Source organism: Thermobia domestica, chromosome 3 (assembly GCF_964235325.1).
Source record: "Thermobia domestica chromosome 3, izTheDome1.hap1.1, whole genome shotgun sequence".
NCBI classification, from domain to species: Eukaryota; Metazoa; Arthropoda; class Insecta; order Zygentoma; family Lepismatidae; genus Thermobia; species Thermobia domestica.
This window is the reverse complement of record NC_137456.1, coordinates 65,786,148-65,858,236: the sequence shown is the minus strand read 5'-3', so window position 1 is coordinate 65,858,236 and position 72,089 is coordinate 65,786,148. Positions and strand designations below refer to the sequence as shown.

Genomic DNA, 72,089 nt, shown 5'->3' with positions numbered 1-72,089 from the left:
GTCGTCACGACGATTTCTTCCATGTAGAATGCTCTATATATTGCAATATGTATATATATTGTAATAACACATAATTGCATTAAAATAATGAGAAGAAAAATTCTAACGCGTGCTTTGAAAATCTATCCTATATAAAAATAAAAATGACTATGTTTGTGACATCATACCTCTTGTGCCACCCGACTCATCTCGATGAAATGTTCAACATAGATGAGGTTCGGGCCTGGAATGTATTTTATAATTTCATTTTGACGTCACAACGAAGTGGAGGGAAGATATTTAAAATTAAATAAAAGTTAATAACTCTTGAACCACGAGACCAATCTCGATCTAATTCGCCACGCAGATCAGGTTAGAGCTTGGGATGTTTTTTTTTTATCATTTCACTTTGACGGGAATGGGGAGGAGAAGGGGGAGACATATAGAAATACATAAAAATAAAAGTGGCTGCGTTTGTGACTTAATAACTCTTGAACCACTCGACTGGTCTCGATCAAATTTTCAACATAGATGGGATTTGCGCCTGGGGTGCTTTTTATTTCACTTTGACGGTGACCTTAGGAAATTCTAACAAAATCGAATAATATTTATGAAGGTATGAAATAATATCTGAGTTTTTACGTCCCTCGATTATTTCTTGTAGGTTAAAGGAGACGTAGATGATCAGGATGAAGGAAATAATGGAATGAAGAAAGTGGGAGGAAACGGGAATATTTCGAGAAAGCCCATGCTCATGATATTTTGTATCTTTATTATTATTATTATTATTATTATTATTATTATTATTATTATTATTATTATTATTATTATTATTATTATTATTATTATTATTATTATTATTATTTGTAATATGTAATATGGAATTGCATATTAAGAAACTCATTGGGTAAATTTTAAGGAAAGGTTTCATTTGACAAGGATTTTGCCAAGCGAGACTTTGGTCCGCGAGATTTTTGGACACTGAGGTTTCGGCAGCGAAATTTTGTCCATATCCCTCGGCGGTTACATTGTCCGGGGAATTGCGGAGGAAGAAAGGAATGAGGATGGAAGCCAGGAAACGGGCTCAAACCATTATCTTATGTACTATTCCGAGATTCGCTTAGTGTGACTGAGGAACACTCATCTAAGGATGGTTGGCCTTAAAAATCGGTTACACTTTTATTTTTGTTACATTTTAATTATGTGTGTCTGCCATGGTAAAGTTATTCATCTTTGAGTGTTGACCCTTAAGTAATCGAACGTTTGTAACACAGTAAATAAATGGAGACACACTTACTTCTCTGTAACAAAATAAATATAGTAAATATCGTCATTCATCACTTAATGAGCATGTGGTTAGCCATTTTGTAGAAATATAATAAGTACTTTGAAAATGTCCAGTAGAATTATAATAAGTACTTTGAAAATGTTCAGTAGAAATATAATAAGTACTTTGAAAATGTCCAGTAGAAATATAATAAGTACTTTGAAAATGTCCTTTAGAAATATAATAAGTACTTTGAAAACGTCCAGTAGAAATATAATAAGTACTTTGAAAATGTCCAGTAGAAATATAATAGGTACTTTGAAAATGTCCAGTAGAAATATAATAAGTACTTTAAAAATGTCCAGTAGAAGTATAATAAGTACTTTGAAAATGTCCAGTAGAAATATAATAAGTATTTTGAAAATATCCAGTAGAAATATAATAAGTGCTTTGAAAATGTCCAGTAGAAATATAATAGGTACTTTGAAAATGTCCTGTAGAAATATAATAAGTACTTTGAAAATGTCCAGTAGAAGTATAATAAGTACTTTGAAAATGTCCAGTAGAAATATAATAAGTACTTTGAAAATGTCCAATAGAAATATAATAAGTACTTTGAAAATGTCCAGTAGAAATATAATAAGTACTTTGAAAATGTCCAGTAGAAATATAATAAGTACTTTGAAAATGTCCAGTAGAAATATAATAAGTATTTTGAAAATGTCCAGTAGAAATATAATAAGTATTTTGAAAATGTCCAGGAAGTGCTTGAGCGCCGGAGCACCCACATAGTCTGTGCCTATGACTCTGGTGAGAAAATATATATTTATGCTTAGGTATAACTAAACTTTTTGACTGGAGTTAGGATCCCATTCCAGCATCTAGAGACGTAGAACCACAGTTTGAGATGGAACGTGAACCACAGTAATGTGTTGAAATTTCAAGGGATTCCTACAGCAAATCGAACCTGAGACCTCGTGCACGCGCTGACAGCTAAATGTTTTCATTTCTTTGGAAACTAAATATTGTAGGAAAATGTATTGCAAATCTTGAAGTTAAAGCGATTATTTGTACCCCCTCCCCCAAAAAAGAGGATATTTCCTCATTTTCCTCAAAAACCCTCCCGTACCATTTTTAGGAAAAAGAAAAAAGAATATGTCTGGGAGAAAGAAGACGTCTGATAATCCGAAAAGTACGCTATATAAGTAACACCTTCATTTCGGTTTAACTGAATTTTAGTTTAATCCAAGACTATCGTTCCCATCAAATTCGGTTAAATTGGACTGTAGTATATGTGTCGCTGAATGAAGAGCTCTATAATAATAATAATAATAATAATAATAATAATAATAATAATAATAATAATAATAATAATAATAATAATAATAATAATAATAATAATAATAATAATAAAGCTTATATACGGGGCAGAAATGTAGACAATACAAAAAAAAAATACGACGAAACACACTATTATCGAAAATGAGCATGTTGAGAAGAATGAATAAAATTTAGTTTTGTAAGTATGGGAAATAAGGAGGAGGAATAGTACAATTGACGACGATTAAAAAGACTTCAGGAGATTGTTGATGAATAGATTGTATTCAGAATGATGAATTAGATAAGTAACTCTCATGCGATAACGAAGAGATAAGATGAGAACCATAATGAGAACTTGTAAATTTATATAAAGTGACTTATCAGTAATGCAACAAATTTTGCTGATGAGTTGTATGAAGAAGAATAGAAACTAGGGATGGCCACTTTTTTCGAAAAATACTTTTTCGAAAAATGGCTTTTTCGAAAACGAAAAGCGAAAATTTTTTCGAAAAGGCGAAAAACGAAAAAACGAAAAATGAAATTTCCGAAAATCGAAAAACAGATTTTTCGAAAAAGGCTATCCCTAATAGAAACTGGAGCTATCAGTCTTTCAATTAAAGTACCATACTTCAAGTTAATTAATTACTTATAGTTTTGACGTAATTACTTGATTTAGGCATTCACAAATTCTATTTTCTTCTCATCACTTTCAATTTTAACACGCCCCCGTGAAATTAAGTTCTAAGCCACTATCGCATTTAGATTTAATATTGGTATTCTGAAGATTAACTTTATTTTCTAAAGGGGTTCACAGAAACTTGAATCTATTATTATTATTATTATTATTATTATTATTATTATTATTATTATTATTATTATTATTATTATTATTATTATTATTATTATTATTATTATTATTATTAATGCACTCCTACGCCGACTTTTCCTATCTCAATTTGCATCAATGAGTTCCGTCACCACCTACTTTGGATTATTATTATTCAGCAGTTGCATTTAACTGCCATCTTTTATCCAGTATGCTAAACTAATTATTCCAACCAGGAAGCTAGTGTCATCTAGCGTCAAAATTTAAAGGTGAACAAAATTAACAGAACCAAGCGTAGGCGATTTGTCATACATAGTCAAATCCGACCTAAACGAAGAATATTTTTTTTAAAGTCTAACGTTCCACAATTATGCTCCGAGGCTAAGGGAAACAGTGGTAATGAGAGGGATGATGATAAGGGTATAATGAAGAAAGTGGGAGGAAAGGGAATAGGCCAAGGATTCCAAGAAAACGTGCGCCCGCCGTGTTTGTCCACCACATAGCCCATTTCGCGGAAGCTGGGATCAAGCCAGGATCCCCATTCACCAGAGGTAAGCGTTCTACCACGAAGTCACTGTTACTCCCATATGCAATTAGTGTATTAGTATTACATTTTAACTTTAAAACATATGAAACTATAAAGCAAATGAACATACAGATGGTGATCAGGAAAATGGAAACACCTGTAGTTGACAACATGTCAGATGTATGGGTTGGCAGTGGTGTCGTGGCGCCCGCAGCGCCGGACCGCTGGTGGTGGTGTGTTAGGTCGGTCTCCATACTACGTCAGGCGCAGTGGAACAGCAGTGTCCAGTGGCTGCAGCAGACGGAGGTAGTGTAAAATGGGAGACCACCCAGATTTTCAAAGAGGGCAAATTGTTGGTGCGCGGTTATGTGGAGTGAGTGTGACGGCAGTGGCTACTGTGTTAGGTGTGTCGCGTGGGATAGTGTCGAAGGTGATGACGGCCTACACAACACACGGGAAAACCACATCGGGGAAGCGGAACAGTGGGCGGAAGAAAATCATGAGTGACAGGTCACGCCGGGTATTAAAGCGCATTGTCACGCAGAACCGTCGTGCCACTGCGGAGCAAGTGACGGAGGAACTCAATCAGCACCTCCCCCACCCTGTTGCGACATTCACAGTCCGCCGCGAATTACATGACATGAACTTACGGGGTCGTGTTGCACAGGCCAAACCGCTCATCAGGGACCATAACGCTTTCGCACGCCGCAAATGGTGCCGCGACCATGCAACTTGGACCGTTGAGGACTGGAAACGTGTGATATGGTCGGATGAGTCATCCTTCATCCTATTCCCAACCACGGGCCGTGTTTATGTGTGGAGAACGCCCAAAGACGCTTATGATCTGCAGAGTCTCCGCCCAACTGTGAAACATGGCGGCGGCTCGGTGATGCTGTGGGCCACCATATCATGGTTTTCATTAGGTCCTGTGGTCACACTTAGCTGACGTATCACTGCCAACGATTATGTCGCAATTTTAGGAGACCACTTGCATCCTATGGTCCGGATGTTGTTCCCGGACAATGACGCCATCTTCCAGGATGATAATGCACCCATTTACACAGCTGGCGTTGTTGCAGCGTGGTTTGAGGAACATCGGGATGAAGTTAACACCTCCCCTGGCCCGCTCAATCCCCAGATCTCAACATAATTGAACATCTGTTGTCCGTCTTGGAAACACGACTCCGGCGACGATTTCCACCTTCATCCTCTCTCACAGAACTGGCCGATGCCCTGCACGAGGAATGGTGTAAAATTCCACTTGCTACCATTCACGACCTCTATGCCTCGATCCCACGTCGCAACAAGGCTGTTCTGAAGGCGAAAGGTGGCCCGACACCATATTAATCTGGTAAGTTGCAATTTCGTTCAGGTGTTTCCATTTTTCTGATCACCATCTGTATAATTCGCGTCAGCGAAACTAGCAAATTGCATCAACCAATGAGCTTGCACGGTACTGTTGTCAAACCTCCGGCGAGAAAGTTAGCTTTCAGCGGGCGAATGTTATCTGTAGCAAAGGGACAGGATGTACTTCTTTCACAACATCCAGTATATTATGATAATACAAAAATATGACCCTAACAACATTGTCTTAGTATGTATGTTATTATAGACTTCGGATCGATATGCACTAAAAAACGGCAAAATATGCATGCAAATGTGCGCTAAAAATCACGAAAATATGCACTGCAAATATGCAAATATGCACTAAAAATTGTAAATATGCAGCAATCAAAAGCTAAAGTTAAATGAGGAATTTTATCCTTAGAGAAAAAAGTTGTATTATTTGAATTACATATATTTGTTTATAACTATGATGCATTCATGCTACAATACACAACTATGTAGTTTTCGGTGTTTTCTGGTGAAAGCTTGCATTTATCAGTTAAAACATTACTGTACATCAAAAATGTTCCTTCCGTGTCACAGGTCGTTAAGGGACAGTATTTCAAAGAAGCAATGTTACTTGCTGTTAAATCTGAAGTTCGTGCGTCGTTGTTCCCAGGAACACTTTATTCACATTAGACAAGAATTTTATGCCAGAATTTTTCGCGTCTATTGAATGTGCCTTTCGAAGAAATGCTTGTCCGATTGGTCTTGGGAGCATCTGCTTCGTTAATGAATCAAACAGCTCAAATGTACTGCAAAGTCCTAATCATCGCTCTTCTAATCTCGTTATGAACTGAAATGAATATTGATAAACGCAAGGTCGCTTTTAATGTTTTCAGCTCCGCAAGCGTCCAAGGCTTCTTAAATAAATTTGGTTTCTTCGGGTTCAAACAGCTCACAGTCGGTATGTGAAATTAAAATACATCTACTTATATACACAGGCGGGCCCCCCTTGACGCTCACGTATAAACTGGATAAAATGTATTTCAATCCTGCTTTACACTGGATAAAGGTGCAAACTATGGTTTCGCCCCTCCCTTGATCATATCCTGGACCCGCCATTGTTTTACAAATAATGCGCCAAGTATCTGTGAATAAAGAATAAATATACTCAGAGAAGTAAATAAACATTTCTGGCATAAGCACATAATAAAACCTGCCTAGCGAAATTGAACAGGATTCGCAAATATTTCCGTTAAAGATTTCAAAGTTAACCAAGATAGCTCTTTGCTTAGCAAAATAAATAAGGTACATACATATAGGCTAATAGACATAGTGAGATAAAATGAAATGTTGTATATAGGCCTAACGTATTCAGTTATATTATTTATTTATGCTACGAATTAATACACATTAAACAAACAAACAAAAAAAAACCTACATACGATTTCAAAGGCCAAGACAAAAAGTAGATGCTATGCACTTTTCAGTGCTCCTCCCTCTACTTTTGGCTCCATTTTGATCTATTTTGTATATTATGCTCCTTGTTCCTGTCTCTAGAGCAGCTAGAGAATGCATTATTGGTATTTGGAGATAATTATGTAAATCGCAGTTCGTTCAAAAACTCGCACAGTATCTAGGACCTTACATGGTGCTGGACTAAAGAGTAAACGTGTAGGGTAACAAGAAAACGAAGACCTTCATATATCTAACCTCTCAAGAATGTCTAAAACAGTTTTAAACACTGCATTACGGAACTTGAAAATTTCCGTTAAAAAGTGTATTTTAACATCCTTTGTTCGCAACACAAGTTCCGCCTAGAATTTAACACATTTTATTTTACCTTTAAATTCATTGGATCGTGAAATATTTTCCTTTAAAATAAATTTCCGTTTAATAAGGGGCCTGTTGAAGGCAATTTTTATTGTATTAAACCTATATTAAAAACCCTTATGTTCTTTTTTAAAAGAAAATAAATCCAGTTGAAATTACTTTTTGTATCCAATTTTCTTCTACCGTAACATTGTCCGTCTCAAAGAGCAATAATTTACAATGTATAATATTGATACTTTAATAAAGTGATTTGAGCAAGGAATAAATGGGAAGGTAAAGTTATCGAAAACGTAACTGAAGACTTAGTAGGGAATTTACGTTTCGAGAGACAGAGGTGTGTATGAAAGCAACACAAGTTTATATTTAAATACTCTCATATTTAGAACTCAAAAGATTGTTCATATTTTTAAAAAGGTTGTTCATTTCTTCCCGAAATATATTTTTCAACGGTTTCTTTGGGATGAGCTCTTTCAAGACGACCCGCTCGGAAGAGTAATGCTCCCGGAAATACGTTTCTTTTTCGCGCGCTACTCTAGCCAGCTATTTGCGCGCTATTCTAGCCAGCTGTTTTAAGTTGTCACAAAATGTATATAATAGGGATCAAGGTGGAACAAAACGAGCCCTGTGGGGCTTCTAATCTGTTCCTACTACTACTACTACTACTACTACTACTTATCTGCACAAATGTAAGTAAATCACTATTTTGAGTATTATTTTCATCTTATTTTAATAAAAAAAGTGTTATGAAAATTTTAAAAAATAAAAAAAAAAAACTTTACTTGGGCCGGGTTTAAACCCACGCGAAAAGCGATATTCGTTACTAGCACGTTTGGCCACGACAGCAGCAAGCGTTTGATTTCTGCTATTTGAATGCTACATGGCAAGAAATGGATAACGCCAACTAATCAGAACTGCGTATTTCTTTCGTACTTCCGGGAGCATTACTCTCCCGAGCTAGTCCTCTGTCAAGTATGCAAAAAGAAAGCTACATGTAGGCTGTTTCATAGTTGCATAAAGTTCTTATCAGACTTGAAACTGTTATGAAAATATACGAAGGCAAAAAAAAAAAAAAAAAAAAAAAAAAAGTTGCTGAAGTTTGAGCTTTTGCTGTCGAACAAAATAGAAATGTCCTTTTCTGAACTTGTTTAGCATACACTTTGCAAAATATATTTTCATCTTGAATTGTTAACGTCTCTCAACTTCAATCCATTGCTTCAGAAGATTTTTCGGGCCCATTTATCTGTAGTGCGACACCTTTATCCAATTTTTGTCAATTTTTGTCCATCCAAGAAAAAAATATACCATTCAAATTATTAAAGGAGGGCCATTTACAAATTTCGACCACTTCGATCACGTGTACTGCAATATCATCAAATTTGAATTTTAACTAGCTCAGAAATTTTGTCTACCCAAGAAAACAATTGTACCATTTAAATTAACAAAGGAAGGCAATTTAAAAGTTTCGACCACTTCGGTCACCTGTAGTGAGATATGTTCAAAATTGAATTTTAACTAGCTAACAACGAACAGACATGAACGTGCCATCCGGACATCCGAATCAAACCTAGTCTATTCGATAAACATAAAGATATGTTCATGCACAAAAAATTACGTGCCACGGATAACGGAGTAAGTTCCTGTGGCCCATTAACCCTGTTGGTATAAAGAAAATCGCAGTGAAACAGCTATTGCATCAAAACTGTTCATTAGAAAACCATGGCTTATATAGTTCATTCTCTTCAGCATGAAACAAGCTTTCCAGAGGTGTTGGGTATTGGGGCCCATAATGCATTTGAACAGGTGAAAGAATGTTAGAAAAATTCCCTCCAGAAATCACTCCCATCAACTTTGGACCCCTCTGGAGTGGCCCCGGGTAAAAGTAGACAATCTAAATGTATCTTGAAAAATAGTATAGGGGATAAGAAATGTGTGTACCAAGTTTTGTACTGATAGACAGAGGGAGAAGTGTATATTGTTATACCTGTATACTTCGATCACATCTAGTGCGACATTTTCAAATTTGAATTTTAACTAGCTCAGAATTTTTTTCCATTTTTGTCTACCCAAGAAAAACATTGTACCATTCAAATAAACGAGGGAGGTCCATTTAAATTTTCGGCCACTTCGATCACCTGTAGTGCGACATTTTCAAATTTGAATTTTAATAAGCTCAGAATTTTGCCCAGTTTCCTTACATTTTCGTACCATTCAAATTAACAAAAGAGGGCCACTTCAAAACTTTGGAAACTTCTATCACCAATAGTGTGACATCTTTAAATTCGAATTCTACCTAGTTTAGAACTTTCCCTTTTTTGTAGATTTTTGTACCATCAAGATAGCTGAAATTCGAATTTGAAAATGTCTCACTACAGGTAATTTCAGTGGCCAAATTTTAAATGACCGGCCCTGGTTTATTTCAATGGTACAGAATTTATTCTTGGTGGTACAAAAATGTTTTAAAATTTGACTCAATTCTGAGCTAATTAAAATTCGAATTTTAAGATGTCGCACTCCAGGTGATTGAACTGGCTGAAATTTTGAAATGGTCCTTCCTCGTTTATTTGAATGGTACAATTTTTTTCTTGGGTGGACAAAAAAATTCGACAAAATTCTGAGGTAGTTAAAATTGGAATTTGAAGATGTCACACTACAACTAAATGGACCCAGATTTTTCTTTTGGCATTCTTATACTGCCACAAGACCACACAATTTCAAATCCACACACAACAGTAGCAACTTTAACTTCTGAGATGGATAACGTGGAAATTTTGTTGTAGGTGATTTGACACAGTTATTAATATCTTCTTCCAAAAAGGTGACAGTCACGCATCATTGCCGGGAGGATGAATCACTCAAACTTTTGTTATTCTCCTTTCACAAGACCTTGGAAGATATTCTAAACCGACAACAATCAACCATTTTTAAGATCTTGAGTCTAATTTATATTAGAAACTTGAAATTCCATTTATAAGGAAAGTTGTTGGACGTTAAAAATTATCAATTTAATCGTTCCTTTAGATATGCATTTATATGCAGTAACGACATAAACATGCACTAACCTCCGAAATATGCAAATATATGCACTATAAAACTCTGCTATTTTACCCCCAAAACACCTGAAACGGATTTCTGTTTAAAGAGCATATCAATATCACATCAGGAAAAAAACATGCAAATATGCAACAATCCGAAGTCTAGTTATTAATAATACAATTTTCTGTAACAAATATCATACGAATAATGTATTTCGTTTGGTTTGGAAGTTTGCGAGATAAGCAAAATGAATGTAAATATGCTTTAGATTAGTTGGCGTAGGTACGTCCCTTGTAACCACAAAATCCATCTGAGGATCAAACTTAGGATCTCTCAAACCGAAGATCAAGGTCCTACGATTTTATTCCATTTTTATCCCGACTAAGAAACTCTCGCAAAAAAAAAAAAAAAAAAAAAGCACCAATTTATGAAATAAACATACGGAGTACAGAGTGACTTAGTGAGAGCACTTACCTCTGATGCTAAATGTCGATTCAATCCGTCCTAAGCTTGCGGTGGAAACATGTTTGCGGGTTTCCATTATCTTAATAACACTAATTCTTCCATTATCATCATTTGTGTTTATGATCTATCTGCTTTAGCCCACAGGCCATAAAAGCGGGAATTTATTATCTTGTTTATTCATAAAGGTTAAGGGAGACGATGATGTGTGTGTGTGTGTGTGTGTATGTGTATTACTGTATTTTAACATGTTAATTAGTAATAAGTACCTTAAATTCAGAACTTTCATTCATAAGAAATTAAGTAATTACTATAATTTCAAACATATGCAGTAGCCAAGCTATATTTTAGATTTTAAATACACCCACTAAACATTCTTCACCTCCATTGATCAACATAGAGAAACTCGCAAAGAAGGCTCCTTCTGAATTTCTGTTACATTTCACAAAATATTTTTTACCGTAAAAACATCGAAATTAAAAAGCTATTTGTGAGACAACATACAGAACAAAATTATTACAAAAGTTTTTACAATTATTATTAGAAATAAATGCTGTCCAGTGGCGTATTTACGATTTTGTTTCGGGAGGGGCTTTGCTAACTTTCGGGGGGGGGGGCTTTGCCTGGAAATGTGAAAATTCTGCAAGATATTTCATTTACTTTACTATACTAAGTAAGATTTCGGGGGGGTTTAAGCCCGGAAGCCACCCCCTAAATACGCCACTGGCTGTCACCTATTTCGAACATTAAAAAAAGATTTTCATTTATATTCAATAGTGTCTAAAGAAGGTTATGTTAGATATCCGAAACCGTTACATATTATAATTTAAAATACAGTGGGTTTTAAGCTTTGGTCAGTGCTTTTTATTAAAATAATAAATCCAAAGCCATAAATAGTCTTGCTATTTAAAAAAAAAAAAAGAAAAGAAAGAAGTTTCTAACGTATTGAAATTTCATTTCTTATCGATAGTTGTAGGCCCTAAATAATTGTACGCTTCCATAACTGTTCTCCGAGTGGACCTGTATATAACCAAAGGTAGTATAAACTTGACCTTGTCAACTTTAAAAGAAAGTCCAAAATATGTCTCTTGAAAACAGCTTTTATTTGTAAAAGAATACATAAGGATCGCTTTTGGCTGATACAATGGTCTGTCCAAGAAGCTTCATAAAACTTTAGTGTAGCATAACAACAAAAGCTGCTGCTCTTGTGTGTTAAAAGAAAAAAGTCTTGGTAAAGTGAATGTAGGAGGAGCCAAATTCTATTTCGCCCCGGGCGCTGTAATCTCTACCTATGGCTCTGCCAGGGATTTGCAGTGCAAAATTTAGGAACCTCTATTATCTTATAACCTATACTTATAAGATTTTTTTTTTTTTTAAGAGACTGTTTGAGGTTAGGGTACAGATTTAATATACAGATCCATACATAAATTAATTACATATCTACTTCTTTTCCTCATAAGCATGTCTTTTCATGCAGAGCGTTCGAATTTTAAAAAATGTATTATGCTTAAATTTACTATACCGTAACGATTATCTCAAAGGAAAACGGAACTTGTATGTTGCGTTGACGCTAACCGCTACGGAAAGAGGTGCTAGGTATTTGGAAATTCCCTCTCGCGAAATATTAAAGTTTGTAAACAACATGGATATAATGATAAATGCGAGTTACTTAGCTTGCAACTCTGATTGGCATGTTTTTGTTTAATGTTTATGTTTCAAGGATAAATATTTGGAAATTTTGTGGTAAATATCGGATTTTGTTAATTACTTGACATATATGCTATCAAAGATCATAAAAATAAGGAAGAAAACGTTATGTTAAAGTTAATAATATTGTTTGGTGAATGTGTAGTTTTTAACGTTTTTGTATTTACTAAGAATTCTTAAACTTTGCATATTTTATGCTAATCGTAGATTTATAATACATTAATATACTGTAGACGTGTAGAGGATAAACAGATTTGTGGAATCTTTCCTCGTGTAGTTCTGCGAGTTGTGCACTTTATAAAGTTGCGACTTCCTTCAAATATCCTAATCTATTTATTGATAGTTAAATTAATATACCTTACTCACAATTAGTCTTGTTTCATTTCCTTAACTTTAGTTGCAATTCTAATTCACAAATATTTGTAAATAACCTGCCTTGCTTATTCTTCACCAAGTATGGGTCCATATTGTATTTCTGCACAAACGTAGCACTTTTCAAATGTTCGGTATTGCGAACTGAGTGATTCAAAAATAACGAAAACAGTGACAATATGGCAGAAAAACTACAGTGCTAGAACACGAACAAACCTATAAACACTAAGCAACTAGTACTAGGTGACCAATGTAAAGCACAAATGCTATATAACTGACTCAGGGCAGAAAGCAACGGGGGAACGCGAGAGGGAACAGGCGCATGGCTGATTATAGCATAAACGAGGATAGTAAAAAAAAAAAAAATCATAGCATAAAGACACTATTAGGTTGCGTGTGGCACATCATTGCGGTATTTCTACGATCACACTATCTTCGTTAGTTACTAAGTTGGGTTAACTGCTGGGCTTGTGTATAGCCCGCTCCCCCCAGTTCTTTGTCACCGGAACTGAAAGAGTCACTACTACTACTACTACTTATATCGAGAACAGAACCCAACCAACCCCTGCGGGGCTTCTAACCCGTTACTACTACTACGACTACCACTTATGGGTGATTCCACGAAAAAGGGAAATTTTCTGTCACGGGCATTTCTTCAAACTACTACTAGAAAGAATCACCTCATTTTTATTTTGTTTGGTAGTAACCGTCACAAAGTAGATATGCCATGTATAACAGTTCTCAAATATAACACGAAACATACGTAAAAAATTAATTATTACCCAATTTCTCAACACCGTGGGCTGTCACAGACTACAGTTGACTGATTTTAATCAATAAATTACAACTGAAGTCGCAAATCAAACATCATTTAATGGTAATTAAATGGAAGAGAACACTTCAATCTTTCGGTTTTGTGGAAAGTAAACCTTTATAACGATTATTTTCGAAAGCTTGACTACGCTTCGTTTCTGTCACCTCTATTTCGTCTCAACTCCATGGCAATAGAAAAAAATATCATTGCTCTCAACAGATAGCATAGACGTCCACATTGGCAACACCCACAAGAAGACAAGGCAGGCATGTTCGACTGAAGAACAGAAAAAGTTGTGTGCATGTGTTAAAAGCTATAGGAAAAATATTTTTGTGTGTGGAAAGCAGGTGCGTATATTAATTGATACTCAACACCATGGTATTTATTACTGAATGTATTTGTATGGTATATATCTTCTTTCCCTTGAGGAACTTACGCCTTAACGTAGAAAATTCGTACACAATTACTCACATGTACTGGTTAAAAAGTGGGCCGGTAAAGATAAATTATATTCGATTTTCTCAACTCCATGGTTCTCAACTCCATGTCCATCTGAAAACTAAGGAATCCACGGTGTTGAGACAAGTTCACGGAGTTGATAATCCTATAGTGTTTGTTATGCCCATGCTCTTCCAAATATTTGTTCTTTAAATATATTGGTAGAAATAAAGCTCGTTTATGGTCTAGTGACTAGTATGCTCGCCTTTCGTGCGTGGTTCTGGGTTTGTTTCCCGGTGGAAGCTCAAATATTAATGGTGTTTACTTCGCACAGTGAGGCAATTGAAAAACTCATTTGAGTAGAGATGTACTGAAACCTGATCAGGCAGACCATCGCAACGGTCGTAGGAGCCGACACGCTGACCACGTGTCATTCACACTCAAAGGCCGGCTGGTGAGTCCTAGCCCATTTAAGGAGTGTTTCGCGGAAGTTCAGATTTGGGGCTGTCAGGTAGCCGGAGGTAAAACTTCAGTAAAGTAAAGATGGATGGCATCTGTTTTTAACCTATTGAAGTCTCAATCTTACGATCAACTAATTGTTTTCTTTTCAGGGATTGTCGAAGAGTCTCAGGGCAATATACGGACAGTCAATTTTATGACGCGGATCGGGAGGAATTTCTCCTGGCCTACTAAACCTGACGTTTAAAAAGCGTTGGCAGTTGTCATTCTGTGTAGACTAGAACAGCCCTTCCCTGTTTCCTCAAGACATTTCCTTCATTGGAGTGGAGAATGAGGGCTACTTAACAAAGAACATTGAATTATCCAAAGAAAACAGAAATGATGAGTGCCTTACACTGTCATTTAGTGTGTATTATACATGGCGTTTCAAAACAATATCGACAACGTTTGGGAGGTGATTCCTAACACCAAGATAAGATAAAAAGTATAGACCAATCTGGGTGCACAAATGCTTTTTTTCGCAGTTATAGGCTGCCGAAAACATTTAAAAAAAAAAAAAAAAAAAAAAAACTTTAAAGGTCCATAGCATAAAACTATGGGACCTACAGTAGTCGGGTCAAGACTTCACTTAGGAACTAGTATGTGCGCTATCCAAATATCCATGTTTCAGAATCTTGCGGTACTTCCACAACAACTTTTATAGAAGTAGTTGATGAGTACTTCATATTATACGCCCGTAGCCAAACTCCCTCTATAAAAATTGCTTCGTGAGTACCTCAGGATTCTGAAACATATTTTTGGATAGTGCACATATTAGTTTCTAAGTGAAGTCGTGACCGGACTACGGCAGGTCTCACAGTTTTGGAGCTATGGACCTTTAAAGTTCATTTTTTTCATGTTTTCGGCAGCCTATAACTCCGAAATGAAGCATTTGTGCACACAGTTGTCTATACTTTTCGTCTTATCTTGGTGTCAGGAATCAGCTCCCAAACGATGTGTGTATTGTTTTGAAACACCTTGTATATATACCAAATATACAAATACACTTACCAAATGTTGAAAAGTATTGCACTTTCGACGTGTTGACTTGATCACACAGAGAAGACAGACGGTTTACATAAGCTCAGAAAACAAATGAAGTAGACAATAGACAGGCTTAGTGACTACTTCATCTGTTTCGTAAGCTTATGTGAGAAGTTTGTCCTCTCCATATGATAGGCAACATATTGAAAGCGCAATAATTTTTCAATATTCGATAAGTGTATGTGTATTTCTTTTTTTCTTATTTACGTCACATATTCATATATATAAACACATATTCACACATTCATATTCATATATATAAACTCATTAGATATATTTTCATATGTTTGCAGTATTTTCTGGAGTATTTTTGTATAACAAATTACGTGTCATCTAGTTTGTTAGAATTTTATTCAACATAAGGAGAATAATTCTAACTTACAAAAAGTATTGGAAAATTATTTCATTTTTATGTAAATTATAAGCTTAATCACTTATAAACCAAAACTTATCACCCAGATGTATCACGTTTCTCAACTCCACAGCAATTTTCAACTCCGTGTTAACTAATCTCAACTCCGTGACCTATGGTCTCAACTCCGTGGGTGCTGAAAAGTTTATTATTTTTTATTTACTACACCAATAACGATTCAGCTCTGCTGAACACCTAATTAACATGTACTTAGTAGTAGTAAGTGCATATGATATTTTTATCGAAATAGGCGACCATCAACGGAACAAAAATTTTCCAAGTGAAAATTTCCCTTTTTCGTGGAATCACCCTTATACTAAATCTTCCTTACCGCAAGATTTACATTTTAAATCTTTATAACATGCGATTCCGATTCATTATGAACTAGTGTGAATCGTTAGCATCACTATGATTCGTTAAAAATCACTGGGGGAAGCGGGCTCCCAACTCCAATCCAACTGCTATATCGCCAGACCAATTTTAGGAAATTTACCGGGTCAATTGGAGAATTTATGTAAGTTTGTGAGGAAGAATGAGTGAAAGTCAGGTAAGGGGAACAGTAAAAGTTAAGAAAATGATTGTTTTTTATGTTATAAGCGGCACTGTATGTGGAGGCGGATGGACTATTTCGCGGAGAGGTGGACTTGTTTTAATATACGGATCCATAGATTGTAAAAGGGGCCAGAAAAATTTGGGTAAGTCTTTAATTTGCCCATTTCATATCGAGAACAGATCCCTTCTAACCCGTTCCTCCTCCTCGTACTACTACTATTACTTCTTATATTATGGATCCGTATAGTAAAACTACACGCCTAATAACGTAATCTAACGTAACGTAAACCAAATATAACCGAATGCAGTACATTTTGATGTTTTTTTCGATTTTCAAATTGGTCCGGCGATACAGCAGTAATGCCACTCAGATAGTAAATTTGAAACACTGACTCATGCTGTTTTGTAAGTTTACCTAATACAATTCCACTGCGCGCCTTCAGAGAGACCAAGATTAAAGTTAATTTTTCTCCGTAATTAGTCATCATACAGTGATAACTACTATTGCCTTTTTCATTTTTTGGTGCTTAAATTTCGTATTATTCTATGAATTTTCCCGTAAATTTTGAATTTTAATATTGGGTGGGTGGCACCTGCGGAACTTAACCAAAAGGTACTATGCAAGAACCAGTAACCAAATGAGTGGACGGAAATTTTTACTTTCAAAGTGCTGACATATCCGCAAAATGCTGACATGGTAATCCTACATAAAACCCCATCCATTGTGTGTGGAACGGCTTCGCTTATGCAATATTACATGATAAATGACATACACTGTGCGTTATGGTTTTCTAGTAGCGTAGCGTTAAGTTTCGCAAGGGGTAGACATACTGAAAGTCTTCTTTCTGCTACTTATAAATCTCAGCTATTAGAGCTAGAATTCAATTTACAATTATTTAAACATTTATCACACAAAGAAAGAAAAAAGTTTTTATTATCGTTACAAGGCTGATTCATAAGTCTTGCAATATTCTGGTACATAACATACTTGTATTTATTACAGTAGTGAAAGGAAGTTCACGTTGAAAATATAGCCCATCGTTTTAGAATGTCTTTAGCCAGCTTTCTGCCAGTTTCTTAATTCAACGTCAATACCACAGTTTGCTCTTAGGGGCAAAGCAGTCAGACACTAATGTTTACACCTCGTGCCAGATGGTGAAATAACTTGATTTCAGGAAATGTTCCATGGACCGAAGCAGATAGTAATCCCAAGAGACAAAGTCAGCATTATATGCTGTGTGTGGCATCAGTTCGATGCTATCAGATTCCAGCATTTTTTTACTGCGTTTTTCGAGTCGAGTGTGATTTTACGCTCTCCTGTGTATTGCAGCTGGGCACGCTTTCGGTTCACCAATGCAGGATATATTTCGGGTAGTGCAGCATTCACTCCAGGTATTCGGAATAAATATCAGCATTGATAGATAGTATGACCGTTTGGAACGAACTCGAAGTGAATTACCTCCTCATAGTTCAACCACACACCCAACATGACTTGATATGATAAACGGCCCTGTTTGACGACCCGTTCTGGAAGTTGACCCTTGCTCAACCACTGATTGTGCACATTTCAATTTCGGAAAGAAGAAAAGAAACTTTTTGTCCATATGACGATCTGTTTCAGGAAACTCACATCAGGCAAATTTTCATCAGTTTTTGGCACACATCCACTCTTCTCTGAGCCTGAGCTGCAATCAACTTATGTGACACAATGTGGGGGCACCTGATGCTTTTTCCGAGTTGGTGAAGGTAACGCATTACAGTGAACTCATGGCAAGTTGGTTTGACAGTCGTCGTGTGCTGATGGATAGATTGTCCTCAATGGCGTGTCATATAACCTTAGATTCTGTTACCCTAGGGCAGCCGAACCTTGGCTGATCTTCAGTATTTTTACAACCTGCACGAAATTTCTGGAACCAATGAGTTTCTGTGCTGTGGTTCACTGAACTTTCGCGTTACAAATGTTTTAGGTTGCTGCCGCAGCGCTATGCCCGAGTTCGAACTTATGCAGTAACAGTTCACCCATCAGACTTTGTTCAGCTCATCACTGCCATTAAAACCTGACTAAAGATAGAGCTCCCTCGTGGATAAGCGGTTAGCATACGCGCCTTTGGCGTGGGAGTCCCGGGTTCGATTCCCGGCGGGAGCTCATGTGGTTCGGATTCCACGTTAATCAGTAGGTCCACGTCTCATATAGCCTCGCTGCTGAAAGGGACGCTAAACTAAAATCAACTCAAACTGACTAAAGATACGAACGGAGTGATGGCCTCCGTGTCAAATAGTCTTTTTGGGCCAGTGTGATCTTGTACTTACGATCGATCACGCGCATACATGCTCCTGCTGATTTGGGTTGTGATATTTGCAAGACTTATGACCTACCCTTGTGTTAGTAATAATAATATTTTAGAATTCCCAAACTACCATGTTTATTTTATTCATTTATTTATTTGGAAATTTTTGTATTTGAACGTCTTTTTTCAATATTGAAACTATGAAAGATGTTGACATACAGCAAAATCTGAAAGCCACGTGTTTTATGCTCGGCACGATCTCACTATATGAAACTTATCTGTCATAGAATATTAAGACGAGCAGACCCTTATTCACATAGCACAAAATATTGCATCGACATACAGAACCGATGTATGAGCGTATAAGCCTGATCCGTCATCGAACCCGAGTTTCCGAAATAACCCCTTTGGATTAACTATCCTTCTCCCAGGCCGCCAGCACGATTTTGATTGCAGTGCGTACATCATGTGTGGTGTATTAGAACTGAACTATATGAGAAATTAAAGTAACGGCTAAGCTTTTTCTTACATTTTTTTTCTCACATTGAATTTCAGAGTAAAAATGTACGACTGTGGCGATGATTGTTCCCGGGTCTTCTGATAACCGTGCCGGTACGGTAGCCATTATGCTATCCAGTTCTAATGTACAGCCGGTCCTGGATGGACAGAACTATATGGTGATCTAGTGGTTACACATGGTAAGCTGAAGTTTCAATACACAGTGTATATATAGGAGGAGGGTGGTAGTCTCCCGGCGCCAAATCCGGGCTGTATGGTGTATGATGAAGCAAATCCCCTCCAAAGCTATCCAAGAGCTCTTGGGTACGCTTGGCCGTGCCTTGTCGTGAAAAAAAAAAAAAAAAAAAAACCTCAATATTCCATGTCTGTACACTTCACACAGTTGGCGGTGGATTTCAATTGACTTTTTTTCCCGACAAAAACAATCGTTAAACGCAACTCACAAGAGGCGGGATTTTCTATTGCAGCGCACATTGTAACACGTCACAGAAAGCACATTAAAAGCGTCACAGTCCCCACGCTACCACAGCTAGATGCGTACTCAGTGTGGCAACGTTCTGACAGCAAGATGGCGATTCTAGCGCCGCCAACTGCTGCGATAGGCCAAAATGTCTGGTACTTTCTAGACAGTCCTCATATATATTTTAATTATGTACTAACCTGAATAATTATTCCATTTTTTTCGCCGATATTTCAAATGCACTGTTTGGCCATTCTTCGTCAGAGCCACAGGCTTAAGTCTTTACTTTAGTCTTGTGTTGTATTTCAACATTGGCATAACAAAAGGAAGAAAAAATAAACCTTATAATTTTGTCTATCTATCCCAGTAGGTATGTTAACTTACCTAATTGTTAACACCTAATTAACAATTTATGTTTTAAATTTATTTTTATATATTTTTAAGGAACACTTATTTCTTAAAAGTGACAACATCCATCCATTCAACCGACGACTGCTTCAAGTTTATTCGACGGTAAAAATATAAAAATACTCCACGCTTGGATAAATTTCTGATTGCGTTTTTTATATAAAATTGGGGACGCATAACCCAATGGAACTATTATAGAGCGTTCACCTCTGGTGCATGGAGTTCTTAGTTCAATCCTATCCCGCGTCAAGTGAACCTATGTCGTGGACAAACACTGTGTTGTGGGGGGAGGCTGTCTCAAGGTTTTCTTCTTTTTTTCCACTTCTTTGATTCCACTATTATCATACATCTAATCATCACCGTCTCCGTTAGCCTCAGTGCATAATCGTGAGACGTTAAACTAAAAAAAAAAAAAGTTACAGGACCTTCTGGACTGTAACATCTATATATTAGCCCTAAGTTCGTTATATTATAATTTCTGGAACTAATTGAAACGTAATTTACTCACTAATTGTTGAATGGTAATACTCAAGATAAAATATATTTAAACTGATATATTTTCCGAAGATTTTCTGCATTTACGTTTTTATTTTTCACAAAGTTCTTTCTATATAATTGAAAATACATCCACTGTTAATGGCTTCTTTACGTATTATATCAAAACTATCTAGGAAAACATGTTTATACATGTCTGGGCATAAAGAAAAATGATATACGATACGGATTGTTGTCCATATCAACATATACATGTTTATAAATGTTATCGTTACAGGACGGATATGTTTAAAAATACTATACTATGCTATATTATATTATACTATAGACACCAAAGTTCAAATTACTCTAAAAAACGTAATTAGAAATTTATTCAAGCATGGACATTTTTCCATTGACATGAGCGGTAGTTCTTTTCAATGTACGTCCTTTTCAATCTATTGCTTCAAGCTTATCTTACTTTGCATGAATTGTGATCTTTTATTTTCCCTTTTCATTTTTGCAGATCGTAATCGAGAGAAATGAGTAAGGAGAGAGGTTCTAAAATAAAGGTCCGTGGTGACAAGATACCTGAATCAGGAGACTTTGTGGAAATTGATGAGACCGATTCATCAGAGGCGCAGAGCAGTAAGCGAGATGACCAGAGTGAAAGCCACCATAGTCACAGTACAGAGAGGAGTGAACGACGTAAAAGGGATATTCAATTCAAGAAAGGCCGACGTCCAGAAGAAAGTGAAATAAACACTGATGAAGCGATATCAACGCCTGAAAAGACACCACGAAGACGAAAGGAAGGCATTGCTAGAGACTCATCTAAGACAGGACGTAGAGTAAGCAGTGTTGCTACGGACTCAGGTAGTGGTAGTGAAGCGAGGAAAAAACGACGGAAGAGCCGTCAACAATCTGTTGAAATTCCGTCTGTGACACCACAAACAGTTATAACCGCAGAACTTCGAGAGCTTCAGGAGGATGTTGTAGATATTCGAACTGAGGACAATTCCGCTGGTGGTGATGGAACCCCTGATCTGTCTGTCTCACAAAGTCAGCCTGCATCCAAAGTGTATGTGCAACACAAGACAGGCTTTGTTGCCAAATCGCGAGAGAAGGCTTTGAAAGTGAATGTTCCAAAACCGGACTCTCAAACATCTTTAGCCACATTTACGGCAGTGGACATAGCATTGCTTGTGCAGAGAAAATTTCAGCTGTTGGCTACGTCTTGTCATGGATTATTAGCGGGTTTGGCGTTGTGGCATATAGTAGTAGTAAGTGTACTAATACATTTTATTTCATTTTTGTAGACACTGCATGCTTGAAGCACAAAAGACCTCAACCAAAATAGCCACAGAATAGTAGATTGCCTCTATAATATATTAGCAGGATTCTATTGGTTAGACGAGATTGAGGAATAAACTAGAAAATTGATATGTTACTCGTATCTGAGATGGTAGAAAATCTGACAGGCAAGCGAGATGTCGGGATTGGAATCTGTCAGTTTAACCATAAGATTTTTGTGTATTTTTTTTTCCATGATGTTAAATATTTTGCTACTTGATTAAGTCGAATAAGCTGCCAATAAGTGTCCATTACTGACAGTTACTTGCATTATGAAGCGTTTAAGGTACTTAGTTACGCAGATTTTTCTTGACTAGAGAGGGAAAAAATATCTAAAACTCAGGAATCTGATACATAAAATGTAAAGTTCAGAGTTGGGTCTTACACTAGAATGACTAAGAAAATATTGAACAAGCAACGGAAAACTGACAAAGCTGTATGGTGTTTATCCGAACATGTAAAAGAATTAACACGCATACAAAAAGGTGTGACGTTCTTATTTTAACAAACTACAAAATTATTGGTGTATCCAAATTATCCGTTGTCATTATGTTCCTGTTTAAGGGTTTCGTTGGTTAGAATTAGAACCAAAAGGAACTGTGTAAAACGATCGATCTGGATAGGATTCGGACTCCTTTCAGTATTGCCACCAGTAAATGATTCCGACCGGACAGCTTCTTGTATTTTTATGTCTTTCTCCACTTACACTTCAATCTGTTTGTTATTGTTCTGCGAGATTAGCACAGCTTATTTTTATCAGTTATCCTCCGTGGATTAGTCGGTAGACTTGTCGCCTTTGTAATCAAGCGGTCTCGCGTTGAGTGCAGATGGAGGACAGTTCCTCTCGGGCGCAAACCAAATAGTGGCTTCGATCTCAATGTAAGCTTAGAATTGCCAGATTTTTCAGACAGATATATATATATATATATAATCAATTCATTGAAGCGAGCTTCTACCAAACAGCATATTTAATAAAAGTGTCCGTTTATGTGTGTTAAGTATAATTTTTGTTAAACTTTTTTTTTTTTTTTTTTCGTAATGAAACATGGCGTTTATTTTCTTTGACGCTTAAAACTCCCAGTTGGTTAAAACCGGTTTGGCTGGCCTAAACCTTAGTTTAAATAATAAGTTTAAAAAAGCAATTGGTTTGAACCAAAAAGAAAGAAAATAAAAACAAATTTAAGGAGCAAATATGCCACAAACCATTGGAACTTCATGGTGATATTTCCTCATATCACAAACCATCTAAAAGATCTTATCTCTTATATTACAAACCCAGGAAACATAAATGTGGTTTATTGAGATGAAAAATATTTTCTGCTTATGATATATGTAGAATGATTCAAAGCCAAATGATACGTATCTTTATTCAGTTCTTTTATTAATATGCAAATTGAATTAAATCGCAAAATTTGTAATTCAGTGAATTAACTTGGACTAATTTAGGTCTTCTTTACTCTGTAGTATTTTGAAATTGTTCATTTGTATCTTTTTGTTCTTCGTAAGTGATTCTTAAAATAGTTACAAATATGCGAGATCAGCACAGCGTATTTTTATCAGTTATCCTCCATGAATTAGTCGGTAGACTTGTCGCCTTTGTAATCAAGAGGTCCCACTTTCTAGTCCAGATCGAGGACAGTTCCTCTCGGGCGAAAAAAAAAAAAGAAAAAAAGAAAGAAACAAGTACAAATGTGACATTGAAAATGTGCACATAACAAACATACGTGGGTCATTCAATATATAAGTTTCCCTAAACCGTAGAAAAAATGTTTTTTAAGATACATTTATTAACTATACATACATGTGTAGGTGTGCCCTTCCTCACCTCTCTAAATAATCCCCATTGATATTCAGGCATTTGTCTCACCATTGCACCAATTCGTCGAAACCATTTGCAAAAAATTAGGATTCTGGCTATTTAGCATTTTCCTCACAATTCCGCTTTACTTCTTCATATGTTTGAAACGTTCAACGTGCAATGCAGACTTTAACGTCGAAAAAAAAGATGGAAGTAACTCGGCGCTAAATTGAGGCTGTGCGGAGAGTGAGGGAGCCGTGTTACGCAAATTCTTTAATTTTGTGTGTTGTTTGCGTGCTGAGTGGTAGTGCGCATTATCGTCAAGAAGAAGAAACCAGATCGCTTGTGTTCAATTGTGTTTCCTGAAGAAGAGTTCAGATTCGACATAAGCGATCTGATCTCCTGTTAACTAGTGATGAAGTGAAGTTGACTGTAGGGAGAGTGTTAAATAACTAGAGCCCCGATTTTTCACAAAGGGTTTGGACAAATTGGTTCAACGGTGAGATAGATGCCTGAATCTCAATGAGGATCATGTGGAGAGGTGAGGAAGAACCCACTTACACATGTACGTATACTTGACAAATGCATCTTAAAAATAATTTTTTTACAGCTTAGGAAAACTTCTATATTGAAGGACCCACATATATGGTTTCACATACTAATAGTTTTGATTGAAAACTGGATCAATTTCATCAAAAACAGTGGCGACACAGAAAACAAAAACAACAACAAAATTACATTACAATTCCCGGTGGAAGCTTATGTAATTGGGATTTCAAGTTAAGATGTAGATCTCCGTCTCATATTGCCTCGGTACTGAAAGGAACGATGAACTCAAATCCAACCAACCAAGTGGTTTTCACAAATCTTTGGTGCATTTTAACTGTGTTTTAAAAAAGACTGCATCTCTCATGCTTTGTTATATGTTCAAAAATATAGTCGCAATACATACCGAAATTTACAAGCACTTCTACCTTTATTAGTTCACAGTATCTCCTTTTCTTGACAATATATATCACGATCCATCGATCGAAGCTGCGATATGATCGAGACGATGTTGACAGACGAAGGTTAAGATCCTAAAACCATTCTTAATGATAAGGTTGGGGTACCGGATAGATGGAAGGTAAAAACGGAACCTGTTAATACTATCTTGGGTTACGTTTTTAAGTGTGAAAAATCAGTTCGTTTAATAAAAATAAATAAATAAAAAAAAGCACTAACAAAATTTTATATAAAACATTTTAAGAATATCCAATACTATAACTTATTTTATTGTTAAAAAAAGAGATCCCTCGTGACTAAGCGATTAACATACGTATCTGTGGCGTGGAAAACCCAGCTTCGATTCCCGGCGGGAGCTCATGTGGTTTGGATCCCACATCTCATATAGCCTCGCTGCTAAAAGGGATGCTAAACCCAAAATCAAATCAAATCAAAGCTATTATTAAAAGACGAATAAAATTGTTTTACGTTTAAAAACGTAACACGTGCTAGAAAAACGTTAAACTTATGGGAACAATGTAAAATCTGGCAACCGTATTTAGCCTGTAGATCCCGTCCTTCATAACCTCGTTGTGCCACAAGGACGTTAAGTTCAAACAAACTTAAATCTATCCATATGTAATCTAAATAAATAGAGCAAATAATTAAAAGAACTATGGGTTTTGCCAGCCCTAGTTAAAACTAGTGAACTCATCCCAACTACAGCTTCTACTAGCATGAAAATTTGATAAGCTTGCTTCTTCTGTACATGGCAACTACAATGGAATAAAAGTTTAGTATATTTGAAAAATATGTTATAATGTGTATATGAATCCTTACAGATTGATTTAATGTTTAGTTTACATATTTACATTTGGTTCTTTACTGAATCCTATAACTTTTCTGTTCTATTGTAGGTTTACACTTTTGATGCCCATTCGGGCTTCTACGTAAATTTTGTAGCTGACTATTCCTATCTTGCCCGTCCGTTTCAAACAATCTTCTATCTGCTGACTGTGATATGCGTTATATCAGTGTTTGATAGGTACGTACGTATTTTTGTTATTTTGCTTCTCATTTACTTCAATTTAAATATAATCTATTGAAGGGAAGCATATAGCGTATAATTTTATTCGAGAAGATAACCTAAGTAATCAGTGTATTAATGTAAGTAGAACAAAAACTTAATAATAAGTACGTAACTGTTGCATTCTATTAAATTAAAGAAAAGGAATAATAAAATGCTTATCGATGATTTTAGCGAGTTGGCCGGGAAAGGGCTTTTAGCGGGGCGTATCTCTGTTCGTGCCAAATGTGAATTAACGAATAGTTTCACAGTATTAAAAAGTAAGTTTCGTTCAGTAAGTTTTGCACACATGAGTATAATATTTTTATTAGTTACAATATGATGATGAAATTTTAGGTGAACACATTTTGATCGTTTGCATTCAAAATGGTAATAATAGTTATTTTCTATTGTTCACAAGTAAACCACAATGACACTGAAGTATACGTCAGGACCCGACAACGGTTGGTAATGGAATTCCTGTTCAAAACCGGTGACGAATCAGTCACATCAATTTATAGGAAGTTCTTCCGGTTTATGGGGATCACACCTTGGACCGTGTCAGTATCCAACGTTAATTGCAGGTTTAAAAAGCGTATACTTTCCGGATCAGGCCAGAAAATTATGCCTCCTTTTTCTGGGATCAGTACGGTGTCATTTTCATAAACTTCTTGGAACTTGGCTCCTCAATTAACAAGGAGCCTTATTATTTGTCACTGGATAAGGTACGACGTGTTCTGCAAACTAAGAGACCGGAGCTGCAAGGTAAGATAATTAAACTCCATCATGACCATGCCAAGCTTTACACAGCCATAATGACAACAAAAAATCATGAAAATGGGATGGAAAATCTCCCTCAGCCTTCCTATAGTCCGGACTTGATTACTTCGGGATTCTTTCTATTTGATCGTCTGAAGGACGACCTGCGAGTAAAAATATTCGACAGTGACATGGCTCTCATTTCTCGTGCTAAACAATAGTGTAAAAAAGTCAGCCAGCTGAATTTTACCAAAGTGCATTCACGGCATGGAAAGAACGTTGGACGAGATGCGTCACAGCAAAATGGAGGCTATATTGAGTGGCATAATCTTGTGGACAACGAGTCAAAATATGTTCACCTAAAATTTCATCATCAAATTGCAACTAATAACAATATTACAACCATCTGTGCAAGATTTATTGAACGCCCTTTGTATTATCACACCTCGACTATAAAAAGTCCTCTTCCCCAGGGGAAAATCTTTAATGATCATTGACTTTAAATGGCGTCGTGCGTTCCCATAGTGTGTGTCACAAAAGTTCAGGATTTAAAAATCGTGAAGCATTTAATAATAATTTGTTAAAATCAATTTTGAGACAGAGTAACCAGTCAAAGCCTCTATCTACAGTACTTCATAGAAGCTTACAGTCTTATATTATTTAAATGTATATTATTAATAAAAGTCAAACAAATGTGTTGCGATGTAGTGGATGTTCAACAAAGAAGTTGGGAGCCACTGGGTGTAAGTATCAAACTTAAAGAATAAGTTTTTAATATACTAAAAATATCAACGAACAAGTGACTATCAGAGGTAAATAAGAATTTTGTGTTATACATTTTCATTGAAGTGCTTAAATATGCATAGTTTAACTTACTAAGAAAACTGTTCCTTACTTTACACGACGTGTTATTTATTGATAGCGAAAGTAGTTTAAATGTACGCTGTCATTTTCCTCAGTAAATCTGCGTGAAAAGGGGAATGCGGCGTAGGATCGAAACTGCGTAGCATCGAAACTGCGTACGATCGAAAAATTCAGCTCAAAACCTGTTTCGATCCTACGCAGTTTCGATCGTACGCAGTTTCGACGCTACGCAGTTTCGACCGTACGCAGTTTCGATCCTACGCAGTTGCCCTGAAATAATTTAAGTTTTAATCATGCGCTCAAAAAAATATATTTTTTTTTCTCTCTCTTTAATTTGTTTAACCTGTGCAGCTATAAATTAGGGTTATATTCATGGACTCTACACGACCTAAACTGCGTAGGATCGAAACTGCGTACGGTCGAAACTGCGTAGCGTCGAAACTGCGTAGGATCGAAACTGCGTACGGTCGAAACTGCGTAGCGTCGAAACTGCGTACGATCGAAACTGCGTACGGTCGAAACTGCGTAGCGTCGAAACTGCGTAGGATCGAAACTGCGTAGAATCCACACTGCAGGTAGGATGGACAAGTTACAGGCGTATGGATTGAGAATCAATTATGATTTGTAATGATGACTATGTCAGAAGTGTAATACTAACTTTGAAACAGCTTCGACGGAATATAATGTAAAATAGTTATGTAATATGAAGAATTTAAAGTAATGAAGAATATGATGTATAATGAATATTGAAGGATAATAATAATAATAATGTTTAACGAATATTTCGATTGTAAAGATATTATTTCTAAAGGCTATCAGAAAGTTAGAGAAACAAAAGTCAGATAAAGATTCATATGCTGTTCTGTGTGTACTTGTCTGCGTAATATGAATGAAAATTTATATGATTTTATGTACAGCTTAACGACCTAATCACCAGTTATTCATATGTATGTCAACAACGTTACAATATTGTACTTCGCTTTGGGAGTTTCTCATTTGTACGCTGAACCTCAAATCGATTTATAATTGGAACACGTACCCGTGGGGGTAGGAGCATTTCAATGTATTCCGTTACATTTCACAAAAATATTTTTAACCGTAAAAGATTCGAAATTAAACTACTATTCAAATAGAGAATAAAATTACGAAAGTTTACAACTATTACTGGAAATCAATGCTGTCATCCATTTTGAACATTTTAAAAGAACATGGTTTCTAATGTATTGAAATTTCATTTCTTATGAATAGTTTGAAACGTTGTAAATAGTTGTAAAGAACCTGCAGAAAATTCGTCAAAATCCTCCTACAATGGGGAAGCCGTGTTAGACATGGAGTTAGTGGATGCAGATGGTGGCATTGGAAAAGTCCGGGTCTCCCGAGCACAGTGGTGATATCAGAAACCGGGCCCCAGCCATGAGGCTCCAGAAAAATGGGGTCCCGAAGTTTTGGGCGCGGGTTCTTTCTATACGCCTATTAAACATGGAATTGTATGTGGGTGGGTGGTGAAGTTTTTAAATGTTCGGGTCGTCTGAGCACAGTGTTAACGTCAGAAATTGGGCCCTTGTCTCAAAGGTCCAAAAATGGTGTCCCGAAATTTTGAGCTTGGCTTCATTATATTTTTCTTTTAAGCATGGAGTTATTGGATACATATTGTGGTGTTGGAAAGCTCCGGGACCTGAGACTCCAGAAATGAGATCCCAAAAGTTTGGGTTCAGGTCTCTTTTATTTGCCTATTTAACATGGTGTTGTACTATAGTGTTAGCGTTTGAAAGGTCGGGGTCGATTAACGAAAGCGGTAATGTCAGAAATTGGGCCCTGGCCTCGAAGCTCCAGAAAATGTGGTTCCGAAATGTTGGGCTTGAGTCCACTCTATTTCTCGTTTCAGCATGGAGTTGTTGCATACAGATGGTGACGTTGGAAAGATCCGATTCCCCTCAGCACAGTGGTGGTCAGGAACCGGGCCCCCAACATGGGGCCCCAGAAATGGAGTCCCAATGTTTTGGGCATGAGCCCCTTCTATACGCCTATTAAACATGAATTGTTGTACGAAGGTGAAAAACTTGTATCTTCGTAAAAAAAAAAAAAAAAAAAAAAAAAACTTGTATCTTCCTTATAATTATTAGATAATAATCTCAGCTCCTAAACACGTATAAAAGATACCGAAGTTATATTTCAGCAAAAAACAATTACCATAAAACATCTCTTTGCATGTGTAATGACTGAAATGTATTATACTTTGCTTCCCTCCCAAATAAATAAATAAATAAATAAACGATTACAGTCGATAAGCGTAAATCTGGCAGAACCTATTTTCCGAAATCTAAAACAAATCACGCAGATTGTTTATTGCTTGTTCGCGATTGTCCACATCACATTTTCGGTTTTTCATTGTATGTAATTAACTATACCATAACAGAAATTCCCGCTACGAACAAATTACACGTTAGGTATACGCCTATGTGTCTCGAGGACTTCCGGGCCGCAGTGGCTTAGTGGCAGAGGGTTCACACATGCTGCGGGGCCCTGGTTCTATACCAACTTGCGCAAAGTGGGGTTTGTGGTGAACAAACACCGTGTGTGAGGGTTTTCTTGGAGTTTCCCTTTCCCACAACTCTTTCATTTCACCATTCCATTTATTCTCATCATCTGCGTCTCCTTTAGTCTACCCAGGATGACAGTCGGACATAAAACTTAAAGATTGCATTTTCATTTTCACATTTGGAGACCCTGTATCTGTGTTCCTTGAGTGCCCCAAATGCTAAATAATAATGGGTTGGAAGGCCCATGAAGTTTAGTACCTGGTACACTCATTATCTCAACTTGCCCAAAAAGTTAAGGGCTCACGTTAAGTTAACGCCCCAAAACTTTGATTTTCACACCTTATTAACTATATTGGCCCAAAAGATGAAATTTGTTAGCCCATCGATCTTTATCTCGACTAGCCCAGAAAGTTGGGAGGCTCTGGTGAAGTTAGCCCCCAAATTTTCGGCGCCTATATCACATTAACTATGGGAGAACGAAAGCTGAAATTTGGTAGCCTATCCAGCCCGTAGACAGTACTATGTAGGCCATTCATTCTCTGGACCAGCCCAGAAACTTTGGGGGGGGGGGGGGGGGGGCTCACGTTAAATTAGAGCCCGAAATCTTTGGCGCGCATATCTCATTAACCCTTTCGGGACAAAATCGATTTTGGGGTTTTTGGTAGACTTTCAGTTAATGATTTATTGCCCAAACACTGTTATCCCGATTGATATCGTTTACGTCTTGTATTTTAGAAGAGGGACATGGCTATTTTTTGGTGTAAGTTAGATTGCAGTGTTGCTAACGGGAGGGATTATTGAAAAAATGTAGGAGTGAAATTTAAAAAAAAAAATCCCTAGCCGAATTTCATGATTTTTTCCAGCTGGGAACACCGAAGCCACAGGGGTTCAAGTCACCTAAAAAGAATTTTCTGGTATGTTGACAAGGTACAGTAAAAACCTGAAGTCGCTGGCTGCCATACAAAGAGAGAAAGAAAAAACTCTCTCATAATACACATCAAATTTTGGCACTTCTTACGCGTCAGAAGCAAAAATCAGCATACATGGTGGTTCACCGTCTTCCCTAATTATTCAATCGTGCTCCTCTATGGTGCGTTTTGTAGGCCAAGAATGATTCCAAACAGTTGTACGTTGGTTTGAATATAGCCAAGGACACTGAAATAATAGGGGGGAAAGGATAAACTTCCCAAATTTTTTACAAACAATTACAATTAACATTTTCTGTAGCTGGCAACATTGCCACCACTCAGAAGCAAACAATTTTAAAGTAATCTTTGGCCCACCAATAATATATTCAGCTAGTATCATGATGATATCTCTCAAATTAAGCATGTAATTTTAAAAAGTATATCATTTTTCCTAGAAAGTCACTATTATCCTTAAAATTATGTAATATGGTATACTGTAAGACCGGAATTGTAGTGTCCCCAATTATCCAAGTGAAACTTTTTATAGTGCGTTGTGTAAGTCAAGGATGAGGCTTCCAGAATCTGGTATGTTCGTTCCAATGTAGCCAATAGAAGAGAAGGAAATAAGAGGCAAATTTTAGAAGGGAAAAAAGGAAATTTTTACCAAAAAAAGTCTGGAAATAAATAGTTCTATGGCTGGAAATACTGCTAAGAGACAGATGCAACTATCTTCAAATAAACCTTAGCCCACCACTAATATATCCTGAAAGTATCATGTCGATATTGAATAAACGAAGCTAGTAATTAAAAATTAATAGATTATGGTAAATATAAAAGTGAGAAAAATCAAGGATTAGAACCTTAATACGAAAATGAAATGAAATGAAATCTTTTAGTTTCACGTCCTACGGTTATGCCGGTTAGGCTAAAGTAGACGCTGATGATGAGAAATGAATGAAATGGTGGAATGAAAAAAGTGGAAGGAAACGGGAGAACCCCGATAAAACCCACACACACGATGTTTAGAACCTAAATACGAATTTATGGTGCGCCTCCTAATTACGCAATTGCAACGATCTGTGCCCAAGTTTGTTCAGTAAGGACCGATGTTTGACTGACGTAGTTCACTTGCGCTCGGACGTATAGGTACGGAATTATAAACATAAACTTCGAAAATTGACAAATCTGAAAATACTTTATCTTCGCATTGAATTTGGACCCCTCCTCCAAAGTAAGTTCATGCGTATGGTACGTACCACCATACTACGATTTTTAATTTCAGTAAAAATCCCTTTGTTTTCTTGCCCCCAGGATAACTATATACTCTGCCAGTTAATATGTTTAAAACATTTGGAGTGATGTATCGTCATGTGTATAGATTAACCTCTTGCACACAGAGAATGTTTCTTTTCCAAGATTTAAATAAAACTGAAATGTTTTCCATTTCCATACAGAATTCAATTCACCTAAGATGTCCAAAGTTCACCTAAGATGTCCAAAATTCAATTTACCTAAGATGTCCACAACAATTTTTATGGAGGTAGTTGGAGAATACTTTATATCATAGGCCCGTAGTTAAACTCCCTCTATAAAAATTGTTGTGGAAGCACCTCAGGATTCTGACATACGCATTTTTGGATAGGGCACATACTAGTTCCTAAGTTAAGTCTTGACCCGACTGCGGTAGGTCCCATAGTTTTGGAGCTATGGGCCTTTAAAATTCCTTTTTTCATGTTTTTGGCAGCCTATAACACGTAAACCGTCGCTTGTAGAGGGATAAATTCTTAAGGTCTTTTGAATTTGGCTAATCAGAGTGCTCCTTTAACCCGCGTATATTCGACGATAACCGTTCGGGATAAAATCTGCTCGCCATGTAGACCTAATTTTATTACAAAATGACGACTGTCTATTTACTTTATTTTGTAGTTCTTCCATATTCACTTTCAAATGATCGGCGCCAGTTGCCATCTAATAAAGTTGATGCGTTTGTTGCTTCTAGTACACAACCGCTTTGAAAAAGAAGCAATAAATGCATCAAATGTGGGAGATGAATTTAGAACACCAAAATGGTACATGCCTAGCACATCTTGTGCTGTTAGGGTTTCTTCAGAAACATTTTGTAAAACAATTGAAAACACATCGCGCGGTTTGTATTTTGAAATTTTGCGTATACTTGGATTTGTTTAAGTATTTCTTTCTACTGTGTTTGCCTGTAGCTTCAGTTCATAAGCCTTTATAATTAGATACCCAACATATATGGCAATCACGCAGAAAACAACACCGAAGATTCTACACTTGTGTTAACACACAGGCTGTGTGTCATTTCAACTAGCGGCATTTGACACACAACTCCAAACGGAGAGTGAGCTGTTCTAACCACTTGTTTGTGTTATATTTTAACACAATCGTGCTAACACATAGGCATGTCGTTGAAATAATACAACGATTTTTTACAGTATAGGCACTTCCAGTAGAACTACAAGGATTAAATTTGGCAAAGTTTTTAGCCTCCTGGGACTATATAGAAAATTTCCAAAAGTGAATATTTTCCATTTTTAGCAGCTTTAAAGAGACAAAAAACTGTAATTTAAATAGACTTTTTGGATGTACAAAATCTCATATTTTAGGTACCGTAATTGAAATCGGAATAAAAACTAGGAATTTTGGTATGTTAGTAGGTTTATGAGGCGCGAGGCCGTAGGATGAGAAATTTTGTATCTGGCGACAAATTCCCACCTACTTAAAACTAAACTGATTATATAAACATTCAATTTTGCCAATTGCCAAGTTCATAAAGAAATTGAAAATCACAGCAACTGGGTAAGTAAGAAAATGCTAATCCAAATGTCAATTGAAAGAAACGGAAGTCTTTTAAGTAAATATTGGCAGCAACGCATTCTAATTTTCCAACTTGGTCAAAAGTTAGCAGGGTTGGAAAAAATACAGTTTTTTTTTTTAAAAAAAAAAAGAACAAAACGCGTGTTTAAAACATGAAAAAAGTGTTTAAAATGTTTTAAAGATGTTTTAAAAAACACACAAAAAAGTAAAAGTACATGTTTTAAACATTTTGAACAGTTTAAAATATTATTTTAAACATATTTCAAAATCGTGTAATCACGTATTTATTAAGACTTTTTGCTCTTTCAACCGATCTTTTCATTTATTTTATTCTCTTTAAGACTACACAGTGTTGGGTACAGAACATTTCCGTATAGATTAGTAATTTTCTACTTATTTCATATAACGACCCCTTTTATTACACCCTCTTGCCAGTGACTCTCATACAGTAAGTATTTTCTTGGATATAGTAAGCTTTTAAGGTAGATTTTAAAATTTACCAACTATAGAGGTTTCACACAATCTATCAATATACATGGCAAAACAAAAGTCCTCACCATCCTTGTGCGTTGACAACGGGTAGAGGGAGAATGATGAATCTTGGAAGTGGTCTGACACATCAGATGGTGCTATCAAGCATCATGGCGAACATCTGTGCTTAGTATTCGAAATTTCAAATGCAAATGGTGTCATGTTACATGAGGGCTAGAATTTTACCAGAAATGCTGTTGTGCGGTTATTTTAACCATAAAGAAAATCATTTCGAGTTACCGCTTCTAAAAGTTTTGTAGTTATGCCTTTAGGGGCTAAGCTAGCGTTTCGTGGAGGCGGGTGAGATTTTTGTTGCAAAATTTGATTACTACTTCATAACACTGGTGCTAATAAAATTATTTTATAATAATAGGGCTACGTTTTCGAAAAGTAATGTTTGAAGCACACTTCATATTGTGCTAACTTTATATTTTCTGCAAGTCTATGTAATTGGTTGTTTTTTGAGTCAAAAATTTATTGACGAAAGGTAATATTTGGGGCGTTCAGAGTACAATAGATCCAAATCCATTTTCAATAAACTTCAGTTTTCCTCAGCAAATGAATTCTATTTCAAAAAATAATACTTCACAGTCAAGAATCCAAAACAAATGTAACTAAAACCATGCGAAAAGGCGTGGGATAGTTTCATATGACAGCCGCTAGTAAGGGCGTCAGTGGAACAGGAGGGCAACCACCCTCATCCGCACCCTGCATTTCAGATTTTGGGGACGGTAAGACAGTTTTAGAAATCTTTTGATAAGCAAAGTCCAACAGAATAAGCCTGAGGTAATTACACCGAATAAATACGAAGAACATACAGATGATTAAAACTGGGAAGTTGCTTAGGTCCAATTTCCTGAATTTTAAGCAGGCCCGAAACTCGAAAGTAGAGCCACCTTTGAAATCCTTGGGTAAAAAAAAATATACAAGAAAGCAATATAGGCCTATAGCTCCTTACGGCCAATGATCAAAATCCGTATTTATTCGGTGCAAGGACTTCAATTTTTAAATGTTGGACTTTGCTAAGCAAAATGTTTCTAAATCTGCATTACTGCCCCAAAAATCTGAAATTCAGGATAGAAGGCGGATGATTTCTAAACGAACGCCCCTATCTAGCGGCAATCATACAAAATTCTAGATTCCTTTTTTTCAGGTAGTTTTTCTTTCTTTCATCTCGGATTCGTGGTTGTGAAAATATGACATTTTACGTCGATGTATTCTTTTGGACACATTCTGCATTTATGTAACGTAATTATGCATCATTGACTATGACATTCGGAGCTTGACTTGTTAATCATTCCAACGCTGCAACATACACAATACAAGTATAATGTTAATATCTTAAATGTATGAGCAAGGAGGGGGAAGGGAAAATTAGCTCTCCTCCCCATTCCGTCAACGCCCTTGTCTAGCGGTTGTCCTATGAAACTCTAGTCCACACGCTTTCCCGTGGTTTTTGTTTCATTTATTTCATACCCTATGCTACGAAGATATTACGTTTGCTGAGCAAAAGTGAACCTTTCTGAAAATGAACTTGGGTCCCTTGTGCTCTAAATGTTGAGTTGAAGCCAAATTTATCCTGCAACCCAAGTTTGTTCGAAACATATAAAATTAGTTTGTTTAGTTTGATTGATTACATCTTGCATCAGTAGCAAGGCTATATTAGACAGGGCTTTTTGTTTAAAGTGGGATCTGACCCACTAATTTTGAAATTTTACGTGGGATCGCAGTCAAAATCTATACAGCAAATTCCGACGCCTCGTGTCTCTATCCTCAAAAATTAATGTTAAAAGACTGAATATTGCACCCTGTAGCGTGGTACATACATACAAACAAACAAATTGAGATCAAATTGTCCCAGACCTTGACGTTCAGCACTAACGTTATAATAAGTATCACACTTGGTTAGTTACGTGATCGACTGCCATACCTTGCGTTTCTCACCTGGTCTCTTCATACAAGCTATGCCAAGTTGTAAAGTTTCAAAGAAAATTTAGAACTGTGGTGGGGAAGAGGTACGAAATAAAATTTTCATAATATAATGAAAAAGATATTGTTGATACAAAATTAGTTGTTACCTGAAGTTTCCAGTTGCATCTCAGCCACACCACTGACGTTAGATTCATCAGAAGCAATTTTCGGATCAACATTTTTACCATTTGTTTGGGTTTCCATTTTTACCAAGCATTGCATTTTTTATAATGATTTTCGTTCTTGGAACTAAACCACCCATTTCTTTCTTACACGTTTTGTGACAAACTCGTTTGATCGTTTACTTACCTGATTGAGTTTGAGTTACTCTAATAAATTTGTATCAAATCATGTCCTTCTTTTCTTCACGCATAATCCATGTTAAACGATTCCATGTTGTACGGAGACAGAACTAACATGTACTGTACAAACGAATGCTTGCGATATTTTAATTTCAGAACCTCAACGTCGCAATGAATACAATACAACAGTTTGTTTCCGTGATAATTATTTTATTTATTTTTTAATATCAGTTCTATAAGTAGTCCAACCTTCGACTACGACACTTTCTCGCAAGTTAACTGAGAAGCATTTAAACAATACAATATACGTTAAAAATAAGGGGGAAAAGAGACAAAATAAATTGTAGATCACCACATTGACCTGCTGTAGCCACGAGAAATCAAACCATTCACATGGGAAGAAAATAGTCTTCTGATTGGGGAGCACTTTTGGACAGTTCTCTTGCTCTGGAAGATTTCTTTTTTTTACGAACATAAAATAAAATGCAAATAAACATATGTTTAAGACAAGTCTTCAAAATAAACGTGTTTAAAACAAAATGTTTAAAACATAAACAAAATTTGTTTTAAACAAAATCAATTGTTAAAAAAAAGTTTTAATCATTTGTTTTAAATATTTTGTTTTAAACAAAACAACCCTGGAAGTTAGTAAATTTGGGACGAAGCCCAAACTAGCAAAAACTTGAACTAATTACATGAACCTTCGATTGTGCCACCTGCAAAGTCTATAAAAGAAGTGACAATTCACAGCAACTAGGTAACTAAGAAAATGTTAAGCTAAGTCAATTGAACTTAACGGCAATCTTCTGAACAAGGAATTTGCCAACTTGATCAGAAGTAGTGGCTTTTGGGGGGAGGATTCTCCTTTCTCCCTGCTGAGACAAGACTTAGCTTTTTTGGTCCTCCTGAATAAGTCATAGTCCCCCAAGAAAAACTTCCTGGGTACACCCCTGTATGATTATTTAATTATATTTGTCACTATTTTATTTCTCAGTTTCGTATCTATGCACTTTCGATCGTACGCAGTTTCGACCGTACGCAGTTTCGATCGTACGCAGTTTCGACGCTACGCAGTTTCGGTCGTATACAGTTTTGATCCTACTCCGATTTTTCCCTATATAACTTCAAAAAAATACTAGTACTTAATATTCTGTGATTATAAAATAATTGTTTTTTTATTGTTCGATCATAAGACCTTATCTGTTTTCGATCCTACGCCGGTTTTAGTTTCGATCCTACGCAGTTTCGATCGTACGCAGTTTCGATCGTACGCAGTTTCGACGCTACGCAGTTTCGATCGTACGCAGTTTCGATCGTACGCAGTTTCGACCGTACGCAGTTTCGATCCTACGCAGTTTCGACGCTACGCAGTTTCGGTCGTATACAGTTTTGATCCTACTCCGATTTTTCCCTATATAACTTCAAAAAAATACTATTACTTAATATTCTGTGATTATAAAATAATTGTTTTTTTATTGTTCGATCATAAGACCTTATCTGTTTTCGATCCTACGCCGGTTTTAGTTTCGATCGTACGCAGTTTCGATCGTACGCAGTTTCGATCGTACGCAGTTTCGGTCGTACGCAGTTTCGGTCGTACGCAGTTTCGATCGTACGCAGTTTCGATGCTACGCAGTTTCGATCCTACGCATGTAACCCGTGAAAAGCGCTTCTCTTCATGTGCATAAAGTTTCACGAACTGAGGAAAGCGACAGTGTTCACTGAAACTACTTTGGCTATCAATAGCATGTAGCATTAGAGAAGAATCCTTTTTCTCAACTTTTTTTTCCCTGTAATAATGAGGAAAATTGTTTCTAGCAGTGTAGCGTAAATTGATAAACTGTTTTCAAATAGAACTGCAAGTTATTTGTTTTAAATATAACATATTGAGCAGTTCAATACTCATCATCCTAGGCTGAAACTCACTCTCGAGCATGAATCTGATAGCTGTCTTCCTTTTTAAATTTACTTATTACCCGATATCACAATAAATTTATAACAAAAGTATATCGAAAACCCACTGCAGGCACAACTTACTCCATCCACCACTGTACAAGGCCAATATTTGGAAGAATTTCTTTTGTAAGGCATTACTAGTTTGTAATTCTTCTTGTGATCTCAATGATGAAATACAGATTTTATATCAAGTAAGTTAAAGGAACGGTTATAAGTTACGTACCTTACAAAAATGATTTAATCAAACACGTAGATCGATGCACGTTCCTAAACAGTATCTCCAGAGAAACAAAAACTTGATTAGGAATTCCTTACTTTCCAAAATTATTGACTAAAATTCAACGTATTCTTGTTAAGCATTACATACACGGTTCTTCCGGTATTCCCCCGAAAAATGTTTAGAAGTATCTCACTGACTTTAAAAGTTATTTTGTTGATCCACTAAATAAGGCTACTATTTATCGTACTCAGTGTGAATGTGACTCTTCATATATACGTCAAACCAAACGCAATATTAACACCCGAATTAAAGAACATACTTAGACAATCAAAAAAGTCATAAGAAGAGGGTATGTTGAGATTGTCACTTCACCTAAAACAACATACACCTAATATAAAACAGGTTAATGTAAAAAGGTCCAGGGAAAACAAAAAATAAGGGAGAGTAAAAAAAAAATCATTTTTATTCGTAAATATAAACCGGCTTTAAATCTGAATCCTGGTAATATTGATAAAAATCTGGTTACCTGCCTTTGATGTGTATTTTGGATCTGGCACCAATGTTGTAGCATAAACACTGCGCTTCTTCCAAACTCATATCTTTGTTTCTTTCTTTCTTCCATTGTCCTCTGCTCATTGTGTTCAGTACCCACCTTTACGTTATATTTATTTGGTAGTATGTATTCCTGTTCCCATACCGTATATTTCTTACTTATTTTTATCCTTATTATCTTATCACTGAAGACGGAACCAGCTTCTTGTCCCGATACGTCTGGAGAATATTTAGTTTTCTCACGGGAGGATATACTTGTAAGCAATCATTTTTTGTTATTTGAATCATCCTTTCATGCGCCTACATAATTTATTTATTTTTTTTTTTTTTTTTTTTTTTTCAGGGGCACTTGTTGAATTTTCTTCCTACCTTTAAAAATAAGAGTTTACTGAAGGGTGGAAATTAACATTTGCTACTTTCTCAAAAACAGCTCTAACCGTTTCATTCCTATTTCATAAATCAATGTTCTACCCAGGGCCGGATTTAGGCATGGGCCACATGGGCCTGGGACCAAAGCGGCAAATTTTGAGCGGTGGTATTTTTTTTTTTAATATTTTTAAAAAACTATAAAACTATTGAAAATACATATTTCACCAACGACTCAATAAAATAAGTGAAAGCCATTTTTTTTAATGGCCGTGACTACGATAATGTTATATAGCAGACTAGTCGTAGCAAATATTATCATAAGTCAGTTGGTTATTATGGTGGTTTGATTAGTTGTCGGTGGATCTGCTGAAAAGGGCGGCAGTAAACAAATTAAAATATATTACATAAAATGAGCAATAAGAACAGTAATAACTGGTAATAGTAATAATTATAATTTAGTAGCAAACGTAAAAGTGATATTTTAAGAAGTGGATTCAGGAGAATGGAAGTTTTGGAGAGCGATGCGATTGGTGTGGTAAGGAGCGACAATTTCGATAGGGTTCATGGCCGCAAAACATGGAAATCCGGCTCTGGTCCTACCAACAACCCTATAATATGGCATAAATTAATTTTCTAGGGAAAAGAAAATCCAAAAGGGTTATTCTTGGGTGTGAGTTTTCCATATTATGTTCTCAAAAACGACATACGGAATTTTGTTCATATTTCGTAAATAAATATTTCATTAAGAACCTGACAACATGGCATAGCTCGTTTGCCCTGAAAACATTATATCGTCGGTGCACCTCGAAGAACCGCTATGTGACATTTTTGTTGAAAATGAGTTATGTCTTGCAAATAAACCAGAAAGCTGTCAGGCAGCGTCGCTTATAATGTCATAAGTTAATATTCAATTGTTTCGCCACAACAATGAAAAATTACAGATTGAACGAAAGGTTCTCATCACGTACACATTGATTTGGTGTATACAAATCTTCTATGTGCTTATAAAGGCGCAAAAGGTGCTACATAAACACAAAAATACTAATATAGTACTGTTGAAGAAAGCTACAACAATGTGCAGTGCATAATACATGCAGTACCAATTTTATTATATTTTTAAAGTGTTTCCGTGTATATTTGGTAAAATTTTAAGAGTTCGGAATGTTTTTTGCTTCTCCTGAAAAGTTGTGGTTTTAACACATAGCGGTTCTTCGAGGCGCACCGACGATATGGGGTATTTTATTCTTGGAAGTGAGTTATTCTCAAGAAACAGCTCAGACGATTTTATTCATATTTCATTAATAAATATATTGCACAAATCACTTTTCACAAAAATATTTACTATGGTAGTTTCGGTGTTATTATCAATATTATTAACTATCTTCAAATATGACTCATGCGATTCTTTTTGATATCTCGTAAGTAATTGTAGGGGCCGCGGTGGCTCAGTGGTAGAGCGTTCACCTCTGGTGCTTGGGGTCCCGGGTTCGATCCCAGCCCCTGCCAAGTGAACTTTGTGGTGGACAAACACCGTGTGCGTGGGTTTACTCGGAGTTTTCCCGTTTCCCCCCACTTTCTTCATTCCGCCATTTCATTCATTACTCATCATCACCGTCTCCTTTAGCCTAACCGGCATAACCGTGGGATGAAACTCAAAGATTTTATTTCATTTTTTTTCATAAGCAATTGTTTCATAAATAACCCTAGTTATTTGCCATTAAAAAGTACACAAACGGTAGCTTACTTTCAACGCTGAGTTTTCTTCGAACGAAAGTTTCTGAACGTACTTTTGGTCGTATTTCATAAATAAATGTTTCACTAATAATTGAAGTATAACACTGTTTAGTTTCAGAAATCAGAGCGAGAAAGTTCAGTGTGGTCGTTCGTACCTTTTAGGCGAAGTGAAACGAATAAACTTCATAAAATACATGTTTTCTTTCCCCATGAATAGTTTATTGGTATACCTACACCCTGTGATTATAATTTTGTACAGTGTCAATCAAAATCCATGTCCCAGCTGTAAATAATAATACTGTATTTTACGCACTTTTTTCTTCGAAAAATTGCCTCCAAAATTCAAGTGAGTCTTATACTCGAAATTAATATAAAAATATCCCGTGTTTGATTTAAAATTCCCGCCAGTCTTATAAAGGGCCATATATTTGATGCCGCGGGAAACCTATCTCTATCTGGCAACATTGGATTCAACTTGCAACAGCAGTGCACCGATGCGACAAACATGAGTTGCGTGCACTTCAATACCGTAACACTTTTTCCCTCCCGTCCTGCCATCTAGTAATAAAAATGGTAAAAATGTTACGGTATTTTTAAAAAATTGCTTAAAAATTAAGGCGTCTTATAGTCCGTAAAATACGGTAATAACAATAATAATAATAATATATATTAGTATGTAGTCTATGCATGATGAGTTATTAATGCTTTCACATTCTGAAGCAAGAATTTCGGTTCGCATTTAGTATGTAAAAGTCCGATCCCTCTGAAAGTCTTGGGTTCGCCCAAGGAAAACTTATCGGATACACGCCTGATAGTAAGTAAGTATGAAGATTCAGCCAAGTTTTTATTATTACTTTGATTAAAGGAGGGAGATGGAGTTCAAAATTTATGCACAAAGTACAGTATCTGATGAGCCTATCAAGTTAGGAAGATTAAACTCAGTATTGAAACTCCTCGTTAAAAAATATAAGAGAACATTTTTTTTGTTTGTTTGTTTAATTTCCGTTTCAAGGGAGAACGGGTGGTATTTTCTATAATTTCCTTCTTTACATTGAAATCGACGTCGGTTATACGTGACAGCATCACGGAAGGCAATTTGAAGTGAATTTTGAAAGTTGGTTTACTTAGAGCTACCATGCTACTTTGATTAAAAGGCGTATTCTAAGGGGATAGATGGAGTTCAAAATGTATATAAAAATACAGTATCTCACAAGCTCGTTGAAAATGAAATGAAATGAAATCTTTGGTTTTACGTCCTACGATTATGCCGGATAAACTAAAGGAGACGTAATGATGAGACTGTATGAGTAAAGTGGAGGGAAATGAGAGAGCTCGGAGAAAACACACACACACACGGTAATTGTCCACCACAAAGCCCACGTGGCGCGAGTTAGAATCGAACCAGGGATCCGACGCACCAGAGGTGAATGCTCTACTGCAGCCTCAAGAGCAAGTGAGTGTAAGAAGATGAAGCTCGATATATAAACTCCTCTTTAAAAATTTCTGCTTCATTCAAAATTAAAAGGTTCGACATTTCTGTGGAAAATACAGATCTAATGGGTTTTAATCATTAAATTTTCATTAAAATATATATAGTTTTTATATTCAATATAAAAATGAAGTATTTAATAACAATATGGTATGTACTATGGGTATATTTCTTTTTCGATGTCTATAGTAAGTTGTATAATGCACTTTGGCTTCACAAAATTTGTATTTTCTGTTTAAAATGTAAACAATTTTGAAACTATGAGATTTTAATTTTCATCAAACTGCATTTGTGTGTTGTCTGATAGTATCCTATATATGTATAAACAAGTAGATCTGTTTATATTTATTTATTGCGAAATGCAGTGTTCTGTGTAGTTATATGCCCAATATTTTCCAAATACAAAGAATGTTACGTATTAAGTGATTACTGGAACGATAACATTTTTTGGATTGAGAACCCCACTTTCGATTTTGCGGAAGAGCTCCATGTGCTAAATTGTCACTAATACACATGTTACTTAATCTATAAAAATATTATAAAAAGGTATTCCTCTTTATTATTATAATTATTATTTGTTCTGAATCATTTGATAATACCATTTTTCCTTTTTAGAACATATCCAGCAGACATTTAAAATATTCTATATTTACACATTCTATTTTTCTTGTTTAGGTATGACCTGGCTCAGATCAATTTGTGTGGTTTTAATATTAACCGTGTGATGTGTTCAATTCATCCTGGTATGCTAGCAGTTCCCTTTTACGTGACTGCATTGGTACTTACTTTGTGTGCTGCGAAAACAGACGACAGGTTAGCCTTGAATCTTTACAACGAAACATTGTGGGTGAAGGAGACTGCGATGGTAGGTATAATCAATAATAAATAGCACTCTCACACGATACGAATTCATAGTGAATATTCCTCATTCTAGTTTTGGAATTACAGGGTAGTCCGGAAGTGGGCGTACCCCCTTCCCCCATTAGTTTCAACACTATAGTGTTAGTTATGATAGAATGTCTGTACACAGTTACCTTGAAGTCTTAAGATTCTTAAGAATCATAAACATCAGTATGATCACCATCCATGCTGCAACACAGCCGAATTCTGCGCCAAGTACTCGCAGATGTTTTGCGGAGATACTCCGGAGTCACAAGGGTGAAGGTCTGTTCCACAGCTGCTCGTAATTTCTGCGTTGTGTGATATCGAGTGTTTCTTACTTGTTGCTTTATGAAACCCCAGAAAGCATTGTCTGGTGTCGTCAGATCGGGTGACATCCAGAAGTCCTAAAGTGCAGACGTCCTAAAAATATGGGCACTAGACCTAAATTTTAGGACTTCTGCACTTTAGGACTTCTGCACTTTAGGACTTCTGCATTTTAGGACTTCTGCACTTTAGGACTTCTGCATTTTAGGACTTCTGCACTTTAGGACTTCTGCACTTTAGGACTTCTGCACTTTAGGACTTCTGCCTTTTAGGACTTCTGCCGTTTAGGACTTCTGCCATTTAGGACTTGTGCCTTTATCATTCACTTGCTTTAGTTCTGAAATTCGCCACCACCACACGAAATTGGGACGATGCAGCAACTAGTTGGCAATAATGTTACGAACGTATCTAATTCCAACAGTAACAGCTATATTTGTACTACTAAGATCGTTATTATCACTATCTGTTCTGCACTTATACACGAATTACATAATACAACCTATTTCATTCTAAGAATTAATTACATAATTTGTTAAGAAATTCGTTTCTTTCGAATGGAGATACGAGAATCCCAAGACAAATTCCTAAAACAAGAATAAATAAATAAATAAATAATAAAAAAATGTTTAAAAAGAATATTTTACCAGACTTCTGAAACCAAGCAAACATTCAGAATTGCAATATATACTGTGCGGAGCGTATTTTATTAAGAGTAGGACAAAAATCCACCAAAGTTTACTTAATTAGGACAAAAGCACACTAGACATTTCACGAGTGAACATTAAATACTAACTGTATACATAAAGAACGCAGTAAATTTAAAATTGAGCAAAGAACATTTATTATGCAATACAGTGGGTGACATTAATAAGTCTTAAATGGCACAAGTCCTAAAAATATAGGCATTAGACCTAAATTTTAGGTCCTGTGCCATTTTTGCAGAAATTACTACATAGTTATTTAGGGGTGTAGCCTGCAAATTTTTCTAGGGGAGCATGATTTTTATATATTAAAAGCAAATCAAAAGTTTATTTCCAGATTACGAAAGCTTCAATAAGACAATAAATTTATACATATTACACATGTACACAAATACATAATATTATTATATTTCCAGTTAGTTCCTTTTTGAAACCTGGACCTTGACAGAGCGTAAATTTAAAATCACAGCTTGTGGGAAATGTACGAATCAGGTAGTTATAAGAAATCGGAAACTGTTCATGGAAATCCATTTGTTTGACTGTATTTATCTTCTGTACTCTTATATAAAAGAGTAAAGATGAGTGATTTTTTGGGCATACTACTACAAGTAGAGTCGTTAAATTTTAATTATAAAATATAATTTTCTTATGAAAGCAGGACATAAGAAAGAATTTTTGGAAATAAGTATCGTAAAACGGGTGGGGCAAGATTTTTTTAAAGGGTAGTGTATCTCGCAAGTTTCTGAAGCTAGTAAAATGAAACTTGGCATATAATCTTTCCTGTTTAAAAAACTGAAAATTGAACACATAAAAAGGAAAGAGCAAAGGGAGCACTTTTTTAATGTTCGAATTCCCCATTACTTACTCAGAAAATATGTAAATAAATTAAGGAAGGATTTGTTTAAGCTAGATGCGTGAAACTCGGTATTTGAACTTTTAACTAAAAGTAATAAAATACTATATGTTTCAGTATCTTGAAAATTACACTTCTAAGGGGAAGGAGGGTCAATTTCTATAATATTAAAATATCCCACTGCTTATAAGATTTGGGCAGAAAACTCTTTTCCTTTAGGCCTCGGTTATTCCAGTTAAGCAAATGAGAGTACAAAGTGGCTAATTAATTAGGTTCTTTTAATTATTTTAACATGTTGACGTAGTTTAATTCTTTTGAAACTGTATTCTTTCACATTCTATTATAAACATCCTTCATTTGCTGTAATTATTAAACACGTTTAAGAACAAAAGAGTAACTCATAATAGAAACAATTTCTGCAGGAACAACTGGTAGGATTCAGCCTCTTGTTGTGTTCTTTAGGCCGTTAAAAATTTTCTTGAGACATTTTTCTGACACTGTCCTTCTCTACAACTATAACATGAATTTACATCTCCGTAATAATATAATTAAGATCTCATCACTGATTCATAATCAGTTTTCTTTTCCTAGATTTGCTAATCTTATTGGGTATGCATGATATAAAAGCGGTTATTGGAAGAAAAACCATCTGTGTTTGAAAATTTTCTTTCAAAGATTGTGCAGCATTTTGCGATTTGTGCACAGTTATTGCCGTAATAAGGTGTGTGTGGTGTACACAATGTTTATGCATCACACACTTTTTTACTATATATCATTACCGTAAAACGTTTTCCCAATCAATTAATAATTATAACATTTGAGGATATAAGAAGTTCTGACATAGAGTGAAGCGAGGGGACTCACTATAAATAAGTAACCCTTGCCAATTACAGAAACATTTAATTTTTATTTTATTTATTAATTTATATATTCTACTTCGTGAATTTATTTCTCCCTAACGAATAATTTTCATTTTGAAGAGTGGACGTTTCGGTGTAAACATTAGAACTTTTACACCGAACCAGCCTGACCTTAACCGGCGAACGTCCTTACACCGAGCAATCCGTACACCGAAACGCCCTGCACCAAAACGTCCTACACCGAAACAGCCGTATCCCAGGAGTAGTTAATTACGAATATGACAATTATTTGCTACAGAAAGACTTCTGTACAAGAAATATATGTGTAAAAATAATTTACTTCAAAACAACACAAGAAAAGCAAAATTTATGACGTACATAACTAAAACACAATATTATGTTACTAATATGAAGTCAATGGTGTGGAAATAGAGAAAAACAGACATTATGAAAGATCTGGGAATCACATTTGGTAGAAAGTTAAAATTTCGTCAACATAAAAATATATCATGGAAAGAGTAAGAAAGGACAATAGGCTTCATTTATTTATTTATTTATTTATTATTTCAGAACGATAGAATATGTATTTATACAAATAACTTGTAAGAACTAAGGCTCTGTAATATGAAACAGTATATCTAAAACTTGACTAACAGATTGACAGTATTCTTCTTACGGACGCGATGGTAGCGCCACAAGAGATTTTTAGGACTTCTGCACTTTAGGACTTCTGCACTTTAGGACTTCTGCCTCGGTATGATTTTTAGGACTTCTGCCTTTTAGGACTTCTGCACTTTAGGACTTCTGCACTTTAGGACTTCTGCACTTTAGGACTTCTGCACTTTAGGACTTCTGCACTTTAGGACTTCTGCCATTTAGGACTTGTGCCGCGAAATAATTTTTAGGACTTGTGCATTTTAGGTCTAATGCCGTTTAGGACTTCTGCCATTTAGGACTTCTGCCGCGTCCCCGTCAGATCGGGACTTCTTGGAGGCCAGGCAAAGGTAGCTGGTGAAGATGCACAGCCTCTTCCAATCCAGCGGCCAGGAAACATCTGATTTATCAAACTACTAATTGGTTACCAAGAAGAGAACAGCAGAAAACAAATGAACATGAATAGCAATGTTGCTAGTCAATGCCAAGCAATGTTACCAAACAAATGTGGGTAAAACCTAAAACCGTCAGAAAACACCAATTAGGGATACTCCCACTTCCGGACCACGCTGTGCATAGGACTTAAATAAAAATAAAAGTTTTGACTAAAGCAAACGATTATTATTACCAACTTGTGTTACAGTTTAGGCAATGTATCCTTGCCGTTACAGAGATTTAAATTACTTTCAGCTCTTGTAGTAATTTTGTACCGTATACAGTTAATTCATTACTTGTAGATAAAAATGTAGGTTAATATCGAAGTGCTGTACTCAGTGTTTGAATTACTCGAGGGATGATGGAGAAATTTCCCCCTGTAAAGTATCACTAGAGAGTATTTATGTGGATGTGTACTGCAAAGTATACTGCATGCGCAGTAATATTCTCCTCAAGGCAACTGTTCTGTTTGGTGGTTCACACCAGGACATCGACTTATGACAAAAACATTTTATGGGAAAGGGAATTTCTGTCTACTGTGCTGTATCGAAGATTTATTTTTCAAATTGCATAAATTATTTTTTGTGCTACATACAACTGGGAATAATTTATGTCATTATGAAGAGATTACTAATACGCCAGGGAAAAAAAGACAGTCTGTATCCGTATCTGAGTGGCCACAAAAGAGAGGGAAGGAGGTTTCACTGTATTAAAAAATAGAAAAGTTAACATTACCTGCTCACATGCAGTATATCTTAATTAAGCCTTTTTTGCAATTGCAGTTTTTCCTTTCCTCATAACGTCTGTAGTTTGTGCTTATTTATAAAAAGCTAAATGTTACCTAGATTCTTCTGTTTTATTTGATAGAATATTACTCACGTATAATTAGTTTCCCCAAACTTTTTGTTGTTCCATACTATTGGTACTTAGCATGTAACGTTAGTCATGTAATATAGAGTCCTTAGCAAGACGGGAAATCATGATATATTAAAACGTTTACTTATGTACCCAGTTGCTTACTGTTATGTAGCAATAATTTCCCAACTTTCTTGTAGATTAGATTCCTTGGTTAATTTTTACTTGGTTGCTTGTATAACTATTTGACGACGACGACGACGACGACGACGACGACGCCTACTACTACTACTACTACTACTACTACTACTACTACTACTACTACTACTACTACTACTATTACTACTACTACTACTACTACTACTACTACTACTACTACTACTACTAATAATAATAATAATAATAATAATAATAATAATAATAATAATAATAATGATCCAGATTATTATTATAACTATGAACAAGAATATTATAATTGATTATTCGGAGTATGGTACACATAATAATGATAATTAACAACTCCCCTGAATTTTTTAAAATCCTATATTACAAATGCTTGTGGCGGGCACTTTTCTTCAGAGGTTAGAGTCAAGACTTTCTTCTATGTAGTTCTCCACATAGTTTTTGTAACTACAGTGGTATATATATAACTCTCTCGCTCTCGCACCATCTGACAACCAACCCCCGTTTCCATGTCAAATTTTGAAGATGACCCCCGTTGGAGATATTCACGATACGCCACTGGTAACGCTACTATTTTTATTGCATTCTACACATACGATTTGGTAGTTCCATTGTTTGTTTGACGGCTCTATGTGCATTATGAGCTGAGATAAAGGCCTGCTACGGGTAGTCAGATACAAGTCTGCAACAACGCCTCTAGCGGCTAAATGGGAAAGGATATGACAAAGTTTGTCCTCTAAAAGTTGCATGACAATTAATCTCCTTTCGAACGATTCCAACAGTTATACCACTTTCCATTGCAAATTTTGAAGTTGCCCCCCGTTGGAGGTATTCACGATACGCCACTGGTGTCGCTACTATTTTTATTGCATTCTACACATACGATTTGGTAATGCAATTTTTTGTTTGAAGGCTCTACGTGCAATATTAGCTGCGATATAGGCCTGGTACTTTCTTATTGAATCACCCTGTATATAGACATTTTTTTTCAATATAGTATAGTTTGTATAGTTCACTAACAGCTAAATCGAAAATAATTCTTATATTTTTAGGAATCTTATCCTACAATCTACGTTTGCATATTATTATGTCTTCCAGTCGATGAATGTTCAAATCCTTATAATAAAATATAGGCTTTAAAAAAACACATGAAAGGAGCATTATTCAGGAATATTATATTTTCTTCGAAAAAAAAAAAATAGATACTGACTTATTTCCCATTTAAACATTGTCATTTTAATTCTAGAAATTTTTTAAAAGTTCCTAATGAGGATTGGGTGAGGTGAGGTGGAGATTATATTGTGTAACACACAGGGTTGGCTGGTTTAAACCAGCTGTTTTTTTAAAAAAAAAACAAACTGGTTTAAACCAAAAAACAAAAAATGTTCGCAAAAGTGTAAGTGTTTGTAAAATCTTGATGAACACACATTTGTGGGTTATCACGTTTCACTCCCGTATATTATTCGTATTATATTCAGACCTAAATTCCCCCTCTCATTACTCAAAAAGATTATACTACAAAAGCATCTTTTTTTTTTAAAAGTATATAAATGTTTATTTTGTAATTTTTTGTAGTTGTTATTATTGTTATGTAATTGCAATCGAAGAAAAATTCTAAATATTGTTTCGTTTCAATGTTTACTATTGATGAAATACATCGAAAATGCCGTACTTTTGTGTGTGTGGGGGGGGGGGGGTGGTCATACAGACCCCACGAGAGGCATTTAGTGAAATAAGTATCTTTGGTATCTATTTATGTATAAATGAGTCTGAGCCAAAGTGGACTCAAATAATTCGTATCTTTATTCACTTTTCTTATTGATATGTAGATTAAGTCGGTGTATTTCTTTAATTTGGACCAATAAAAGTCGTTGTTAACTAACTTGAACTAAATTAGTTCTTCTGTACTCCGTAGTACTTTGAAATTGTTCATATGTAATTCTGTGTAATGGTTTCACTTGTGCAACTGTTTATCTTTTTGTCCTTCTGAAATGACTCTTGACAGTTATATTAAGAAGCATGTAAAGATCAGTACAACGTATTTTTGTCAGGATTCCTTCGTGAGTGAGTCGGCAGACGTATCGCATTTGTGGCCAATTAGTCCTGGTTCCGAGTTCAAATGGAGGACAATTTCTCTCGGATGTAACTCGAGAAGCGGTTTTTATTCCGCTTTAAGCTTATGTGACCCCTTCCAGCATAACCCGGTTGTTGCATAATAACATCAAGGCGAAACAAACTTATTTCTGTCCATATATGATATGAATATATAGAGCAAATTATTTAAACCATAAAAACCTGGTTTAAACCAAAAAAAAAAAAAAAAAAAACGGTTTTTTTGTTTTTTTTTAAATAAAAATCATGGTTTTTGCCAACCCTGGTAACACAGCTGTTTGATTGAAACTTTAAAGCGAGAGTTTTGTCCCAAACTTAGCTTGTTGAGCTGGATCCAAAGTACAAGTCCGCTGTAGTTATCCGTAATGATTTAAACTTTTATTTTATTGAAAATATTATTATTATTATTGAAGGATGGTAAAAGTAGCGTATATTAATATTCTTGTGAGAGAAAATGACAATCAAGGGTAGTGAGTAAGTTTATCGTGTTGTCAAAATAGAAAATTTTCTTGAAATAATCTCAGAACTTACCGTATGTTTGTTTGACTTTTCATTTCGTACTGATAGCTTCCCACGTACTTCTGAAAAATGTTTGCGCTTACTTTTAGGTGCACGCATACTATTTGTTAGAACTGTTGACATGTAAAGAATTAAATTAATATATTATTAGCTTTGGATTACAAAACATACATATATTTGTATATATTCTTTTCTGTAGGCAGAGCAGACAAGACTGGCACACTGGATTAACTTGAATGTATGCAGATGCATTGCAGTAGTTCTGGGATGGCTTGTCATTTCCTTGACTTCTGTTCCTTCGAAACTGTATGATCATATTGAAAGTCTAAAACACAAGAAATCTCAAAGACAACAAATAAATGTTGATTAGAAACAGCTGAAATTGTTAATGGGCGTTCTTTCTAGTCAAAAAGTAAGTAACTAAATATATATTCTCATTCTCATGATATTCTCATGATAATATATTCTCATGATAATAATAGTAGCAGCTAAGAGTAATTGTTTTGAAGTCATTTTCTTGTCGAGATGAAGTTACATTCATTTATTTTTCCTAAAGGTACGAAGCACATGTCAGAAAAAGGGCCGATATATTTTTTTTTTACGGAGTTGGCAACACTAATGAAGTTGAGCATACATAGGAGCATATCCTAGTATTCTGTGCTTGCAACAGAGATAGAATTGTCTGAATGGATTTGCGTACCTACGCGTAGCAGTAAGGTGAAATGGGTGACATAATACAAAATCCTGCCAAATGTGAAATGAGAATGTGTCGTACAATTCCTGAACGCCGAAGACAGAATACAGCTGACATCCATCGGAAATTGTGTGCCAGTAACGGACTGACAGTAATGAGTAAGAGTGTTTAAAAATGTTTATGTGTGTAGCGAAGGACCTAGTGTTCGGGCGGATGATCTGGTGGAACGCGTTAACGAGAAAGTGCAATCCAATTGCCGGTTCACCATAACTGAACTTGCCAAAACAGTACGTCGAATTTTGACTAACAAATGGGTTATCACAAACTGTGTGAGAGTTGGCTGCCAAAAATGCTGACAGACGCTCACAAAGAGCAAAGAATGTCAGCTCCACGTGATTTTTTGGGGAAATAACCTCTTTTCTCACAAGTGACAGGGAATGAAAGCTGCATATCGTGCGCCACTGCGGAGTCGAAGCAACAGTCAATGTAATAACGAAGAAATTCAAACAAATCCATCAATTCACAGAATCATGGCAATCGTGTTTTCGAACAATTACAGTAGATGTATATTACCAAACACTGAATAACTGCGACGTGCCATCCAAAATCGGCGGAGAGGAATGATATACTCTGGAATTTTTCCGATCCATGATGACACCCGCCCCTGCCTAGCTGCTCGTGCTGTTGAAACAAGCCAACGATTTTAGTGAGAACTATTCACTCATCTCCTTACAGCCTCGACCTTGCCCTCAGCGATCTTTTTTTTTTTTTTTTTTTTTTTCTTTACCTGAAAAATGCTTGCATCGAAGCGTCTTAACGATAGTGAAGTGCTCAAGACATCAGTTCTAGACTGGCTGCACTCTTAGACAGCAGATTTTTACCTAAAGGGTTTACGGAAGCCTGTGCCAGCTACCAGAAATATCTGGAGGTTCATGGTGACTACGTCGAGAAATAGTTAAGATATGCTTGTACATTTCACAGCAAAAAACCTGCAACATGAGCATGTAAGTTTATTGCGAAACGACGAACTCTTTTGCTCCAAAATAAGTGTGCAGGAGAGGACGCCCAGGTTTCTCCTGGCGTGATTCGTGCCACTTAGACGTTATGTTGATTCCCTGATCTGTTAAGCGTAATTCCACAATAAACTTGCATGCTCGTGTTGCAGGTTTTTTGCTGCGGACTGTACATCAATCACAATAAATTTCTTCTATAATTGTCGAGTTTTTTTAAATATTTTTTTTTTCATGTGCCTTGTACATCAGATTATTAAAATTACATCAACATTCAGTATTTCAGGGTTACTAACTGATTATAACCAACCGTATGGCTAACTAATCACGAGCGTTTATCACTATAGAAACAAAAGTTGGCCAGTAATTTTCATTGTATGTCAATCTAATCCAGTCAAAATTATTATTCCACTCTTGTGCCTGTTGTTTCCCCATCTTTTCACTCTCACGTATTTACTGGGCTTATATTTATCAGCCTCAGGATTTCATAATTTACTTGCTTTCTTTTGCATATACAGAGTGTTTCAAAACAACACCGACAACGTTTGGGAGCTGATTCCCGACACCGATATAAGACAAAAAATATAGACCAACTTGGGTGCACAAATGCTTCCTTTCGGAGTTATAGGCTGCAGAAATCACGAAAAAATGAACTTTAAAAGGTCCATAGCCCGAAAACTGTGGGAGCTACCGTAGTCGTGTCAAGATTTCACTTAGGAACTAGTATGTGCCCTATCCAAATATCCATGTTTCAGAATCCTTCGGTACTTCTGTCACAATTTATATAGAGGTAGTTGGTGAGTACTTCAAATTATATGCCCGTAACCAAACTCCCTCTATAAAAACTGTTGCGGAAGTACCGCAGGATTTTGAAACATGGATTTTTAGATAGCGCACATATTAATTCCTAAGTGAAGTCTTGACCCGACTTCGGTAGGTCCCATACATAGCTTTGGAGTTGTAGACCTTTAAAGTTCAATTTCTCATGATTTCGGCAGGCAATAAATTCGAAAGGAAGCATTTTTTCACCCAAGTTGGTCTATACTTTTTGTCTTATCTTAGTGTCAAGAATCACCTCCCAAACGTTGTCAGTGTTGTTTTGAAACACCCTGTGTAACGCTGAGAGGGAAACTGACGAAAGATGGTCATCGGTTCCCATGTAATATCAAAGAAACTCAAGACATAGGATATAAGTGAACCTCATAAACTATTAAGTCTTTTCATCTCAGACATCCCCAATTTAATGTGGTTGTTTTAATGTGTTATCTTAGTAATGTGTAGAAAAGAAGAAGAAAAAAACGGATTCATTGAAACAAGATCCCCCCCACACAAACACAAAACCTCATCGTGTGTGTTGTCAGTTTGTAAGAAAGAAAGAAAGAAAAAAAAGGGAACTATTTCTTTGCTTCCCTTCAGTTTCCAGGGTCAAATAAATAGGGTAAATAAACTTCAAACAGCATTTTTTTTTCTTTTTAATGTTCAGTTTCTAAATTCTTGAAATTTATATTAACAGATTAAATATAAATAAAATGTGAAAATAATACTTATATAATTTTCCGAAGTCTTTTCGTAGATGTTTGTGTGTGTGTGTGGAAGGGGGGGGGGGGGGTTAGTGAAAAGAGAATATGTAACATCAACAGAGAAATATAGGGAGGAATGTTGAGAAATTTAGCTTTGTAAAAGCTTCTGATATGGCGGGATTATCGCGTGTTAAGTTGCTAATTTTAATGAGAGTTCTCGAGTCATGGCGGAACATTATCTCCAACTTGTGGTGCTAAACATAAAGGAAAGCCATTAACAAGCAGAGAAAATATTCTAATTTTAAATATATAAATATGCTGTCTCAGAAGTGTGTAAATTAACGTCAAAATTCACCATTGTTTTTGCATCAAATTTGTATATTTTGCTTCTCAGGTAAGCTATCTTTCGATCGGTTTAAATCAGGTTTCTACACTTCTCTATCCTGAGCCAGGTTTTCCGTTTGCATGTGCTTTTTCTTCCTTGTAACTAACTAGCTCTATGGCGTATAGAACTTGGAGATTCAATGATGCAACGTTCACAAAAGATGCCCATTGACTTCTGTTCTTAGCCAACTGGATCCAGTGTTTACTGTGTATTGCTATTTCTTTGTATTCCTTAATATTGTCCTTTCATCTGTGCCTAGGTCTTCCTAATGGTCGTTTTCCGATTGGGCTTTCAGTTAAAACTTTGAAAGCGTTCCTACTTTCTTCCATTCTAGCTATACGACCTGCCCATATGATCCTCCTAGACTTAATGACCCTAACAATGTTTGGTAAACGGCTGTTCCTCGTTATAAAGTTTCCACCATTCCCCATTCCCGTTCCTCTTGGGTCGGAATATTCATCTGAGAATCTTGTTCTCAAATACTTTCAGTCTACGTTCTTCCCTCAGTGTAAGCGACCATGTTTCGGAGCCATACAGAACAACATGCATAATTATCGTTTTATATATTTTAACTTTCAAATTCCTCGACAGAATTCTCGACGACAAGAGATTTTGAACTGAATAATAACATGAATTCCCTGCTTTTAGTCGACATTTAATTTCTTCGTGAATATGGTTTTGCTTTTCTTCCTTATACTTTATATTATTTGGACCGTATATTTTAATCGAGGTCTTCCTGTAGGTATTTTTCCTTCTCCCATTTCCTCTATGGCTAATAGGGTGATTCTTCCATGTCTCATATGTACAGTTATCCTATCTGTTCTTTTCGAAATATGCTTGAATATATTCCACGTTTCTCCTATCATTTCCAATACTCTTTCTTGTGTCTGTTCATCTAATTTTCAACATCCCTTAGCACTACATTTCAAAGACTTAATTTTCTGTTTTTCTTTTTCTTCTAGAGCCCATGCCTCACATCCATACAACGCCACACTCCATATACAGTATGCGGCAAAAAACAAACAGTACTGAAATCATACCGTTGATATTTGTTTATTTGTTATACAGCATTATGAAAGATAAGGAATGTTGTCAAATAGATGTCAACTAAATGTTACTTAACACATATTGTAATTTAAGAGGAATCGTCCCTCTTAATCTTGTGTTCAAAATATTGACTATTACGTCGCACACATTCTTCATAGCGGTCCTATAGATCGATTAACATTTTAATGAACACGGGTTGCTGGAACGACAAAACAAATGACTGAATTTTCTCTCTTAACTCCGTTATAATGGTAAGGGGTTGGTTATCTGTTCGGAAAATTGCTTCCTTCAGCATACCCCATATGTAGGCATCTGGAGCCGTGAGGTCAGAGGAGCGGGAAGAAAATGGAAAATCTGTTTCACGGAAAATCAAACGATATCCAAACTCTCGTGGGCAGAAGGGCAAATGAATCACTTGCAATGTTGGCAGTAGCTCCGTCTTGCTGCATCCATTGTTGTTGTAACGACAGATTTTTGGTGCGGCAAAAACCGCTCAAATCATGCAAGAACGGATCAATAATAAACTGTCGATTGATGTAGCGATCAAGGTACGCATGGCTTTCATCACATAACCATATGTTGCCGATACCATAGCTCCAGAGCAATACAGTAGATGTGTACGCTCATCTCCTGCAATGAGATGCTGCCCCACACCGTATGAGCGGAAATAGAGCTCAACAATAAACGCCTTCTTCTTTGTTGTGAGTAACATTATCTTCGAGCCAACTGCACACTACGCTAATCCAGACACAACTAAGCACACATGTGGCACTCACAGCTCATACCACATTGCATTTGCGCGCCATGCGTACGCGAATTTCAGCACTGTTTGTTTTGCCGCATATTGTACATGCTTTCATCAGCTTCGTCTTGAGTTGTATGTCGATGTTTGTGGTTAGAATCCTGTTTCTTCAAATAGCTTCTTCGTATGAACTATTCTTCATTTTCTTATTCATATCGTTTGACACCCATTATCGCTTGTTATTTTACTTCCAAAATAAAATTCCTGCATCTCTTCCTCCAGGCGATCTCCTATTTTGATCTCCATTTTTCTTGTTTCGTCTCTTGCGCGTCTCATAACTTTCGTTTTGCTCTTGTTGATCTTTATGTTGAATTTGCTGCTAAGCACGTATTGGATTTCGTTTAGACCAAGCCCTGATTTTTTTCTCACTGTCGACAACAGCGCCATATTATCCGCAAATCTAAGTGTGTGCATTTTTTATCCAGGAACACTTACTTCCGCCATAGAAGTCATCTTGTTGCTGTGTTACACATATAGTTCGTGAGTGAATGTTTGGTTTGTAAAACTTCGACTCTAAGCTTTAGAGAGATAAATAATGACAAAATTGTGGCTTGGCCTATTTCTCATCATGCACAGCGAGATGAATTAAAGAGTGTTACCAGATTGTTACCAGATTATAAACTAAAGTTGTCCCTCTGGATGACATTTTTTTTTTTTTTTTTAACCAAATCAGTCTTATTATTTTATTGTCACATTGTGTACATCATTTATTTTCTGTTTCAATTGAATTCATAACTGTAAATTATTCTGTATATAATGTATAAGCTCTGATGTTTTCTTTTCTTTTACGTTTAGGATGACAACAAACATTTTATCCGAAAAACCAAGTGAAATGCTTTGCTGATCAAGAATCTCATCTAAGGCTTACAAATTGATCTCAGGGTACTGCTACTCCCATCTTTAGAAAAGTAAACGAAAGCAGTATTGTAAATGTGAATTACAATACACAAAATATTTTCTATTGCGTGTTGTGTTTAAAATTAATTAATATTATTTATTTTTTTATTATTATTATCGTAGGTGTATACTCAATGTGTTGATAAAATGTGTTCAGTGTATGCGTATAGATTATATACTTCACTGCCATCTCTTTTGTACTTATTTTTACATTTTTGTTGTGAAATATATGCATGTTAATATAATTTAACCGGTAATAGTTATTCCAGCTAGTACACACATACATACACGATTTTCTTCTTTTCATTTTCAAATACAGTAGACTTTGTTAACTGATCACCACAGAGCCAGGACCGGTTGGACAATGTAAAAGTTCATTAAAGCGAAAACTACTATTTCATAGCTTCTAATTAAATGGTATGTCTATAATTGTTAAAAAAAAAGGGCTTAGAGTAATAATTCAATAAATTTAACCTTCAAACTTAGAAGTTCCGATTACAAGCTGCTCCTGTGATGCTCAGTTGAACGAATGCTGTATATTAAATAAAGCACACTAAACTATCACACAAACTACATACCTATTTGCGGTGTCGAAACAATATCAAGACAAAAATGTAGGCTCGCAGCGATTAAGTAATTCATATATTGTTGTTCCGTATATTGCTGTAGTGCACCGAGCGCAACTGAGAAAGGAAATTACTTATTTCTTAGAAGATGGGCTGTTAGGAGAAAGTTCACTGTAATTGTAAAACAATAGAAGCAAGCAAAATATAGCGTATGTAAGAGTCTAAACCAGTTGCTTTTAGCTGAGCAGGGTATGACATTAAAAGCGTGCTTTCACAATCAGATAAACAGCAGAAAGAAACAAAGAGGGAGGAGGGGGAGAGAGAGGGACGTTAGACAGGAGAATCCCAAAAAGGGGCATGAGAGGGGAATGTAAAAAGGGGCATGAGACAGGAGATGTAAAAAAGAGGCATGAGACAGGAGAATGTAAAAAAGGAGCATGAGACAAGAGAATGTAAAAAGGGGGCATGAAACAGGAGAATGTAAAAAGGGGCATGAGACAGGAGAATATAAAAAGGAGCATGAGACAGGAGAATGTAAAAGAGGAGCATGAGACAGGAGAATGTAAAAAAGGGGCATGAGACAGGAGAATGTAAAAAGGGGCATGAGACAGGAAAATATAAAAAGGGGCATGAGACAGGAGAATGTAAAAAAAGGGGCATGAGACAGGAGAATGTAAAAAAGGGGCATGAGACAGGAGAATGTAAAAAGGGGCATGAGACAGGAAAATGTAAAAAGGGGTATGAGACAGGAGAATATAAAAAAGAGGCATGAGAGAGGAGAATGTAAAAAAAGGGCATGAGACAGAAGAATGTAAAAAAGCAAGTGTTAGTAATGTACACAGTCACAGATATACGTGTAGTAATGATACACAAAGAGTGAAAAAAATACACGACTTGAACGGTCTTCGAACACGACAAAATAGCCGACAACGTTGTTCGTGTTCATGTTTGCATATGACCACTGCTTTTTGTTTCCTGCCTGCTGCTTCTTTTCTCCACATAATTTACAGAGAAGAGGACCAAAAAATTGCAGCATCATGAGTGGTCTAAATTTTTAAAGTAATGTAAAAGAAAAGTGCAATATGTTCTTAAGCTGATAAGATTCATTCTATTGATATAGTTGGTTTTTCATATACTCAGTAACAAAATATTTCTTCTCTAATGTTCAACTACCAAGTATGCTATTACCTATCTGTATTTTTTAAAAAATAAAGAAGTATCATGTGTTTTCTTATGTTGATTTGTAGGTAGTTGTGAGTTACAGTATTTGAATTATCTTTAGAGGCTTACTTATATTAGGAAAATTGTTAACCGTTTCAAGCTTTTTTTATAGATTATAGTTTGCGCAACATGAGGAACTTTCAACAAATATGCACAACCATCACTTTCTATTAATCGTAGCTACGCTGCCACGTAAAAGCTAAAGAACAGGACCGCCTTTTTATTGTTGATGTCATTCTGTTTATTGAGATTACGTTCATAAATTCACAAGAAAGAAAGCGAAACATTTCGTAATAGTGTTCTTGTCTCCGCGACGAGGGTATATGAGTCGTGGACCTTTGGTTAAATGTGGATATGAATTATAGACTGGGAATCGAATCAGTCTCAAACTGTAAAGGCAAAAATGGTGGGTATGTAGTCATGAGGCAGCTACTTTGTAACACTTCACAGTGTTTCCTTTCACTCATCCACTTCAATAACAAAATGCAATGTAATATTGACGATTTACTCCGTTTATAGTTACGAGGGAGATTGAAATGAAAATCTTAGTGCAGTAAAATTCCGAGAAGTTCTATAATTGATCTGTAAGTTGACAGAAGTTATCGTTGTTGTTGGAAGAATGACTCGTAGGAACACAGAACAAGAAAGCAATGTCAGTGCAAAGATGGTCGCCCTACTAATAACATGCATTGCCTTAGAGCAGCAATCTGTAATGCACTTTCTGTGCTGTAAAAATGTTAAACTAATTGAAAGTCTTCGCAGGATTAAAGCAATACGGTATTCTTTGTGTCTCTGCAGCAAGTCTACAAGTGATATAGAAAATTTAAAAATGGTGTAGAAAGTAGCGAACGCCCCGCGACCAGGCCAGGCATACCAAGTGAATACGAACGAAAATATTGTGCAGTCGCCCCTTGCCAGTTCAATAGCTCAGATAACGTGTTTGCAAACTGTGCATTTGGGGATGTCAGAACTGACAAGTTGCGCCCAGGATTTTGTAAATACTGAATTCGGTAGAGCATAAAGTACGGGATCTGACCTGGGTTGCATATAAATAAAATCGAGCATATACAAAAGAAACAGATTGTGATGTCAAAAGGGGTTGAAGTGGATGAGAAGGGAATAGCGATTGGGATCGGTTAATCTACTAGTACTTACTTGTAGACCTCCGTGTTTCTTCCTCGATGAATCCTTTAATGGGTCGATGTTCGTCCATTAATCTCTTTGGTCTGCTGAGCGTCCAAGTAGCCAGGAGGTAACGGGCAGCGAAGTCCAAACAGGAAAACCAACATTACGACGACGATTAATCCAATTAAAACCGAAGTTGCTTCGCAGTGAGCAACTCATTGTAGTCAACAGCTATGCAATATTAACTGAGACGAATGCTCTCTAAGCTAGAGCAAGGATGACTTTGTGATAAGTTCGAAGTTATAGTTCGCGTTCTTACATTTTGCCTTGTCTGAAATCCAATGCCAACTACTTCTTCCAAAACTCTCCCAACGGTTTTATTTAACGCTCCTTCCGGGTTAACATCCTAGATCATTGCCTGTTTCTTCTGTCTTGTTGAAAAGTGCATACTACATAGATTAACCAAAGGTGAGGTGATGATAGGAATACGGACGGGAAAACAATCTGTTGTTTATATTAATTAAGAAATTACATGTGTAAGAAAGAAATGACAGACAGCAAGGAAACTTCCTTGTAGGAAAAGCAAATGAACTTAGAAAAAAAATCGAAAAGTAATTCAACATTAAACATACGATGATGCTTTTCACTGACTTGATGTATCCAAATACATATATCTTCACACTGTCGCCACAGTAGAAGACTTAGTGAAGAAAAATAAGCGTGCTACTATCAAGGAAATAAGCACTATTTTGGATATTAGTGTGGGTTCAGCACACATTGTTGTCCACGATGTGTCGCGGTTCAGTAAAGTATCTGGGAAATGGGTTCCACGTCAGTTGACTACTGAATTGAGAGACCATTGTACTGATGTCCGGTGAGAAAGTCTTGCGTTGATTTTAGGCCAAAAGTGATGGATTCTGGACAGAATTGTCACAAGAGATGAAAACTGGATTCACTTTGAAACGAAGAGCGAGCATGGAATGGCACCATAGCTCGTCGCCAAAATCTGAAAAATTTCTTCACCAATCATTAGCAGGGAAAGTCATTCTGTCTCCTTAAGGATGAAAATGGGTAATTTTGGAACATTATATGGAGAAGAGGGCAAACCTGCAGTCAGGATTAAATTTCAAAGACTTCTGACTTGTGGTGTTTTCTTAGTTCACGACAACGCCCGATCTCATAATACTCGTTTAACAGTGTCCACAATCCAGGTTATCTACTTTGAGTGTCCCACACACCTGCCCTATTCTCCAGATCCTCACCTCCAGTGATTCCCATATTTTTGGACTGCTCAAAGAAAAGGTGAGAAGCAAGCAATTCCGAAGTGATGAGGAAGTGAAAACTGCTGTGCACGTGTGGCTACAGTCACATCAAGATATATTTCTCTCGTGAGATATCCACATGCTTCCAAACCTTTGAAAATACATCCATTGCACGTTATGGGGACTACACCGATAAAATGAGGTGAATTTTGTGTTTCTTAATTTGCGATATAAGAGGAGGAAAAAAAAAAAGTTACCCTCTACTACAATAGTCAAATAACCGAAAGAGAGAGAAAAGTATTGATCTGAATAAACAACGTGTTTTTCCCGTCCATGCAACACCGTTTACGTTTCGTAATTGTTGAAAATAAGCGTTAGAGTTGGAGTTTAAGGAAAGTTAATTTAATTTCTCTAATATTATAGATGTTCCCTCAAGATTTTCTGAAATCCACATGGCTAAGGAATGTATAATTCGGGAGAACTTGGTATAATTTGGTTTGCAAAAACAAAACACCGACAGAAATGCAAAGGAAGAAAAAACTTAATTGTAATATTAGGTTTTTAATTGCCACAGAGATACATATAAATCATTTCTTTTTTACAAAATATTAATCTTTTGAAGAAATATATAACAAAAAAATGGATACTGCATCTTACGCATACATTTTAAACTCATTTACAACAGTAAATTTACGATAACATCTATTACAGATCTAAAATATTAATTCTGTTAATATTTCATTTTTAGATAAAAGAAGAAATTGTAGTTAATTAGCTCTAAAACCTGATTTCTTTAACTTTATATATGTATACATTATTAACACACATATTTTAATTTTGAAAGGAACTTAATAATATATTTGTAATAAAAATTGTATATTTAAACATTAAATTAACATTTACAATGTAAGCATAGCTGTAACAACGCAACAGTCTGACTGTTGTAGCACATTAAATGCACTACATTTAATTATATTATTGTTATTTCTTTTGGAAGTTTACCTCTTCTGTCTAAAACGCCACTCTACAGTCATAATCAAATGTGGTGCTACACACATACATACTTTTTTTTTTTTTTTTTTTTTTTGTAACACGTGTATCAAAATGTTTATTATCACAAGCTGAAATATGAATATTCCAGTTAAATAAGTTGAATTTTAATAATAAACAGATCTATAGCTGTAAATGCATCAATAATATAAACACTGCTACAACTAATATAAAGTATGTATATAGTAAAATTATGTAGGCGCATGAGATGATGATTCAAGTTAACAAAAAATGGGTAACTTACCAATGGGGACGTTCTCCCGTAGGGAAACTCAATATTCTCCAAACGTATCGGAACAACAAGTTAGTCCCATCTTCATTGGTAAGGTAACAAAGATAAAAATGGATGAGAGAAATATGGTATGAAAAAAGGAATACCACCAAATAAATATATCGTGAGATGGGTACTAAAAACCACGAGCAGAGCACTGTGTGAAAGAAAGAACTGGAGTTGGAAGGATGCACGGTGTCTATATTATGTCACTATTGCCAGATCTAAAATACACATCAAAGGTAGGTAACCAGATTTTATCAATGTTGCCAAAATCCAGATTAAAAGAATCATTCTTTATTTATAAATATAAATCGGCTTTAAATCTGGATTTTGGCAACATTGATGTGACGTAACACTGCTCTTGGTTTTTAGTACCTATCTCACGTTATATTTATTTGGTGGCATTTATTCCTTTTTTTCCATACCATATTTCTTTCATCCAATTTTATCCTTATCTTATCACTGAAGACAAAACTAGTTTGTTGTTCCGATAGTTTGGAGAATATTTAGTTTTACCACGGGAGGATTTATTGGTAAATAACTATTTTTTTTAAATATGTATATGGGTGATTCCACGAAAAAGGGAAATTTTCTGTCACGGGCATTTCTTCAAACTACTACTAGAAAGAATCACCTCATTTTTATTTTGTTTGGTAGTAACCGTCACAAAGTAGGTATGCCATGTATAACAGTTTGCAAATATAACACGAAACATACGTAAAAAATTAATTATTACCCAATTTCTCAACACCGTGGGCTGTCACAGACTACAGTTGACTGATTTTAATCAATAAATTACAACGGAAGTCGCAAATCAAACATCATTTAATGGTAATTAAATGGAAGAGAACACTTCAATGTTTCGGTTTTGTGGAAAGTAAATCTTTATAACGATTATTTTGGAAAGCTTGACTATGCTTCGTTTCTGTCACCTCTATTTCGTCTCAACTCCATGGCAATAGAAAAAAATATCATTGCTCTCAACAGATAGCATGGTCGTCCACATTGGCAACACCCACAAGAAGACAAGGCAGACATGTTTGACTGAAGAACAGAAAAAGTTGTGTGCATGTGTTAAAAGCTATAGGAAAAATATTTTTGTGTGTGGAAAGCAGGTGCGTATATTAATTGATTCTCAACACCATGGTATTTATTACTGAATGTATTTGTATGGTATATACCTTCTTTCCCTTGAGGAACCTACGCCTTAACGTAGAAAATTCGTACACAATTACTCACATGTACTGGTTAAAAAGTGGGCCGGTAAAAATAAATTATATTTGATTTTCTCAACTCCATGGTTCTCAACTCCATGTCCATCTGAAAACTAAGGAATCCACGGTGTTGAGACAAGTCACGGAGTTGATAATCCTGTAGTGTTTGTTATGCTCATGCTCTTCCAAATATTTGTTCTTTCAATATATTGATAGAAATAAAGCTCGTTTATGGTCTAGTGGCTAGTATGCTCGCCTTTCGTGCGTGGTTCTGGGTTTGTTGCCCGGTGGAAGCTCAAAAATTAATGGTGTTTACTTCGCACAGTAAGGCAATTAAAAATCTCATTTGAGTAGAGATGTACTGAAACCTGATCGCGCAGACCATCGCAACGGTCGTAGGAGCCGACACGCTGACCACGTGTCATTCACACTCAAAGACCGGCTGGAGGGTCCTAGCCCATTTAAGGAGTGTTTCGCGGAAGTTCAGATTTGGGGCTGTCAGACAGCCGGAGGTAAAATTTCAGTCAAGTCAAGATGGATGGTATCTGTTTTTAACCTATTGACGTCTGAATCTTATGATCAACTAATTGTTTTCTTTTCAGAGATTGTCGAAGAGTCTGAGGGCAATATGCGGACAGTCAATTTTATGACGCGGATCGGGATAAATTTCTCCTGGCCTACTAAACCTGACGTTTAAAAAACGTTGGCAGTTGTCATTCTGTGTAAACTAGAACAGCCCTTCCCTGTTTCCTCAAGACATTTCCTTCATTGGAGTGGAAAATGAGGGCTACTTAACAAAGAACATCGAATTATCCAAAGAAAACAGAAATGATGAGTGCCTTACACTGTCATTTAGTGTGCATTATACAGGACGTTTCAAACAATACCGACAACGTTTGGGAGGTGATTCCTAACACCAAGATAAGATAAAAAGTATAGACCAATCTGGGTGCGCAAATGCTTCCTTTCGCAGTTATAGGCTGCCGAAAACATGAAAAAAAAAAATTAACTTTGAAGGTGAAGGTCCGTAGCATAAAACTATGGGACCTTCCGTAGTCGGGTCAGACTTCACTTAGGAATTAGTATGTGCGCTATCCAAATATCCATGTTTCAGAATCTTGCGGTACTTCCACAACAACTTTTATAGAAGTAGTTGGTGAGTACTTCAGATTATACGCCCGTAACCAAACTCCCTCTATAAAAATTGCTTCGTGAGTACCTCAGGATTCTGAAACATATTTTTGGATAGTGCACATATTAGTTCCTAAGTGAAGTCGTGACCCGACTACGGCAGATGTCATAGTTTTGGAGCTATGGACCTTTAAAGTTCATTTTTTTTTTTTCATGTTTTCGGCAGCCTATAACTCCGAAAGGAAGCATTTGTGCACCCAGTTGTCTATACTTTTCGTCTTATCTTGGTGTCAGAAATTAGCTCCCAAACGATGTGTGTATTGTTTTGAAACACCTTGTATATATACCAAATATACGGTACAAATACACTTATCAAATGATGAAAAAGTATTGCACTTTCGACGTGTGGACTTGATTACACAGAGAAGACAGGCGGTTTACATAAGCTCAGAAAACAAATGAAGTAGACAATAGACAGGTTTAGTGACTACTTCGTCTGTTTCGTAAGCTTATGTAAAAAGTTTGTCCTCTCCATATGATAGTCAACATATTGAAAGCGAAATAATTTTTCAATATTCGATAAGTGTATGTGTATTTCTTTTTTTCTTATTTACATCACATATTCATATATATATATATATATATATATATATATATATATATACTCAATTTTGGAACCTTCATTAGATATATTTTCATATGCTTGCAGTATTTTCTGGAGTATTTTTGTATAACAAATTACGTGTCATCTAGTTTGTTAGAATTTTATTCAACATAAGGAGAATAATTCTAACTTACAAAAACTATTGGAAAATTATTTCAATTTTTATGTAAATTATAAGCTTAATCACTTATAAACCAAAACTTATCACCCAGATGTATCACGTTTCTCAACTCCACAGCAATTTTCAACTCCGTGTTAACTAATCTCAACTCCGTGACCTATGGTCTCAACTCCGTGGATGCTGAAAAGTTTATTATTTTTTATTTACTACACCAATAACGATTCAGCTCTGCTGAACACCTAATTAACATGTACTTAGTACTGTAGTAGTAAGTGCATGTGATATTTTTATTGAAATAGGCGACCGTCAACGGAACAAAAATTTTCCAAGTGAAAATTTCCCTTTTTCGTGGAATCACCCATATAGTAATTATTTAAACCCTTTGTGAAGATCATTTTCTTCTCATAAAAACAAAATTCATAACCATATACAGAAATAAGATGCGTCAGACATGTAGAGGATTTTGTTAAAATTCCTGGTGATTAGATCTATACTGTAAATTGGAATCAAACCTGAATCAGAAAATATGTACAGAGGTAAAACTTCCAAAAAAAAGTTGCAAAGACATAATATTTCGAAACCCTTCTCTTCTCTTTGTAACATTTGAAGAAGATGTAACGACGAGGTCTTCAATCAAATTTGAGATTTATTTCCCCATACTGTTTTTTCTCTTCATTTTTAGTTTTTAGTTTTTTAAGTGAATTTTTCTGTATAAAAACCAAATAAAACTAAAGGTATTTGGATATAGACATGCAAAATTCACAGATAGCAGTGGAATAGCATCTGCAAGACATTTTTGTGATATAGACTGGAAATCCTTACTTGAATTGTCTGAATACATTTGTAAAACTTCGAAATACATGTAGGAACAGTAGATTTGAAATACATTTCTTCAAGATATTACTATTTGAAAGCTATACTTTAAAAAAGTCATAGAAATAAAGTTTCCAGGCTTTAGTGGCCACTAAACTTACTAGACTAGACCTACCATCCAATGGTCCAGACAAAGGCTCTAAACTACCCTAAAATCTCTTATCGATATAACAATTTGCAGTAACGAAAGAGAAGCATTGTTGAGAATCTGAGCTCTAAAAACTTTCAATGTTTTTTTTTTTTTTTTTTTTTAAAAAAAAAGCTTTGATAAGGGAATTTAGGGATTAAGAAAGGAAGAAAGAATTTAAGACAAAGGAACTTACGGATCAAGAATGGAAGAAAGGATTTAAAACAAAAGAATTTAAGGATTAAGAAAGGAAGAAAGAATTTAAGGATTAAGAAAGGAAGAAAGAACTTAAGGATTAAGAAAGGAAGAAAAAATTTAAGGATTAAGAAAGGAGAATAAGACAAAAGAATTTAGGGATTACGAAAGGAAGAAAGAATTTAAGACAAAGAAATTTAGGGATTAAGAAAGGAAGAAAGAATTTAAGGCAAAATAATTTAGGGATTAAGAAAGGAAGAAAGAATTTAAGACAAAATAATTTAAGGATTAAGAAAGACAAAGGAATTTAGGGATCAAGAAAGGAAGAAAGAATTTAAGTATAATTCGAAATTAATAAATACATTAGATTAATCCATTACTTCTGCTTTATAGTAATACTGCAATATCCTAATCCAAAAATATGCACTTTTGTATATGGAAAAGAAAGAAGTAAGAAAATATAGAGAGAACAATGAACTGATCAAGTTTGAAATAAAACCAAATGAAGATCATACCTTCACACTGAATTTTTTACTATTTTTCATATGTTGAAATATTGTCAGGAAGCCCAGAAAGTTCCGCAAGAAACAAATAGCTGTAGTATACCTAGTACTGATATATGTAATAGAACTCCAAACAGCAAAACTCTGAGAAGGGTTTAAAAATACCTCATACGTATTCAACAAAAACAAAGAGACATACACACACACATTTCATATAACTACATTCGACTCAGAATCACAGCAAGGTGTTCAGTTTCTGAACGTTTTTGAAGTTTCGCTTCGTCTTCTTCCTTTTCTTCATCAACATCAATAATTGAAGAGGTCACTGTTGATTCCGTAATAGTACAAAAATTACGTAATGTGTACAGAAAAAGAAATTACAGCATATTATATATTTATATTTATTTAAAACCTATTGAAACTTGGCACAATATAGAAGCTTCAGTTTTGGTAGCAGCAGTTAAAATACTTTCAGTATTAAAGTAATACCTGGTCTAACCCGATAACTACCCATTCCGTAATTTAATACAATAGTACCGATTGATAGTTTCCGTGATTTGTTTCGCTGGTAGAACAGTAAAAAAAAAAAAAAAAAAAAAAAAAAAAAAAAAAAAAAAAAAAAAAGTTGTATATAACTTTCAAACGTATTGTAACATCCAAATTATGCAATAAATAAGTAGAAAGTTTTTTTTTTTTTTTTTTAACTTTTTGTTTGCAAAATTCTACATAATTTGTGCACTAAAATCCAACTCTGTTGCAATATTCACTTCAGACCATATACAAATTTCAAAAATAAATACATTCTGTCCTCGAGGTGCTTTTTACCTTTTCGAGGAGAAACAAAAAAAGTCTTCATTTTAGTTTCTTCCCTTCAGGATACTAGGGACATTATGTAAAAAAAAATCCTATTCCTTGTGAAAATGCAAACTATTCTAAAGTATCGGATAAGAGTATTTTGTACAGCAAAATTGATCATTCTCACCACACCATCGAATGTTTTTCTAAACAAATGTTTAGGCGTCGTAAATTAAAGCGCTGAATTTAATATCTTGAAGAACATCACACTGTTTTACTTTGCAGTACATCAATATTTTGAATAAATTATATAAGGTTGGGATATGGTCAATAAATAGACAAGAATTTACTTAGTGCTTTGCTTGGAAAATTCTATTTCGAAATGTATATAGGCCTACCTAAAATGTATTATGAATACCTCAACTGTGAAGTTTACCCCGAAATGTGCTTCCGATTTTAGTATAATGCCACAGCAACAAGCTGATGCGATATGTGAAAACGATTTATCTATGAAAAAAATACCGTACAGATTACACAAACAAATTTCAAAAACAATTTAGTTAAAATTTTAAGTGAAGGCCATATCTAGGGATGATACTGGAAGTGAATAAAAGAACGTTGTATGTAAGTGATTTTTCAAGACTGAGAATTTTTTAAAGTTTTTTTCTATGGCCTTGTTTCGAACAAAACCATATTATAATTAATCAACAAGACCTCTGCAATTATTAGTTCCTTATAATACACCTAACAAGACTAGGCACATTAAATAAGTTTTCTTCTTACTTTATTTTTCTTTTTTTAACGAAAAATATTATACATTTCTTTGGACTTCCGCTTTGCGTTATAGCAAAAAAACAATATACATAAACTGTGTTCTCTCTCTACTGACACCAAACAACATATATAAAATGAAGAGTCTCATACTCCTTTCTCTTTTTCTAGTTTTCGAAGTTTTGTACTACGTACTTCTTTGTGTCTTTAACTGTTTTATCTTAGTTATTTTTCAGTCTATGACATCTCTTAGTTTGATGTATAAGGAACACGCAAAGATCATACCAAATATTTGAAGAACGCATATACCAAGACCTACGGCGCCTAGTATTACAAGATGGTCTTTTATTTCATTTGCCAGTCTGTGCACGCAGCCCTGAAAAAAAAAAGAAAGAGAAAAATTACAATAAGGAGTAATTCAAAGAAAATCTCACCAACAATAAATTAGGGGGAAAAATCATTTGTGTTGTGTAATAAAATTAGAGAAAATAACTTACTATAGTGCTGCCAAAATGTCTTTGATCCGTGGCAAAAGTGCGAACTAAAGCTCACACCCATGCGTTTAGCCAATAAGGACTCAGCTGTTGCTAAACGAGAGAGCCTTGCAGCCGTCTGAGCGGAATTCCTTCAGCCGATAGCAGCGCTTGGAATGGAAGACTAGGTGTCAAGTCAATGTGGTATATCTGTAACTAACTCTATGGCCTGGAGATTTCAATGCCGCGTTCACGAAAGCTCTCCATTGACTTCTATTCTTAGCCAACTGGATCCAGTTTCTACTTTTATTCCTATTTCTGCGAGATCCATCTTAACCCTTTCACAGAGGAAGTCGACTTTTGTCGACAGAAACAAAATTTCCTTAACATGCGAATGTCGACTATAGTCGACGTGTTAAAATTTGTTTGTCCGTATCTTGGCTTTGTCGAGAGTAGTCGCCAAAGTTGTACCGTTCATTTTTTTTTGTGTGTGTGTGTGTGTGTGTGTGTGTGTTCTATTGTTTTCGATAAACAATAGAAATCACACAGAAAACCTTTGGCGACTACAATCGACAAAACCAAGATACAGACAAATTTTAACACGTCGACTATAATCGACATTCGCAGGTTAGGGAAATTTTTTTCCGTCGCCTTCCACAGTGAAAGGGTTAATATTGTCTTCCCATTTGCGCCTAGGGCTTCCTAATGGTCGTTTTTCGATTGTGTTTCCAGTTAAAATGTTGAAAGCGTTTCTACTTTCTTTGCGAAAGCGACCAAAAATTTACACTGAAACTTGCTCAAAATGGAAATGTGTGTCAGGTTTTCTTTCTTTTTTTTTCATGACGTCGTAAATTTGCATACATAGTTCCATATAATTAATTAAACTAGTGTTAAGAGAAATCTGTACAAAGCATTCATAAATAGAGATCTTTCTGATAGTGATTAAAGGAAGAATATTGTGTCTACTTAGAGTGTTTTGTTTATTCGTGAATTTTCCACTTAACGTCATTTTGACGGAGTCGTAGAGAAATTTTCATAAAAAACACAATGAAAAACATTATTAATATATTTCTTTTATTTATTTATTTATTTTGTAAGAATAGCAGAGCATGAGATTCGAGTTTTAAACCCTTTTTGTTTTGTTTTTCGGCTTTAAGATTGTAGCACATATACGAGGGAAGAAAGTTCTGCAGCCAAATCCATATATGAATGAAAACATACATATTTGTTCTACATTATCATCTGACTTTGTATCTACAAGGAAGAAACCTTTTGTTTAAGAGAATGTTATGATCTTTTGTTTCTAAAATACAAGTTCGCTGTGTAAATTTATGTTCTTACGCATTATTTCAAATTAACATAAATATCATTATCAGTATCGTGTAGACTACGTGAAAAGACAACCTATTTGATAAATTTTTCTTTACATAAACTTAAATACTTCATATTTTAATAGAAGAACGAAATTGAAGACATCAAATTCTACGAAAGAATGAAGAAACTACAGTAAATATTTCTCGCATATAACCAAATAATATTGGCAACTACGATCGATTGCTCATAGTCAAGTGTTCCCATACTTCTTTCCTCATGCGTAAAACAGCTCACGTTCCTTCCTAGTTTGATACATAATTCCATATAATTAAATCTGTAATCTGTGCAAAGCTTCGTGAATGGCAAGGCTTGTAAAAGTGAATTTAAAAAAAAAAGCAACTATATGTATTGGGCAGTCTCCCTGTTTATTCGTGAATTTTCCGATTTTCATTATTTTCAAGAATTATATATACTCGAAGATTCGAAAAAAAACTGTTATGAAATATGTGCAGGTACACTTTACAAAAGAAATGTTACGGTTAGTATATCACATCGTGTAATTTGAGTTTTGAATCCCAGTTTTTCTTTTTTGTTTTTGGCTTTGAAGAGTGCAATACATGGACAAGAGAAGGAAATCCTGGAGCAAAGTCCGCATATAAATGTTAATATAATTAGAGTGTTATCTGACTCTATCCACAAAAAGGGAATATAATAACTTGAAGATGCTTTAGGATGCATATTTAACATAGAAAAATAACTCATCTTGCATCAGGTGCTTTTGTATCCCTGTTAAAACTTCATATTTCTATGTTTCGGCCAGCTGTGGGAGCATGGTCGTGAACACTCTTACTGAAAACTGGAAGAAATTGCTGAAACATTATG

The 72,089-nt window shown here is 35.6% G+C and overlaps 2 protein-coding genes across 2 annotated transcripts in view; one reads left to right on the top strand and one right to left on the bottom strand.

Moving 5' to 3' along the window:
- Positions 1–12,224: 12,224 nt before the first annotated feature.
- Positions 12,225–57,778, top strand: LOC145680460 (uncharacterized). Its single transcript, XM_081751022.1, has 6 exons — positions 12,225–12,318; positions 21,088–21,844; positions 25,614–25,741; positions 43,471–43,660; positions 51,373–51,585; positions 57,427–57,778. The coding sequence occupies exons 2-5, from the start codon at positions 21,104–21,106 to the stop codon at positions 51,541–51,543; spliced, it is 1,230 nt and encodes a 409-aa protein (XP_081607148.1). The 5' UTR covers positions 12,225–12,318; positions 21,088–21,103; the 3' UTR covers positions 51,544–51,585; positions 57,427–57,778.
- Positions 57,779–66,831: 9,053 nt separating this feature from the next.
- Positions 66,832–72,089, bottom strand: part of LOC145680461 (CD151 antigen-like) — a 163,043-nt gene continuing 157,785 nt past the window's right edge. The window contains exon 6 of the mRNA XM_081751023.1: positions 66,832–69,796. Coding sequence (XP_081607149.1) covers positions 69,653–69,796 — 144 coding nt within the window. The 3' untranslated portion in view covers positions 66,832–69,652. The remainder of the gene's footprint in view (positions 69,797–72,089) is intronic.

Coding starts and splice junctions, on each gene's coding strand:
- LOC145680460 (XM_081751022.1), top strand. CDS start 21,104: ATGAGTAAGGAGAGAGGTTCTAAAATAAAGGTCCGTGGTGACAAGATA. Junction 21,845..25,613: donor CGTTGTGGCATATAGTAGTA/GTAAGTGTACTA, acceptor GTTCTATTGTAG/GTTTACACTTTTGATGCCCA. Junction 25,742..43,470: donor GTTATATCAGTGTTTGATAG/GTACGTACGTAT, acceptor TTTCTTGTTTAG/GTATGACCTGGCTCAGATCA.